Genomic DNA, 72,089 nt, shown 5'->3' on the forward strand with positions numbered 1-72,089 from the left:
CACCTCGCCTGTCGCATCCGCCTTCCTTCCCCCACGTGGATCCTCTATGACTTAATTCCTTTCCCACACCTCCTCCTTTTCCTTGAACGGATACAGATCCTTTACACCTCCCACAAACTTGATACCCCTCACCCACTTGTCTCTCCCATCCTTTCCCACCCCCGTCTGCTGCTGCAGCTGCACTCCTGCATCTCACCTGCTCTCCATCTTGCCACACTCCATACCCTTGCCGAAGGTGGCTTCCACCAACTCCCCCTCCCTGATGATGCCCTCCATCTACCCCTCCTATCAACTTTGATCCTCCCCTTCCTCCTCCCGTGTTTTCCTCCAGGGAACCCTCTTTCCCTTCTCTCCCTCCTCACTTCCTCCATCCCTCCCCTCCCCTCCTCCCCCCTCGCTGGGATTTCATAGCCCCCCCATACCTTCTCCCCTCCACTCCATTCTTCTTTCACACTGGCATCGACCCCCCTCCCCCTCTCCCTCCTACCCTCAGCTCTTCCCTCAGGCAGGGCCCCGCCTTTTTTGTGTGAACAGTGCATCTTCGTGCGCCGGAGATCGTCGCCGCAGTGCTCGTGTTTGTCGTCCTATCAGTGCATTAGTGTCTCTCCATCCGGGTTCCTCCGTTCAAGTGTGACACACTGCATTCTCCGTTGTGTGCAGCGTTCGACTATTTTTTTTTCCTCCGAGCAATGCATCAGTGAACGACTTCGTTTATTTTACTATGTTTGTCTCCCGTTTTTCCCCTCCATGTATGTTTGTTTTTCTGTATTCCTGTTGTACCGTATATCTTTTCTATGGCCAAAGAGCGGCCATAATTTTGGAAATTTGTAATGACCTGCCGGAGTGGCCGAGCGGTTCTAGGCGCTACAGTCTGGAACCGCGCGACCGCTGCGGTCGCAGGTTCGAATCCTGCCTCGGGCATGGATGTGTGCGATGTCTTTAGGTTAGTTAGGCTTAAGTAGTTCTGCCGGTCTACCTTGTTTGTAAGGTAAAAAATGAAAAAAAAGAAAAAAAAGATGTGAGCGTTAATTATCTTTGACACAGGATACGGTCAGTTGATATTAGTCAAGAATACCTTTCAGTGACGAGACGCCGTTATCAACACTGAACTTGCACGAGGTCGTGTAAGAAGCCCTCGGGGAACCGGATGTTCCTTCTGCGACTCTGCAGACAGACTTCGCAGAAATGTAGCCACTGTACGTGATTGCTGGCAGCGGTGATCTCGAGAATGTGCGGTCACAAAAACACCGGCCTCCGGACGGCCACGTGGCTCTGCCGACAAGCAAGAGCATCGTGTTCGGCGTAAGGCCCTGGCGCATCGTACTGCAACTGCAGCAGCAAACAGAACAGCAATTAGCACCACAAAGAAACAACGAACTACTAGAAATCGGCTACTTCAAGGACAGCTCCGAGCCATGCTGCCTGTAATGTGCTTTCCAATGACCCAGAAGCATCGCCATTTGCGACTTCTGTGGTATCAAGCGGGAGCTTATTGGAGTAAAAGGTTGTTTTTTCTGATGAAAGTTGGTTGAACCTCGATGCCAGTGATCAGTGTTGGCCGTGTGTTGGTTAGAAGGCGGCCAGCTGAGCGCCAGCAACCAACCTGTGTGCTAACCACACTTGACATACACTTGGAGCTATGGTCTGGGGTGCGATTTTGCTTTACAGCAGGAACAGTCTCGAGGTTATCCCACGCAGCCTGACTGCAAATTTGTATGTCAGTCTGGTGATTCGACTTGTGCTGTCATTAATGAACAGTCCGCGAAGGGTAGCAGCACGGTCAGAGGCGCCTTGCCACGGTTGGCGCGGCTTCCCCCCGTCGACGGTTCGAGTCCTCCTTCGGGCATGCGTGTGTGCGGATTGTTCTTAGCGTTAAGTAGGATTAAGTAGTGTGTATGTCTGGGTACCGATGAACTCAGCAGTTTGGTCATCACAAATTTGGCTCTGAGCACTATGGGACTTAACTACTGAGGTCATCAGTTCCCTAGAACTTAGAACTACTTAAGCCTAACTAACCTAAAGACATCGCACACATCCATGCCCGAGGCAGGATTCGAACCTGCGACCGTAGCGGTTGCGCGGTTCCAGACTGTAGCGCCTAGAACCGCTCGGCCACTCCGGCAGGTCATTACAAATTTCCAAAATTAACAGCATACCAGGGGGTGTTTTCCAACAGGGTAACGATTGCCCACATACCGCTGTTTTAACCCAACATGAACTACAGAGTCTCGACATGTTGCATTGGTGTGCTCGATTATCAGATCTGTATCTAGTCGAACACACATGGGACATCACCGGACGACAACTTCAGCGTCATACACGAATAGCATTAACAATCCCTGTACTGACCGACCACGTCACAAACTGACATCCGGCACTTAAAATTTTTAGTGCTAACAGCAATAGATAAACAGGCAGTGGGTAGGAAAGATTGATCGCCCTTTGTGTAGACTCTTGATGCCACCGGGGAAACGTCTGTTAGAATACTTATCTACAATGTTGCTAAACGTCTGAATGTCATCACAGTCACAAACACTGTCAGTGCAAAAGCCCCATCTGTGCATGTTGTATTTGCACATACCTACTTCAATCCGGTATTTGTTAAGTCGTACTCACGCGTTACTCAGATGATGAGAGTCCGCAACTTTAACAGCTGGATTATCAATCAATTCACGTTTCCGGTTTCCCATGGCTTGCCACTCAAGTTTCCTCTCAGCGCCAGAGTTCAATCAAGTGAAAAGCATTTGGACTCCTCCTTCACATGCTGATCATCTGGATTTGAGGAGTTTTCTAGGCAGATAGAGTAATTCTTCGTGAGGAGGGACTGTCCATTTTTAGAAATCCTCTGCAGAGCCAGTTGGCATTTCAACTCGTACTATTGTGATGGGTGTTCGCTTTATGTCTATCTTGGCTACTAGGCTCTTCATACAAGGTTACAAGCATTCCTATTTTATTACTCATTATCAGGCCTACTCTGGGTTACCCCTATTTCATTTTGTGTTTATAACCCTGTACTCACCTGACCACAAGTCCTGTACTTCCTGCCACCACGCTTCACTAAATTTCTCTATATATAAATTCAGCCTTTCCGTTTCACCTTTTAAATTCTGTAACCTACCTATGCGATTATGGGATCTAGCATCCCATTCACTGACCCGTAAAATCCGTTGTGGTCGAACGGTTCTAGGCGCTTCAGTCTGGAACCGCGAGACCGCTGCGGTCGCAAGTTCGAATCCCGCCTCGGGCATGGATGTGTGTGATGTCCTTAGGTTAGTTAGGTTTAAGAGGTTCTAAGTTACAGGGGACTGATGACCTCAGATGTTAAGTCCCATAGTGCTCAGAACCATTTGAAGGATTCGAACCCGTAAAATGCCACTTTTATTTTTCATGGAGATTACGTACTCTTGAGTATTCCCCCCCGACGATCAGAATGGGGAAGTATTTTAGCTCCGGACTATTTTATTCAAGAGGATTCCGTCGTTGGAGAGCGATATGAGGTGGAGCGAGCATGTGAGAACTGTGGTAGGGAACGCGAATGGTCGACTTCGGTTAACTGGGAGAATTGTAGGAAAGAGTGGTTCACCTGTAAAGGAGACCGCATGTAGGACGCTGGTGCGACCTGTTCTTGAGTACTGCTCGAGTGTTTGGGATGCGTGCCAGGTCGGATTCAAGGAAGACATTGAAGGATTTCAGAGGCGGCCTGCTAGATTTGTTACCGGTAGGTTCGAACAACACGAAACTATTACGGAGATGATTCGGGAACTCAAATGTGAATCCCTCGAGGGAAGACGAAACGCTATTGAGAAAATTTAGATGACTGGACTTGAAGCTGAGTGCTGCCGCCAATATACAGGGTGATTCAAAAAGAATACCACAACTTTAGGAATTTAAAACTCTGCAACGACAAAAGGCAGAGCTAAGCACTATCTGTCGGCGAATTAAGGGAGCTATAAAGTTTCATTTAGTTGGACATTTGTTCGCTTGAGGCGCTGTTGACTAGGCGTCAGTGTCAGTTGATGCTAAGATGGCGACCGCTCAACAGAAAGCTTTTTGTGTTATTGAGTACGGCAGAAGTGAATCGACGACAGTTGTTCAGCGTGCATTTCGAACGAAGTATGGTGTTAAACCTCCTGATAGGTGGTGTATTAAACGTTGGTATAAACAGTTTACAGAGAATGGGTGTTTGTGCAAAGGGAAAAGTTCTGGACGGCCGAGAACGAGTGATGAAAATGTAGCACGCATCCAGCAAGCATTTGTTCGCAGCCCAGGAAAATCGACTCGCAGAGCTAGCAGCGAGCTGCAAATTCCACAATCAACTGTATGGAGAGTCCTACGGAAAAGGTTAGTTATGAAACCTGAACGTCAACTACCCGAGGCGATGGATCGGCCGCCAGGCAGCCCGTGACAGAGCACTTCATCACTGGCCTCCAAGAAGCCCTGATCTTACCCCCTGCGATTTTTTCTTATTGGGGTATGTTAAGGATATGGTGTTTCGGCCACCTCTCCCAGCCACCATTGATGATTTGAAACGAGAAATAACAGCAGCTATCCAAACTGTTACGCCTGATATGCTACAGGGAGTGTGGAACGAGTTGGAGTATAGGGTTGATATTGCTCGTGTGTCTGGAGGGGGCCATATTGAACATCTCTGAATTTGTTTTTGAGTGAAAAAAAAACATTTTTAAATACTCTTTGTAATGATGTATAACAGAAGGTTATATTATGTTTCTTTCATTAAATACACATTTTTAAAGTTGTGGTGTTTTTTGAATCACCCTGTACATTGCGCGTAAAGATAAGATCTGAGAAATTAAACCTCACACGGAGGCACATACATAGTCATTCTTCCCTTGCTCTATTTGCAAGTGGAACAGGAAAGGAACTGACAAGTAGTGTTACGGTGTACCGTATGGTGGTTCAAAAATGGCTCTGAGCACTATGGGACTTAACTTCTGAGGTCATGAGTCCCCTAGAACTTAGAACTACTTAAACCTAACTAACCTAAGTACATCACACACATCCATGCCCGAGGCAGGATTCGAACCTGCGACCGTAGACCGTATGGTGGCTTGCAGAGTATCTATGTAGATGTAGATGCAGAAGTCATACAGTGGAGCGGTATGCCTTCGGGAAGAAATAACAGTTGTAGTTTTGTTGTGGGCGGTTCGTTATACTAGCACGACAAGGTGATGCTGGTAGATGTTACAAGGCCATTTCAGTCAGTCATCCATGCATTTGAACCTGCGGCTACTGATAATGCTGCTGCCCCCGTTTAGGAACCACGGTTAGTCTGGCTTCTCTACAGGTGTGCTGTCAGTCGCAGTATGGCTCTCTCTATCATTGACACACGGCACTGCAGAGTAAAAGATTCATTCTGGAGACGTAGCAGCGTTAAGAGACTGGACACGTACCTGGGAGGAGTAGACGCAAGTCCCCGTCCAGCTCTTTTGATTTCGGCTTCCAAGTTTTCTCTAAATCAGGCAATGTCTGCGGCGACTCCTGTTAGAAATGTCCGGCTCAGTTCCTCTCCTAGACTTGTCCAATCGATTTAATGCTCCGGATTTACTCACCGTCAGACCGAGAGCACTTTAAAATTCTGATCTTCCTTCTTACGAAAATTAAAAGATTTCGTTTTTCGACCAGGTCTGGTTTATGCAAAAATTCTCGCATTTTCCACTGAATAATTGGCGTCGTCGGCTACTGTTGTACTGTGACACCGTAACTCCCTACCGAAACCACATAGTCCGCACGTGGCGCAGCCTGTGCTGCTAATTGGATGAACAAGAGACGCGTGCGGTCTGTCCGGCGCACACACCGCGGCGGTTCACCGCAGGCTTCTGTGGTCCTCCTCGGTCGCTCCTGTGGTAATTGCTCCTGCCTGGAGGACCCGTTGCTCCCTATAAGCGACGGCCAGCCAGTACCGAACAATGGACAGTACCGGACGAGAGCTGTTTCTAAGCTCTACAGCTAGTAACAACACATGTCGCGCCACCTGCAGTGTCAGCTGTGAAGGAACACGACCACTCTAGTCCATTTGAGTAACAACAACATTGCGTTTACATGTTACTAATTTCTTATTCGGTACACGAACTTAACTTTTGAATTTTGTGCATTGTTTGCAAGTACGTTACGTTAGACTCTTTTTATTTCTTTAGTTAAAGAGACTGCATATAAATATTAAAATAGTTACAAATTGAGGTTCGAAATTGTCAGATGAAATTTTAATAAATCAGGATGTTCAACAAGAGTGTAGTCTATCACCCACTTTATTAAATGTGTACATTGACGACCTAGCTGTGAAGTGGAAAGATGAAACGCAGTTAGCGATTAAAATAAGATCTAGCATAGCATGAAACACTCCGTTACATGCTGATGACCAGATAACTATTCAGGAAACAGAAGAATTTACAAAGATCAGTATATAGATTGAGCCAAAAAGCGGTGTATTACGACTTAATTATATCATCGAATAATACAAAGATAATGGCTTTCAAAGGAAGGAATCCACTCATATCAAAAATAATAACAAATGAGACAATTTTTTGAACAGGTATCCCACTTCAACATCTAGTATGTGACATTAGTCTTAACTAAAACGAAGACACTGAGAGAAGATTCATGAATATCAACATATCTGCGAGACAAATGGAAGATCTGTGGAAAGAAAAACAAGAAAGGAAAAACAAATGAAATCTCTAAAATTAAATCTGTACCTACTCTTGCATACTTGTATATGGTTCCGAATCGCGGACAGTAAAAAAAGAAAAATATCACGTATATAGGCGAAGAGATGAAGTTGATGAGATCTGTATGGGGCTGTAATAAAATGGATTAAATAAGAAATTAAACGATAAGAATTAAAAAATTTTCACTTAATGACAAGACAGAAGAGAAAAGATTGAGACGGAAGGATCATGTTGACAGAATGACTGAAAACAGATTGACACAAAAGTAATGAATTATCTGCCGACTAGAAAGAGAGAAGGAGGCAGACCGCGTAGGAACTCGTTGTAGGGATGACAAAGACCAGAACAGATGACTACAGCACCTATATTTGGAAATAGATGATGATGATAATGATTTCATCTTCAAATAAAATCGATGTTATTCTTTGTATTCTAAGCTGTGACAATGTCTACCCCAATTAATAATAATGCTAATGTTAAATTAATACAGTGTTACGTTCTTGTTGTATCGGACAAAGCAGTTTCGGATCGTAACTGACGAAACAGTTTAATAAATGATGTTTTTTTCCTTAAGAGACAAAGATAGAGAATATAGGAAAAGTCGTAGAAAAAGCCAGATATCGTGGAATGACAATCCGGGAATCAAGTCAAAATATTCAGTTTCATGATGTATAACAGGTGATACACTTTAAAATCTACTGGAAAACAAGGAAGTGGCCGTGAAATCTGTGTTCGAAAATAATACGTCTTTTTATCCACAAGATTCAGTGATGAACAGGAATCATTAATCTACGATTGTGTTATAAATTTAGATAGCCCAGCTTATGACTTAGTGTGAAATTTAGTTCTTAAGACCTAGTGTACAAATATTTGACCAACTGGAAATACGATTCACTAAGACAAAAATGGAATCAGGTTAAGACTTTTAGTATGACTTTGTGAATGGCAGGGAGATTTAAAAGACTGAGGACTCCTGATTACACGAGTCTGCAACGAAGAGCAGATTCATCAAGCGGAAATCGACGGACTCTTTGACAAACAAGGTGACCTGACGATCCATTTCAAGTTTAGAAACATAAATGACCCAATTAAATCATATTTGCAATAAAATAACTTTTTTACACATTATAGTTTTATGTTTGACACAACTTTCAACAAATTTAAACGGTCAAATTGCAATGGATTAAAAAAGTGGTAAGCCGGCAGGGGTGGCCGAGTGGTTCTAGGCACTACAGTCTGGAACCGCGCGACCTCTACGGTCGCAGGTTCGAATCCTGTCTCAGGCATGGCTGTGTGTGATGTCCTTAGGTTAGTTACGTTTAAGTAGTTCTAAGTTCTAGGGGACTGATGACCTCAGAAGTTAAGTCCCATAGTGCTCAGAGCCATTCTGAAAAAAGTGGTAAGAAATCGACGTACGTGTATTGAGTAATTTCCGTAGTGTTGTTCAGGGTGCAGAATGTTCAAATTCATCGTTCGAAAAATATGATATCGAAAAAGCTTACACGTCCGATCTACACGACCTTCCCCCACAACTCATCGCAACTTGTGCATTCTTTTAAATACTTCTTGTGGTGTCACCGCCAGACACCACACTTGCTAGGTGGTAGCTTAAATCGGCCGCGGTCCATTTAGTACATGTCGGACCTGCGTGTCGCCACTGTGTGATCGCAGACCGAGCGCCACCACAAGGCAGGTCTCGAGATACGGGATAGCACTCGCCCCAGTTGTACGACGACTTTGCTAGCGACTACACTGACGAAGCCTTTCTCTCATTTGCCGAGAGACAGTTAGAATAGCCTTCAGCTAAGTCCATACTACGACCTAGCAAGGCGCCATTAACCGTATCTGAAGATAGTCTTATTTGTATTATCAAGAGCGATGTACTACAAGGATGGAATAAAGTTAAGTATTCGAGGAGCTGCATACTTTTCTTATTAGAATTCACTACTTATCCTGTTCCAGAATTCACGCCCGTCTGCGTTAGATAGCGTGCATTTCGGCCTCCTCTATCTACAAGGTGTTGGCACATTTGCCAACGCATCACTTCTGTTCGACATCCTGAGTCCTATGTGTAGAATAACATTATAAAATTTTACATTTAGTTTGAAATATCTAGCGCGAAGTACAAAATTTAAAAATACTGGAGAATTTCATTTAATTTATTTTAAATTTTCAGAGAATTTCAAGTTCCTTTTATCTATGTATAACCAATAGCACCCTGGCTTCATGCCATGTGTTTATTAGCAGAATCCCTGGCATTAGAAACCCCAGAAGTATTTTCAAATCTTGATAAAATATACACTGGACTCGCAATCGGGAGACGAGAGTTCATATCCGCATCCGGCCATCGCGATTCCGGTTTCCCGTAGGCTGATTTCCCTAAATCTTTACAGGCAAATGTCGGGATGGTTCCTATAAAATGGCATGACCGATTTCCTTCCCCTTCCTTGAAACAATCCGAGCTTGTGCTCCGTCTCTAATGGCATCGCTAACAAATGGTTCAAACGGCTCTGAGCACTATGGGACTTAACATCTGATGTCATCAGTCCCCTAGAACTTAGAACAAACCTAACTAACCTAAGGACATCACACACATCCACGCCCGAGGCTGGATTCGAACCTGCGACCGTAGCGGTCCCGCGGTTCCAGACTGAAGCGCCTAGAACCGCTCGGCCATAACGGCCGGCCATCGCTAACAACGGCACGCTAAACCCTAATCTTCCTTCGTTCGATAAACTAGTTTACAAACGTAATACGATGTCATTTGATAAGTCTCACGACTTCATATTAAATTTCTAGGAATCTTGTTAAATGGCATCGTTGTTGACAAACATGAGAATTATGGCAGATTGTAAACAATGTATGAAACTGTAGTGCCAGCCAGTTAAACACGAAGAAACTACTTTTGCAATGTTTCTGAACATTTTCATTTGAAGATATGCACAACCGGAGAGATCATAAACGAACGGGATTAAGATCATTGGGATTTAGTATCAGCAAACGATGACCATTTACATTTCCAGTAATGCTTATACGAGACCGAATAACTAATGAAGATAAAACATATTCCATTAACCTAATTGACATCACCACAACAGAGATTTCAGGGCAAATTACTATGGCACCGTGATATAAGGCGGGAGTATGAAAGTGCGCGAGGTAGTTGGAGTTAATCAGGACGAAAACCTGTAACTGAAAGCGCTGCCGGTTCAGAGGATGTCTCGACTGCTGGCTTTTCAACAATTTTGCGGCATGACGGTTGCTTCAGCATAGTGTTTAGCATTGTATGATTGTGATCTGGAGATTTTTCCCAACCGATCGCGGCTCCAGATGTAATCTGGTATCATCATTTCATACCACAGTTGAACCAGTGGTAAAAATAATGTACCAAAGCCCTTCAGAGTGGGACGAAAAAAAAGGAAAAGGCCATTTCATCAGGTAGTAAGGTGACGAAGAGAGATTTTTACCGTTCCCAGGACATAATCGTCGTTGACAGCACCGTAAGTTTTCTGCTGTGCTGGTGCGTTGTTTAAACAGGTGTTGAAGTGAAAGTGACCAAAATTTCGAACACGAAAAGGTACTGTTTCACAAAGACAATGCAGCTGAAACAATAGTAAAAGTATAAGACGTGCGTTCTTATTCGCCGTATCCATCATATTTATCTCCAAGTGATGTCGTCCTCCTTCTTGAATTCAAATAAACCTGATAGTTCTTTTCAAGCAGATTCCTCCAACGAAATTGGAGAAATATTGTGCCTAAAGTGTACAAGCCCGGTGAGTGAGAACGACTGAGACTGAGAACACTCTTGTCACCAGACAGTGTCAAAAATTATCTAAGGATTTCACTGTCGTCAGTTTCTTTCTTTCTTTCTCGGGCCTTTGTCGCACTCCAATGCGGCGTCAGCTTTGTTATGACGGATTTGGCAGTGTTAATTGCAGATGGTGGCCGGAGTAAGTGAGTGAGTCGTGTAACTGGTGCGGAACTTGGGTACCAGCCCAGTATTCACCTAGTGGGATGTGGAAAACAGCCTAAAAACCACACCCAGGCTGGCCGGCATACTGGCCTTCGTCGTTAATCCGCCGGGCGGATTCGATCCGGGGCCAGCGCGCCTACCCGAGTCCAGGAAGCAGCGCATTAGCGCTCTCGGCTACCCTGGAGGGTCATTTCACTGTCGTCAGTCATTGATATTATTTACTGGATCCACTGCACATTTACCTGAGCTATTTATTAGTAAATTGGTTGTCGTTTAGTGAACAGAGATGACTTTATCTCGGAAAGTAAACTACGTAGCCTTTTACCTCTGACACATGTGACGCCAATAGCCATTTCTTCTTGTACTTATGTTTATGGCCTCTTGATTCCTGATCTTCCCCAGTTTCATTTTCCAATCCTGAGGTCAGGCAAACCCTTCGACACCCTGAGATTCGATTCCCTGCAAGCAAGTCCTGTAGCAGCAGCGGAGCATGACTCAGCTGAATGGCCGTCGACGTCATTGAACAGGTGCGTTTTTAAACAGGGTCGCGCTGGTGGCACAGAAGGTGCTGCGGAATTTGGGGGGGGGGGGGGGGGTTCTTTGTCGTTACATTCACCAATGTGTCAATGTTTCACCGCCACCCCCCCACACTTCCCTCCACCGTTCCCCCCTTCCCCTTCGCCCCATGACCACTTCGCAGGGGGGGGGGGGGGGGGGGCGAAACAGGGAGGCTGGAAATGCGTAAGTACACATTGCTGCTTCTAATCATTTTCAGATTTCGGCGATTAGTTTTGAAAAGTTCCCTAGTGGTTCCGTTCTATATTCCAGAGCAAAAATTGTGGTTGCTCCACACTCCAAATGGATCAAATCATGTTCACTGTGGTTGCAGCCCCATGCTGTCCTTAGGGATCCGGAATGGCAGCGGTGTCGAATGTGGTCCTGTTGCACAACGCACTACGAACCGTCGTATCGAGAAATGTGTCGTAATTAACACCCCAAGACAAGGGCTGGTTTCATTGACGCCCTTTATGCCACCTCCTTAACACTTATCACATCTATTCTGAGTGGCGGTGTGTCTGAAATGTTTCCCTCGGCCACCCACAAGAAAACCGCGTTATCCCGACGCTGTTCTTCGCAGTTCAGACTTCCATCGCAGGGACGACAAGCAGTAAAATGTGGGCAAGGGAAGGGATGACGACCTTTCAGGTGCGTGACGCGTCCGTGGTGGCAATGGACAGAATTGTGGTGAAATTTGTTTCCAATGTGACATCTTTAACCCACTTCACATGAACTTCTGACCTCTGCCCTTTTTTTCCCATGTGATGATACTTTGCTGTTTGAAGCGCCGCCGAGCTCGAGGGTGAAGTCGCAGGGTAATGCGATTTTACGCTATTACAGAGGAAGTTTGTATTCTACTTTGAGCCTAATTTCAACCTTCTGTATCGCAGTGTGAGAAAATTACGATGTTTCAAAGAAATGACATGTAATTGTGCTGCACAGTGTAGATGGCTTAATTTACATATTCCTCATTTGTAGGCGGTAAAAAGATTTATTACTACATGTGTTCGGAAATGCCTGGTTTACAAGTTATGATCTTCAAAACAGTGATATTCACCAGAAAAGTATTCGTCCCGCTGTGTAGTTGCCTTTACAGGAGTTATTAACAGGACGTTTAATTCCGTGGGGGACCGTACACTGAGTCTTTTCTTTGGCATTTGACATGTAGTAAATCAGGAGGAGGCAGATGTGCACTTCATATACAATAAGCTGGACGGCAATGTTACCCTTGCCCGCCGTTTGTGCCCACAGCGAAGATGTCCAGATCGGAAGATATTTGAACGTCTCTATTAGCGCCTGCGCGCTCACAGGAAATTTACGTCTCGTTGTTTGGTTTGGGGACAAAGAAGATCTAAAATTCAAGATGCAGAAGAGGAGATTCTAGATTCTGTACACACGATTCGTTTTATCAGCACACGAAGGACAGCGTAGCAGGTGAATGTTCGCCGTATGATTGGCTGGCAACTGTTGCGAGGGCTACAGTTGTACAATTGTCATATGCAACGTTTCGCAGTCTCTGTCACCAGCAGATTATCTTGCATGAGTTACGTTCTGCAGCAGTGGGCTACAAGTCTGGACTTCGCTGCTCTAGTATTATGCACAGATGAAGCACTGTTCACACGAGAAAGCATTACAAACTTCCACAATCAGCTTGTATGTACATATGAAAACCCACATGCAACTGCTCCGTCTCACCACCAAGTGCGGTCCTCCCTCAGCTTGTGGGCCAGCACCATTGATGATGGTAGGTTCCCATGTACTTCCAAACAGACTTACGGCGCAAACGTACACAAACCCTTGGAAAACATTATTTCTAAAAAAAATCAAATGGCTCTGAGCACTATGGGGCTTAACTACTGAGGTCATCAGTCCCCTAGAACTTAGCACTACTTAAACCTAACTAACCTAAGGACATCACACGCATTCATGCCCGAGGCAGGATTCGAACCTGCGACCGTAGCGGTCGCGTGGTTCCAGACTGAAGCGCCTAGAACCGCTCGGCCACCTCAGCCGGCCATTATTTCTTTTGTTTTCAAAGACACTACGCTGATTACTTGTCGACAAAACACTTCTTGCATGATGGTGCTCATGCACGTTTCAGTAGTGCGGCTCGCCGGTAGTTGTATCGAATGTTTCCTGATCGATGGACAGCGGAGAGATGGCCCAATTGTTTGGCCTCCACGCTCACCTGATCTGAACACTATCGATTTCTGCTTGCGGACTCATTTAATATGGCTGATGTATTCGCCTCCGGCGCCTGACATTGTATCCATTCGGAAGCGATTTGGGGCAATTTCTGAGGAAATACAAAATATTCCTGGAATTAGGAATCGTTTTTTCAGGGCCATGACACGTCGTTGTGAGGCCTGTATTCAAGCGGGAGGTAAATTTTTTTAACATGTTCTGTTGAGGTGGCTTGGAAGTTAGGAGGCGTGTTGGGATGTTGGAAAAAACAATAATTAATTCCACCTTACTATCTCTGTTCCTGGAAGAATGTTATCTTTAAATAAAACCTACAGTTTAAGGGATGATAATTTGTATCAGAAGGTTGTCAGCGTCCAATTACCTGAGTACATAGGTGCCACGCTATTAATTTATCGCCGGACGGAGTGGCCGAGCGGTTCTAGGCGCTACAGTCTGGAACCACGCGACCACTACGGTCGCAGGTTCGAATCCTGCCTCGGGCATGGATGTGTTTGATGTCCTTAGATTAGTTAGGTTTAAGTAGTTCTAAGTTCTAGGGGACTGATGACTTCAGAAGTTAAGTCCCAAAGTGCTCACAGCCATTAATTTATCAGGGTAGGCTGTGTGCCAACGACAGTCTTAAGGTTGTAGCATGTCGCCAGCGCCTCAAACCCAGACATGTTAACGTCTCGTCGATTCTCCCATCAAGTATAATACTGCTCATCATCGTTACGCACGCTGTAATTATTTAGAGGTAGTCTTCATAAATGAGATGGCTTGGGAAGTAAAAGGTTATACAAAAATAAAAAGATCAAAACTACAATAAAACACATATTTTTTATTATGAGGAGCACTGTCTTCTCTGTATCTGCCACTCACATTAGTAAGAGACTGATAATTACATTCGTGATTGGCACCTATTGCACCAGACGAGAGCGCACTGTGTGCAGCGAATACCTTGTCCTGCACACCATTAATGATACGTCAGTCAGTCATGTTAATCATTATATTTACCTCGAATCAGGTACTCACTGCAGAAAGGAAATATTAATACGTTAGCCGTTTATAAAGACCAAGGAAACTACCATAAGCATTTTGAATTCACAAAGCGTATGAAACTGTAAAATAGCGTATAATGAAATTTGCACTGCCCTGCGAGATTTTAAACAAAGTTTATATTCTAAAACTCACTTGCTCGCCTCAACTTCATAAAACTGGGCAAAAGATTGAGACACGCGACCAGTCGGCCATTTGCGTGACTGACCAACGAAGACAACATCAGAAATACTCGCGAATGCAAAGCCATTTGCTGGAATCACTTACCCATTATGTTGCGACAGTATTTTGACTGAAGAATTCGGACCTACCATCGCTATAAAGATCGCCACAATCAGTAATTGTACTTGCACACAAAGACAATAGTCACTTCCTAGATAACTCGTTACTTGCGTACAGTTAGTGCGGAAATTTAAACTGCCGCTAATGAGATGCTGTTTCGGATACCACGAGACTGTCCGATAAACTTTAGTACTTCGAGACTAATAAATTAATACCGAAATGAACATTTTTAGCAGAACATGCATACAGGGTGTTTCCGAAAGAGCGTACAAAAATTTAACAGGACATAGAGGATGCTCCACTGAACAATTTGAGGTAGGAAACCTTGGGTCGAGGAAGCCAGCTTAAGGAGATAATAGGAGTAAAGTCACATTACTGTGTACTTTTCTATTTACTTTAAATATTACCAGGTCCACTTTAGTATAATGTATTCACCTATTCTAACAATCTCCTGACAAACTACAAACACCATCATTGACACAATGAACGTACCATTTGTACTGTATCTTACAAAATGTACTGAAACTGACGGTCATCAACCTCAGTACAAGCATGACATCGGCGAAAAAAACGTTACAGGACACGTGTATCTGGACATGCTGGAAAATTAGCTCGTGCCACAACTGGAGACCGACAGCGCCGACTTCATCTTTCAACAGGATGGTGCTCCACCGCACTTCCATCATGATGTTCGGCATTTCTTAAACAGGAGATTGGAAAACCGATGGATCGGTCGTGGTGGAGATCATGATCAGCAATTCATGTCATGGCCTCCACGCTCTCCCGACTTAACCCCATGCGATTTCTTTCTGTGGGGTTATGTGAAAGATTCAGTGTTTGAACCTCTTCTACCAAGAAACGTGCCAGAACTGCGAACTCGCATCAACGATGCTTTCGAACTCATTGATGGGGACATGCTGCGCCGAGTGTGGGAGGAACTTGATTATCGGCTTGATGTCTGCCGAATCACTAAAGGGGCACATATCGAACATTTGTGAATGCCTAAAAAAACTTTTTGAGTTTTTGTATGTGTGTGCAAAGCATTGTGAAAATATCTCAAATAATAAAGTTACTGTAGACCTGCGAAATCGCTTCAATCATTTGTAATAACCCTGTACAGACATGTGAGCATTTGAGAGAGGTCGTGTAGCTTAACTCAAAGAACCCGGTTGGAGTAATCGCTCGACATTTGCATAGGAGCGCTGCTACTGTTCTATGATGCTGACAGAAATAAGTGAACCTTGGCCGAACACGCCATCAGGAATAACACAGTTGACCAAAAGAGACGACAGAACGAGAGTACCGAACAATCATCAGACAGGTACTAAGAGCCCTGAATTCATCATTATCATCGATACGACATGCAACTTGAGCTTCAGTTACCACAAAGGGTATTAACAGCTTGACCTCTGTGCACCAACAAGCCCGCTTGCAGTGGTGTTGGGCGCATTCGGCGTGGAATCTCATTGATTGGAGTAGAATTATCTTCAGCGATGTGTCCTGCTTCGAACTACGCTCCGATGAGCAGCGAAGAAGTGTCTCGGGACGCTCTGGACAGCGGTGCGATATCAACCTGACTATCGCCCGCCAAACGTACCGACAACCAGGAAAGATGATCTGCCATGATGTGCCATTTCATTTCAAAGTAAGATCCTTTTGGTTGTCATTCGCAGCACCCTGAGAGCTGCGGTACGCCGGCGGTATTCTACACCCAGTTTTGTTGCTCTTCATAGCAAGTCATTCTATGCTTACATTTCAGCAAGACAAAGAACGCCCGAACACGGCAGGAGTGTCTACCACTTGTCTTCATGCTTGCGAAACCCTACATTGGCCAGCAAGTTCGTCGGATCTCTGCCCAGTTGAGAACGGTTGGGGCATTATGGGCAGGACTCTGCAGTTATCTCGGGATTTAGACGATGAAACACACCAGTTGGACAGACTCTGACTCGATATCCCTTCGAAGGATAGCCAACAACTCTATCAATCAATGCCAAGCCCAATAACTGCTTGTGTACGGGTCAGAGGTGGACCAACGCCTCATTGACTTGTTGAAGCTTTGTCTCTTGAATAAATCACCGATTTTATATACAGGGTGTTACAAAAAGGTGTGGCCAAACTAACAGGAAACATTCCTCACACACAAAGAAAGAAAATATGTGGACATGGGTCCGGAAACGCTTACTTTCCATGTTAGAGCTCATTTTATTACTTCTCTTCAAATCACATTAATCATGGAATGGAAATACACAGCAACAGAACATACCAGCTTGACTTCAAACACTTTGTTACAGGAAATGTTCAAAATGTCCTCCGTTAGCGAGGATACATGCATCCACCCTACGTCGCATGGAATCCCTGATGCGCTGACACAGCCCTGGAGAATGGCGTATTGTATCACAGCCTCCACAATACGAGCACGAAGAGTCTCTACATTTGGTACCGGGGTTGCGTATACAAGTGCCTTCAAATGCCCCCATAAATGAAAGTCAAGAGGGTTGAGGTCAGGAGAGCGTGGAGGCCATGGAATTGGTCCGCCTCTACCAATCCATCGGTCACCGAATCTGTTGTTGAGAAGCGTACGAACACTTCGATTGAAATGTGCAGGAGCTCCATCGTGCATGAACCACATGTTGTGTCGTACTTGTTAAGGCACATGTTCCAGCAGCACAAGTAGAGTATCCCGTATGAAATCATGATAACGTGCTCCATTGAGCGTAAGTGGAAGAACATGGGGCCCAATCAAGACACCACCAACAATGCCTGCCCAAACGTTCACAGAAAATCTGTGTTGATGACGTGATTGCACAATTGCGAGCGGATTCTCGTCAGTCCACACATGTTGACTGTGAAAATTTACAATTTGGTCACGTTGGAATGAAGCCTCATCCGTAAAGAGAACATTTGCACTGAAATGAGGATTGACTGCCCAACGTCATTTCTTGTTCTCTCTTTTCCTTGAATTTAATTATAATTTCGCAGAAGTTTACCCGTGGAGGCCAATCAGCTGCTGATAGTGCCTGCACACGCTGTACATGGTACGGAAACAACTGGTTCTCCCGTAGCACTCTCCATACAGTGACGTGGTCAACGTTACCTTGTACAGCAGGAACTTCTCTGACGCTGACATTAGGGTTATCGTCAACTGCACGAAGAATTGCCTCGTCCATTGCAGGTGTCCTCGTCGTTCTAGGCTTCCCCAGCCGCGAGTCATAGTCTGGAATGTTCCGTGTTCCCTAAGATGCCGATCAATTGCTTCGAACGTCTTCCTGTCGGGACACCTTCGTTCTGGAAATGTGTCTCGATACAAACGTACCGCGCCACGGCTATTGCCTCGTGCTAATCCATACATCAAATGGGCATCTGCCAACTCCGCATTTGTAAACATTGCACTGACTGCAAAACCACGTTCGTGATGAACACTAACCTGTTGATGCTACGTACTGATGTGCTTGATGTTAGTACTGTAGAGCAATGAGTCGCATGTCAACACAAGCACCGAGGTCAACATTACCTTCCTTCAATTGGGCCAACTGGTGGTGAATCGAGGAAGTACAGTACATACTGACGAAACTAAAATGAGCTCTGACATGGAAATTAAGCGTTTCCGGAGACATGTCCACATAACATCTTTTCTTTATTTGTGTGTGAGGAATGTTTCCTGAAAGTTTGACCGTACCTTTTTGTAACACCCTGTATACTAAGATGGTATCTATTCTTTCGGACATGTCAGAAAGAACAGATACCATCGGTGACCATGCAGCTCGTTAGAATGAAATTACAATGAAATGAACACCCTTAGCTGCTTGCAGGTTTTGACATACGTCAACGGGGACAGATGAAAATGTGTGCCCCGACCGAGACTCGACCTCGGGATCTCCTGCTTACATGGCAGACGCTGCTATCCATCTGAGCCACCGAGGACACAGAGGATAGCTCGACTGCAAGGATTTATCTCAAGCACGCCTCCCGCGAAACCCACATTCTCAACGTATTGTCCCACATTACATTCGTAGTGTCCCCGCCCATTATACTCATTACTCGCGGCGCGTTGCCGATTCCCGTAAGAGTTCTGGCTCTGTTTGTGCATTCGCACAGAAGAAGAAGATGGTCAAGTGGCCGGTGAGCCTTAACTATATATATACTATGATGGTATCTGTACTTTCGGACACACTCGGTCGGGGCACACATTTTCATCTGTCCCCGTTGACGTATGTCAACGCCTGTAAGCAGCTATGGGTGTTCATTTCATTGTAATTTCACCGATTTTGTCTGAAATTGTAATCAGTTGTTTGTCCGTCCATGTATATCACATCTACCGATTTCTGGCCAATGTGGATAATTCCTTCTTGGTGCGTCTTTTTCCTACTTTCTGTCTTAGAGTGTATTATGAAAATAAGTAGTTCTTAATCTGAAGGGTTAAGAAACTACAGGGACAATTTTATAGTGTTCGCGATGTATCGAGGTAACGCGTGGCAAACCAGTACGGGGATTCCCCTTCGATACAGCCTTTCCGCGCGCTTTTTAGCTCACGCAAGGTCTACTTAGGCCAAGACTGCTCCATAAAATTCTAGTTACTCTCTGATTTTCTGCGCAAATGACACAGCAATATAATTTCGGCCTACGTTGACTATCGAACCCTGCTGCCCGTAGCGTCTCAGCGCCTTCTGTACGCAACAGGCGGGCGAATGACTGCCCAACGTCATTTCTTGTTCTCTCTTTTCCTTGAATTTAATTACAAATAAATTGTTTAATCAGATCACCGTGTGGGTGGAGTGCTTTCTTCTCTTTAAATTCGGCAAAGTCTGTTGTTGTTGTTGTCTTCAGTCCTGAGACTGGTTTGATGCAGCTCTCCATGCTACTCTATGCTGTGCAAGCTTCTTCATCTCCCAGAACATACTGCAACCTACATCCTTCTGAATCTGCTTAGTGTATTCATCTCTTGGTCTCCCTCTACGATTTTTACCCTCCACGCTGCCCTCCAATGCTAAATTTGTGATCCCTTGATGCCTCAGAACATGTCCTACCAACCAGTCTCTTCTTCTTGTCAAGTTGTGCCACAAACTCCTCTTCTCCCCAATTCTATTCAATACCTCCTCATTAGTTATGTGATCTACCCATCTAATCTTCAGCATTCTTCTGTAGCACCACATTTCGAAAGCTTCTATTCTCTTCTTGTCCAGACTATTTACCGTCCATGTTTCACTTCCATACATGGCTACACTCCATACAAATACTTTCAGAAACGACTTCCTGACACTTAAATCAATATTCGATGTTAACAAACTTCTCTTCTTGAGAAACGCTTTCCTTGCCATCACCAGTCTACATTTTATGTCCTCTCTACTTCGACCGTCATCAGTTATTTCTCTCCCCAAATGTCAAAACTCCTTTCCTACTTTAAGTGTCTCATTTCCTAATCTAATTCCCTTAGCATCACCCGACTTCATTCGACTACATTCCATTATCCTCGTTTTGCTTTTGTTAATGTTCATCTTATACCCTCCTTTCAAGACACTATCCATTCCGTTCAACTGCTCTTCCAAGTCCTTTGCTGTCTCTGACAGAATTACAATGTCATCGGTGAACCTCAAAGTTTTTATTTCTTCTCCATGGATTTTAATACCTACACCGAATTTTTCATTTGTTTCCTTTACTGCTTGCTCAACATACAGATTAAATAACATCGGGGACAGGCTACAACCCTGTCTCACTCCCTTCCCAACCGCTGCTTCCCTTTCATGCCCCTCGACTCTTATAACTGCCATCTGGTTTCTGTACAAATTGTAAATAGCCTTTAGCTCTCGGTATTTTACCCCTGCCACCTTTAGAATTTGAAAGAGAGTATTCGAGTCAACACAAAGTCTGTTACGTTATTATTTTTTTACCAAAATATAATTTGAGACTTTAGGTAAATTATAAACAGAGATGGAGACATTGATGCGGTAGTACGTAACATTGTTGTCATATTAAAAACTAGCAGCGGGAAGAAATCGTTCTGGTAAATATCATGTTTGGACACCAGCACTCGGAAACGAATATTTCCGGATACATGTTGTAATTAACTTTCATTACTGTCTACATATGGGGGATACATATCTGAAATTATACTCTCTGTTTTCGAAACGCGCCGTATGCTTCCTTATCGCCTCACGTGCCCTCAGGGCACAAGCGGCATTCAATTTCGCGGTGGGCTCATCAGTGTATGACGTCAGTGGGGACTTCCCCCAGGACTGTTGACACCAGAAAGCTCCGGACGCCGGCGGAGGTGTGGCCGCGTGGCGTGAGCGCGTGTTGAGTAGAGAGAGAGCCGACGCCCGCACGCAAGCGTGGAGTGGCGCCAGCGCAGCAGCTGCTGGCACGAGTAATTGGATGGACGGCCGCCGGCGGCGCTGCGGGTAGCCGCGGCGGCGCGCCGGCGCTGGGCGGCGCACCGCCGTTCACGCGCCATTAAGCTGGCGCCAAATTGGCGGCGTGGCAGCTGGCATTCCTGTGATAGCACTCCGGCCCGGGAGGCGGGCCAGCTGGTCCGTACGTCAACGCTGATATTCCGGCCGGAAAACTGCCCACCCGCCGGAGTGGCGTGCCTTTCCTTCCGGTTCCTCCTGACACCTCACGCCAAACTCAGTTTACACCGCATTGCCCGTCTTTCATCTCTGCCCCCTGCGGGGAGGCCCGGCAGCCGAATCTCCCTCTACTCCATATAAACTTTTCTTGTGTGGAACAATTCTGGCGTAAGGGCGGTATATGGGAAATAGTAGCACTGGAAATTTCATTATACAGTTCACTTGCATCAAGCTAAGCTACACATAGTGCATCTGAACTACAAGCACAGACGTTGTTACGTGAGTCCCCCTGTAAAATTGCACACACGCAAGACTTTGTGTGAACTACATCACACAACAAATCGTGAGGGTAGTAGCCACGGCGACAGCCTAAATCTTAAATAGTTTTGCCTGACAGATAACATAACATTAAAAAACCATTCTGTGAAGTTTTACAAAGAACATGAAGCTGCTGGTGGTTCCATTAATAGGGAAGACTGGAATGTGTTACTTATGTGCCATGGCGTCATACATTTTTTTGTCTCCTTCAATGTCTCAAAATATCAAAATACCGGGTGATCAAAAACTCAGTAAAAATTTGAAAACTTAATAAACCACGGAATAATGTAGATAGAGAGGTAAAAATTGACACACATGCTTGGAATGACATGGGGTTTTATTAGAACAAAAAAAGTTCACAAAATGTCCGATAGATGGCGCTGGACAGTAAAACGTCACTGACTGCGCATGACAATCGTGTATAAAAGGAGCTGTAATGAGAGAAAGAATCAGATGCGCCAGCAGTCGCAGCATGTTGACGTTACCTGAAAAGGCGCTTTTAGTGAAGCTATATTATCAGATTGGGGAATGTGCTAGTTCAGCGTTACGATCCTATCGCCATAGCAAGGGGATTCGAACGGGTAAAGGTCCGTTGACAAATGCAGCTGTGGCGAGAATGATTTCGAAGTTCGAAGCCACGGGTTTTTTAGACGATAGACCCCGTAGTGGCCGAGCGAACACAAGGCGCAATGCTGCTGAGACAGTTCAGGAAGAAATGGAGACTGTAGCGGGTTCGTCTATGCACGGGGAAGTCAGCGCTCGTGCAGTCGCACGTCGCACTGGCATTCCATACACTACTGTTTTGTTGGCACTTAGGCGTACCCTCCGATGCTATCCGTACAAAATCCATCGGCAACATGAACTGTTACCTGGCGATTTAGTGAAGCGGAGGGCATTTGCGGTGTGGGCGTTTGAAAAGATGGCGGAAGATGATGATTGGTTGAGTAACGCTTTGTGGACCGACGAAGCTCATTTCACACTCCGACGGTCTGTCAACGTCCACAACTGCAGAATTTGGGCTACCGAAAATCCTAGAACTCCATTGCACGACGAGAAAGTCACAGTATGGGTTGGATTTACCACATCTACCGTTATCAGGCCTTTTTTCTTCGAGGAAAAGAGTGATTCTGGTTTTGTAACTGCTACCGTGACGGGTGAGAGTTACGACGATGTGTTACAGAATCGCATCATCCCCAGCCTGGCTGATAAACACCTGCAGGAACGTACGATGTTTATGCAATGGTTGGCGCTCCACTCCATATTGCTAGACGCGTGAAAGATCTCTTGCGCGCGTCGTTTGGTGATGATCGTGTGCTCAGCCGCCACTTTCGTTATGCTTGGCCTCCCAGGTCCCCAGATCTCAGTCCGTGCGACTATTGGCTTTAGGGTTACCTGAAGTCGCAAATTTATCGTGATCGAACGACATCTCTAGGGATGCTGAAAGACAACATCCGATGCCAATGCCTCACCATAACTTCGGACATGCTTTACAGTGCTGTTCACAACATTATTCCTCGACTACAGCTGTTGTTGAGGAATGATGGGGGACATATTGAGCATTTCCTGTAAAGAACATCATCTTTGCTTTGTCTTACTTTGTTATACTAATTATTGCTATTCTGATCAGAAGAAGCGCCATCTGTCGGACATTTTTTGAACTTTTGTATCTTTTTTTTTTTTTTTTTTTTTTGGTTCTAATAAAACCCCAAGTCGTTCCAAGCAAGTGTGTCAATTTGTACCTCTCTATCTACATTATTCCGTGATTTGTTCAGTTTTCAAATTTATACTGACTCTTTGATCACCCGGTACAAACTTTTTTTTCAGAAGTATCTAACTGATGAATTTGCTAAAACCTTCAATATCTACTTCAAGAGACAAAAAGAAACTTGAAAATAGCACACTTTATCGCGTATAAATAGCGTTAGAATGCAAAGACTTCCTAAAAACTGATAGTAATGACGTATGTTTCGTATCATTATTGTTCGTGAAACCATTTCCATTGGAACAGATAAGCGGAGGGGGTGATGATAGTTGTACAAAGTAGTCTCCGCCACACACGGTAAGGTGGCGTGCGGAGTACAGATTTAGACGTTAGGTTTATTTATTTTCGTCAGTGCGACCTAATATAAAGTATTGCTCTTACAACATTGAGATGGAAACTTTATCAAAGTACAATGACGTGTTTCACAATCGTAAAATCTCAGTCTAGTAACTATTTCATTTATTAAATGAATGAAGTAAAAACTTATCCTGTGTCTAACGAAGATAATTTAAAACTAACCTTGCGTGATTTCTGACAGTCAGTATTGAGTCAGTTTTGTTTTGTTTCACTGATCGGAGGTTCTAAATCTACAGCTACAACCGCATTTCCACCTCATACAGTGCTCTGAATGTAGTAAGTGTTGGTTAAACAGGAAATGAAATGAAGCTTTTTTTTAAAAAAAAATTATGCTGTATCGAACGTCTCTGGAATAAAGGATGACGACTTCTTATTACTACAGAGACTTTCTACAAAGAATGTTGACGACAGTGATCATTCCTTTTTTGCAACTGCGACCAAAACATTTTGAAATCTACATCTACATCCATACTCAGCAAGCCACCTGACGGTGTGTGGCGGAGGGTACTTTGAGTACCTCTATCGGTTCTCCCTCCTATTCCAGTCTAGCATTGTTCGTGGAAAGAAAGATTGTCGGTATGCCTCTGTGTGGGCTCTAAACTCTCTGATTTTATCCTCATGGTCTCTTCGCGAGATATACGTAGGAGGGACCAATATACTGCTTGACTCCTCGGTGAAGGTATGTTCTCGAAACTTCAACAAAAGCCTGTACCGAGCTACAGAGCGTCTCTCTTGCAGAGTCTTCCACTGGAGTTTATCTATCAGCTCCGTAACGCTTTCGCGATTACTAAATGATCCTGTAACGAAGCGCGCTGCTCTCCTTTGGATCTTTTCTATCTCTTCTACCAACCCTATCTGCTACGGACCCCACACTGGTGAGCAATATTCAAGCACTGGGCGAACAAGTGTACTGTAACCTACTTCCTTTGTTTTCGGATTGCATTTCCTTAGGATTCTTCCAATGAATCTCAGTCTGGCATCTGCTTTACCGACGATCAACTTTATATGGTCATTCCATTTTAAATCACTCCTAATGCCTACTCCCAGATAATTTATGGAATTAACTGCTTCCAATTGCTCATCTGCTATATTGTAGCTAAATATAAAGGATCTTTCTTTCTATGTATTCGCAGCACATTACACTTGTCTACATTGAGATTCAATTGCCATTTCCTGCACCATGCGTCAATTCGTTGCAGATCCTCCTGCATTTCCGTACAATTTTCCATTGTTACAACCTCTCGATATACCACAGTGAACTTCCGATGTTATCCACAAGGTCATTTATGTATATTGTGAATAGCAACGGTCCTACGACACTCCCATGCGGCACACCTGAAATCATTCTTACTTCGGAAGACTTCTCTCCATTGAGAAGTGCTGATTCAGTTTTCTTTACATTATAACAGTACACAGTAATTCTGTGAAATCAGTAACAGCAAACTCAAATCAGAGTTTTCACTAGACATTTTCTTTTCAAATAATATTAGTAACGCATGACTGCTACAATCACAATAACTTTCACTCAGTTAATTTTCTGAAACAGTTATTTATGTTACTTCATTGTTTCTCCACATCTAATTTATGTATACATTTGTGTGCGTACATGCTTGACCCAGAGTGCGTGAACTCTTGTTAGGCAGTCCCTTACCAATGTGCTTTCTCCATGGAGGGAGCGACGTTTAATTATTTCTTATATTGTTATTTAGAATCAAACCAGTAAACCTCTGATTATTTAAGGAATTGATGTCCCAGATATAAAAGAGCTTCAAACGTCTGATTACTTTACAAATTAGTAAATGTATTAATCATTTGATATTCAACATATAAGCGAAAAGAAGTTTCGAAATGATTTGAAATTATGCTGCTCTCATTACGAATAACTCGATTAATATAGTCTGGATGAGTTCCTCTCCATTTTAAGCAAAAGCAAGTTTTTCACGCGTCTCAATGTTCGTGACATCTGGGCAATGCCTGCGAAATGTGATGTGAATAAAGTTAGTATCAAATGAAATTAGTAATCAATTAATGCCACACGCTTAACTTTTACTGAGCGTCACTTTAAACAGAAGCAAGTTTTCACGCATCTAAACGTCGATGTCGTCATATCTCTTTAACTTTGTGTCGCACAAAAATATAATTTTTCAGCTACATTTAGTGATGTATATGGATACTGCCTACAAATTATTGCGACTGGCAGTAAATTATAACTTCGTGTCTGATGCTGAAGTTTTATTAGACGAAAACGTTGTTAGTGATAAAGTCTTTTCCAGTCATCATTTTGAGGGAAGTACCAGCAAGAAAAGGTTTAGTAAAGGTTTGAGTTGATGTGCAGAGTTTGTTGGAAGTCGCTTAGTGCTCTCATTCTCATTTGCAGTTTGACTATTACGTCACACAGTCATTAAATATAATAAAAGTCGTGGTTTAATAATCCTCTACTGTGCAAAACGTAACGGACGAAGTTATCTATCGCATGAGTTGTCACTACCAAGTAGTAAAGCTTGATGAAATGTGTACTATGCATAGAAAGAATACAACAGTATGGTACGCAAGGTAACTGTAAGAAACGCGCAGTGAAACGAACAGAAATGATAATTTTACTCAGAGACAATAAAAACATGAAGGCTCATCGATTTAAGATAGTCCTCTGCACATTAAAAGAGGCTCTGCAAAGTGTTTCCATGTTGGCTACAGGGTTGGTAAGGATTTATTGTGGTAGGGTTATCCATTCCTCCATCAGAGCCCTTAACAGCCGCTGGACTGTTGTTGGTGTATGTGGACATGCTGGACTGTTGTTGGTGTATGTGGACATGCTGGACTGTTGTTGGTGTATGTGGACATGCTGGCTGTTGCTGATGTATGTGGACATGCTGGAGTCCATCTTCCCACATTCCACACGGGCCCGATGGGCAGACCACTCCATTCGCCGAATAGTCTCTCGTTTCATCATTTCCTCCACCTGCACCGTTCAATGTGGTCGCGCATTTCATCCATAAAAATCAAGTCCAGGCTAAAAGCTCCCCTAACAAGACTCACATGGGGAAGGGGTACAGGGTCACAATAGCGTTCATGGGTAATGATACCGTATTGGAAGATTTGGAGCCGCGTAGAGTGGCCGCGTGGTTTGAGGCGTCTTCTCACGGACTGCGCGGCCCCTCCCGCTGGAGGTTAGAGTCCTCCCTCGGACATGGATTTGTGTGTTGTTCTTAGCGTAAGTTAGCTTAAGTGTGTGTAAGTCTAGGGACCGATGGCCTTGGCAGTTTGGTCCCTTAGGAATTCACACACACACAAGATTTGGAGATGTGCCCTCCGACTCCGTAATACCCGGACCAACAGAACCATCTTGATCGTAAATAATCCTGGCTGTATCACTTTTTCCCACCTTTCGCCGTGTGAGGAACATATGCAAGTGTTATAGTGTGGGGAGGTATGACTGACCTCATAATTTTTTAACATACTACACTCACTGGTCACAGTTATTTTGACACTGTATCCCTTCCCCATGTACGTCTTTTGAGGGGTGTATTCGGTCCTGATTACATATCTGTGGATTGCAATACGCGATCGCATGGAACGGCGCAGGTGGAGGAAATCAAGGAACGAGAGAATTTTCGGTGAATGGACCGGCCTGCCTATTCACCTGACTTAAATTCCATCGAACGTGGGTTGCATACAGGGGGGAGACGTATTGTAGCAAGTCCGCATGCGCCAGTCACCATCCAGCAGTAGTCAACCACACTGGTGGATAAATGGAACCCCATGCCACAAGAATTCCTCACGTTGCAGAACATCACAGTGATCGCACACTGTATTTAGAACCACGTCCAAGGAACCATTATCGTAGTCACTGAAATGCAATTATTGTTTATGAATAAAAGTGTCATTTCTGTTGGTCTCATTGCATATTTCTTCCATTTTCCGTCTTCACTATAATGTGGCATTTCTTTCTACGTATGATCCAAGGTTCATCGAGCTATATTAGTTGACAGTGAGACATAGCGCTATAGTTACTTTGTCCTTTAGTTTTGCACACCAGTGCATTTTTCCAAAATTTATGTAACAGTGTAGGTATTGTTATGAGTCCGAAATTCCTAAGCTCAGTCAGATGAGCCTTTTGAAAGGCCTTTAGAGTTGTGCTTTGTGATTGCCACACCTCCAGACATCTGCTGCATGAAAGTAACTGGCATTTCAACTTGCAGCCGTAACGCTAGTTCCTACTGTTTGGAAAACATCACTCACTGTCAACATTTCTAATAAATTTGATTCTCATCGTTCAGATCCGTCTTGAAAATACTAGAACTGCTTTCTAATGATTTCAGTTTTACAATACTTCGTAGAGGGAGATATTTTAATACATGTTTACGACAGATCAACATCGGAGCTTTCAACTACAGGTCGTGCATGGGCAGAACTATGCCCTTGCATTGAGAAAGCCATGTTGTATGAGGAGGTAGTTTGTGCGAATCTGCATGGCACCACTTGGGTGTCCCACAGAGTGCTACTGCATACGCACTTCAAGCTTACAGCAGTGTATATGTGCACCAAGGGACATGACTTCTTTAAAAGCAATATAAAGTCAATGAACGTTTGTTCGTTCATTCCATCTGACTGTCACTTAAAATCATTATACGTGCCGTTTGTCAAAACGGTTAGTTGTATCATCGGACTAGGAGTTCGTATTGTTAGCCAATAAACAGATTGTAATAGTACTTAGAAAGTGTATTTTTGTTCAGATAGGCCTATTGACATTAACAAACTAAAAGTACGGTAAATTAGAATGTCAGTGGTGTTTGTTGCAGAGTTTTAGTGCGAGTCGTTTACGAGGTATCGTATTTTGAAAAGTTTGCATACCGACACTTGTTTGTGTCATACAACCTGCAGAGTTGCTAGGTACAATGTTGCTATGTTTGCTCACAGTGTGGTTGTCAGTTCCTCGAGTGCAGTGAGATTCGCTAATGAGTTATTGTGTGACAGTCCAAGCAGTAGCTCGTGCGTGGACAATGGGATTACCAATATAGATAAAGCCCAGAAACTCATGGTGTCTAGAGACTGCAGGAAGAATGCAGTTCGTTCTTGTACGGTGTATGCGGCAATACATTTCAGTAGATGTCAACCATCTCGGCAGTTATTTATCAACCTCTTCAACCACTTACGTGAAAATAGTAGTGTGACACCTAGACAACGTAACAGAAGGAAACAGAAAAGGGGGAAATCAACATTCTTGCTCTGCTTCAGTTGATCTCATCATTAGCTCCCGCGCAGTCGAACGAGGATGTGACATGAGTCAGGCAAGCGTTCTCCATATTCTCCAACGACAGAGGTTCCATCCTCATCACATCTCTCTCCATCAAGAACTTGTAACGGAACCTATTAAAGGCTTTACTTTACCGAAGTATGCGATACCCTCCAAATTCAACCAGTTTAACAAGTATTTATGATTATAGAAAAGTTATTGTGTATGTTAACAATGACTGTATAACATGTGTCCATAAACAGTCAACCCATTAAATTATACTGAATAAATGACCCACACAAAAGATAATATCACTTGATCACTGATACAGTAAATGTCATCATGTAAAACCTCTAAGTTCATCTTAAATAATTAATATGAAGTACGAAAAATAGTGGCCAACTTACGTATTTTGGAACTCCTTAAATAAAAATCACCCAGTGGAACCTATTTGTCCACTAGAACAGTTTTCACTCAGTATTCACGTAAACATTCCTACTCTAGACGAAAACCAATGTAATTCTTAATAATGCAAATTAGAGAAGTCAATTGACAAACTTCTAAAAAACGGCCTTTTTGTAACAATGAATTATTCTGCCAAGTCAACAAATCTGTCTGTCATTTTAATAACCTGTTAAATTATGACAGTCGATATAAATTAATAACTTTTTTCTGCACAAATTACGATAACAGATGTACATGTGACTTATAAACTATATCCCTTTTTAGTAGTTCTTTGACAAGGTTATAAAGCAGCAGGAAGGGTCGGGAGCGGAGTCTCAATGTCACTTTGGTAAAGTGTATGTGTGTTATTGTTCGAGGTGGATAAACATTGCAAAAAACATGTAAAAGAATTGCTACTTTGTGTTGTGTCATTGTCTTTGGTGGACAGTGGAATTAAGATGACCACCAGAGTAATAAATATTTTAAGTTTAAATATTTGTTGGTTTCGCTCATTATTTATCATCAAAAGCACATCAAAAACACGGGACCTCATCTTTTTACCCCTAGACAACCAGATTTAGACCCAGCATTAGCATCGAGACACAGCAGCGATCCAGCAAGCAGCAGCGATTACCACAATGCATTTTAATGGCGCCAGCCTAACATCGAGTGCTAACAAGCTCCGTAAATGGGAGTGAAATAGTGCGATTATAGCAATATCTACGACTAGGCGACCATTATAAACTTAGCGGAAACAGTTATGAGAAACGTGTTAACTTCTGTACATTGGGATTAAGACTCCAAATGTATTACGTATCTTGTTTAGCGATGAAGCTACATTTATCAACTATGGCCAGGTAAACCGCCGAATCATGCACTACTGGTCTGTTGATAATGCCCGTTGGCTTCAGCAGGTGAAACGTCAGCCTCCATGGAATGTAAATGTGTGGTGTGGGATAATGAACCGTCAGCGCATAGAGCCGTTTTTTCATAGACGGAACACTGTACGTACACTAGTATCGCAGTTTCCTAACAGACCATCTTCCACGGATGTTAGAAGGTGGTCCTCTGCTGACGAGGACGTATCTGAATTATCAGCATGATGGCTGTCCAGCCTATAGTGCATGAAATACTACAGCGTGTCTTCACGAACTCTTTCCAAATTGCTGGATTGGATGCAAAGGACTCGTACCTTGGCCGGTCCAGTCCCTGGATTTGACGCCTGTAGACTATTACTGTGGTGAAAGCTGAAAGACGCTGTCTGCCAGAGCATAGCAACTACACCCGACGATATTCAACGACGCCTTATTGCAGCCTGCTTGGACATCTGCACTGAAATGCTAGTCGTTCCATACCAGACTGGAAGCTTTTATTGCCGCCGCTTGCGGCCATTTTCAACACAACACATGATTGTCAATTACACTCCTGGAAATGGAAAAAAGAACACATTGACACCGGTGTGTCAGACCCACCATACTTGCTCCGGACACTGCGAGAGGGCTGTACAAGCAATGATCACACGCACGGCACAGCGGACACACCAGGAACCGCGGTGTTGGCCGTCGAATGGCGCTAGCTGCGCAGCATTTGTGCACCGCCGCCGTCAGTGTCAGCCAGTTTGCCGTGGCATACGGAGCTCCATCGCAGTCTTTAACACTGGTAGCATGCCGCGACAGCGTGGACGTGAACCGTATGTGCAGTTGACGGACTTTGAGCGAGGGCGTATAGTGGGCATGCGGGAGGCCGGGTGGATGTACCGCCGAATTGCTCAACACGTGGGGCGTGAGGTCTCCACAGTACATCGATGTTGTCGCCAGTGGTCGGCGGAAGGTGCACGTGCCCGTCGACCTGGGACCGGACCGCAGCGACGCACGGATGCACGCCAAGACCGTAGGATCCTACGCAGTGCCGTAGGGGACCGCACCGCCACTTCCCAGCAAATTAGGGACACTGTTGCTCCTGGGGTATCGGCGAGGACCATTCGCAACCGTCTCCATGAAGCTGGGCTACGGTCCCGCACACCGTTAGGCCGTCTTCCGCTCACGCCCCAACATCGTGCAGCCCGCCTCCAGTGGTGTCGCGACAGGCGCGAATGGAGGGACGAATGGAGAAGTGTCGTCTTCAGCGATGAGAGTCGCTTCTGCCTTGGTGCCAATGATGGTCGTATGCGTGTCTGGCGCCGTGCACGTGAGCGCCACAATCAGGACTGCATACGACCGAGGCACACAGGGCCAACACCCGGCATCATGGTGTGGGGAGCGATCTCCTACACTGGCTGTACACCACTGGTGATCGTCGAGGGGACACTGAATAGTGCACGGTACATCCAAACCGTCATCGAACCCATCGTTCTACCATTCCTAGACCGGCAAGGGAACTTGCTGTTCCAACAGGACAATGCACGTCCGCATGTATCCCGTGCCACCCAACGTGCTCTAGAAGGTGTAAGTCAACTACCCTGGCCAGCAAGATCTCCGGATCTGTCCCCCATTGAGCATGTTTGGGACTGGATGAAGTGTCGTCTCAGGCGGTCTGCACGTCCAGCACGAACGCTGGTCCAACTGAGGCGCCAGGTAGAAATGGCATAGCAAGCCGTTCCACAGGACTACATCCAGCATCTCTACGATCGCCTTCATGGGAGAATAGCAGCCTGCATTGCTGCTAAAGGTGGATATTCACTGTACTAGTGCCGACATTGTGCATGCTCTGTTGCCTGTGTCTATGTGCCTGTGGTTCTGTCAGTGTGATCATGTGATGTATCTGACCCCAGGAATGTGTCAATAAAGTTTCCCCTTCCTGGGACAATGAATTCACGGTGTTCTTATTTCAATTTCCAGGAGTGTATTTCGTTATTGGTCAGAATCCATATAGCTAGTGTATGCATTTGTATTGTTCTTTACTGTGTGCAAGCACAGTTATTGTTCAAGCGTCGGTGCGGCAAGTTTTCAAAATCAGATTCTCGTAAGTGGCATGCACCAGAATCCTGCAACAAATACCAATGACATTCTAATTTACCCTACTTTGTCTGTTAATGTGAATAGGCATTGCTCCATTTAAAAAAAGTGTATGTAGATGAAAAAATTTATTTTCTAAACATTATTACAATTTATGTATTGACTGACAATACGAGCTTCTATCTACCAATCTGTTATGTGAAAAACCACCACATATCAGTAGCGCTTTCCATTTCCGCGATAATTACGGTGCAAATTTTAGGTGATTCACCCTGTATAAACGAACTAACGGTTTTATTCTCAAAAAGAAGAACTATGGATCCGTTAGAGGGGAGGGCATGGAAACCGGAGGAAGCAAGCTCCGTCCACCACACCGACTGCCGACGGGAGGGCACGCGTACAATGCTGGCACTGCATGCACGCATTTTGTTGAGTGCTTCGTTCCAACCAGTAACGCGTAAGTAGAACTGACACGGAAAATACTGCGTAAATGTTTGGCGAACAGTGTGGCCGAGAGGTTCTAGGTGCTACAGTCTGGAACCGCGCGACCGCTACGGTCGCAGGTTCGAATCCTGCCTCGGGCATGGATGTGTGTAATGTCCGTAGGTTAGTTAGGTTTAAGTAGTTCTAAGTTCTAGGGGACTGATGACCTCAGATGTTAAGTCCCTTAGTGCTCAGAGCCATTTTTTGTTTCGCGAAAGTGGAAACTGCCTAACTTGTGTTTTCTTCTGAACTGTAGCACACATTCCAAAAGCTCCGTGTTGGTTCTGAAGTAAGACTTTCGACGGAAGCAATGTAATATTGATGCATTAAGTTGTTCTGAAAGCGGTGCTGATATTCAAGATAGTAAAAGGGTGTTAAAAGCTGTGAGCTATCTGGGGAAGTTATCCTTGCATTACTGAGCAACTGTTTCACCAAGTATCCCGTCTAGTTTAACAAATAGCCAACCAGACTAAAATTATAATCTTTTAATAGTAATCTTATGACAGCCAGTGATATAAATATAAAAAGGGAATTTAAATAAAAATAAATAAATCACTTTCTATTAGGACATTTATTTTAACATTGCCCATTGCTCCGTTAAAATTTCAGCGTATTACACTTGATTCATAACTAAACTGACGCCTTATTTAGGATTGTGAAAATGTCAGTTTGCAATCTTGCGGAACACGCAAATATGGAGCCAAGATTGGAAGACTGCATACAACACTGCGTTCATAAAAAACACACGAAGAACGTTGAAACATATACAAGAAGAAATTAAGCACAACCAACCAATTCAATTTTCACCCAAAGACGTTATGGCCGTAGCGAAATCCTGTCCATCATGAAATTACCACACACTGGTATACTAAATTCATACTAATTGTCTGTGAAATATTCTCGAAAACAATAGCTGAGGGCTACTCTGATGATTACACCACATGCTTCACGTGGTCAACTTGGTTTACACAAAGAGTTTAACTCCACAATAATTTTGATAATTAAAATAAATTACATCGAAACGCAATTTGCAAAAGTAAAACATCTAACTGGTTACTATCGTCATACTATTAACCTGATGGGTCAAACAATTATATAAGCACGTGTTACTGGTCTCAGAAAGTACACCCCATGTGAGTTGAACATAAAGAAAAGTTGCTATATTGAAAAATATTGTCACGAGACGTTATAACCTCACGCACGTTAGCATTTAAGATTGATGATCTTAGTTAGAGTTACAGATCATCAACACGTGGTTCCACTTTGTTCACAAAGTAGTGACAAAGCTACTACTGGAAGATATTCTGAACTTCACACTCGAATTACACTGTGCTGCAATGTAAGATAACATAAGATATTTCAGATCTAAACCTGAAACAAAGGTGATTAAATTTTCAGTTAGGCTGAACTTAAGAAATCCATTGTCCTACAGACTTAGCAGAGATGAACTTAGCCAGAGATCTTACCACTTCAGACGCTCGCCGTGGACAGACTGGCGTGGGTCCATACCGAGGGTGCCTCACAGATACAAACGGAAGTGACCAGAGAGGCAGCTTCCTTTACCAACATGACAAGGGACAGACAGGACCATACCAATAATAGAAACCTCTTTGCTTTTAGAAAGCGTAGCTACCTGTTCCGAAGTTCGTCCTACTGTTCTCTAGCAGACAGGCTTGTCTGCTACCATCAAGCATGCAACTGGAAATACATTTGCTCATTCATCCTTTCACACAGAAGGAAAGGGGGATGACAGTATCTTATCATATACAGTATATAAAAGAAAGCGAATGTAGGTTCCATATGAGACTGTGTGACATGAATTACATATAAACTGTGTTTGGAAGTGTAGGAGTGCGACAGATCGTTCTTGTTAATGTGTAAAAGTAACACGTTCCACTGCTCAGTCTCATCCTAGATGGAGTCAGAAACACCGCAGTAAATTGAGAAGTGGAATTTATGCCGTAAATGACAACAGATTTAAGAAATTAACATGAAAGGAATCCAAAAGAGACCTTTCAGCAATACGTAGTTGGTTGGAGATCACACCTAGATTCTAGTTCTATAAGTTTCGTTAGCAGGCTTGCCGGGATTTTCACTGTCATCAAAATCGCAAAACTCATGTACTTTATAAGAAAATGAAACACCCCAACAACCAGGCAGAAACTATTTGGAAGATTAATAAAGAAGATACAAACAAAAATAATGATCAAATAAAATTTAATTTTCAAAAAATTGCAGAAATGCTGAGACTTTCAATTCATTGACCACTATAATAGTGATTACCTCCTCTTGCTGGCAACAAGCACATCACTCAATAATATCCAACAATGTGTGTATGTCCAGCACTCATTAGTTGCTGACGTATCCTTCTAATCTATTATCGACCAGTGCCAAATTTCCTGATAATTTTTTCAAAACTGTTTGAGAAACAGACCTGTAATAGATTACTGACTCATTTAACTGAATATAAACCTTTAGCAACCATTCATTAAGGGATTCTCCACAGATAAAATACTTCAGCATCCACAAATGAAGTGCTAGCGAAGCTAAGGAAGAAAAATCACCCTGCTCGTATATCCCGGGCAGTGTAATTTACGAGGATACCTAGGTGCTTTAGGAGATGCTAATTTAAACAATTTCTGATCACAGTTTTCATATGAGTATGTGTCTTTTATTTTCTGGATCCGACGATACATATGACTGAATTTGACGTATGCAGTTCAAATGTATGTTCGTTAAGAGTTGCATTGGCTATATTGATGTGTGTTTACAATGAGAATATTCTTTCATGAAGACACTTTGGTCTCATATAATTATTTAGAACTGTGCCATATATCATTACACTTGCACGATATGCGATACAAGTGTAACTGAAATATTTACGTTGCATTGGAAGTACAACGCTATGCATCTAGATTTTCAACAAACTTCGATCGAGCGGTACATTTTTCCACAAAGTTCTCAACAATGAACATTACAAGAGAAAATTCGGATGAAAACGAAATCTTTCTTTGGTGAATGGAACTTAGTACCATGACTGACACATGTATGATTTCAATCTGTATAAGTAAACATGGCTTTTATCTAGTGCAGTAAGAGTATGTACAACGCTGCGATGAGAAACGACCAAACTCGACAACGGGTATCACCAGTTACCTCAGTTCTTACGAAACTACCTTCATACACCACGACATCAACTATGTCTACAACTAAAATCGATGATTAAACGATGAACCAAACAGAATTATGCAGAAACACTGCGACGTGATCGTCAGTCTATTAATCGGACTGTTTCCTTACCTACTAATTTTTATACTGCGCTTGTCTGAAGAAACTTCCTACTAAATTAGTTTTCAGTGTCGTTAAAAGAAACTTTTTTCCTACAAAAGTTGCTCCATGTTCAGTGTGATTGAACCACTGCCCATTCCATCCACCAAGCAACAAATATGCGGTTCGCAGTCCGTTATATGGCGCATCGGCACGTTCGTGCATTAGATTATTCTCTGAAGGGATAGAAAGAAACAAAGGAATCGAATCAGTGCAAATATTGGCTACGCTCACAGAAGTACGCCCATCAGAACAACTAGACATACTTAGTGAACAACACTTAAGTGTCTACTGACAAAACCCTGTAGTGGGCAACAGGAATCCGGCTTCCCAGCTTGTATGGCGTCACTGCGTTGCGCATTTTCCACATATAGCAAGAGTTCCAATCTAGCGAACACTTCTCGGGATTCATTACTGTTGCACTTGCTAGTAGGGTTTGACCTACTCAGGGTGTTTATACAGAAATTCTGACAGCTGTTCGTTATTCCATTTCCCAGCTCCAAAGAAATGATGGTATTTATCGTGCTAATTAACTCTGTGGTGCAGTTGGCCAGTGCAGTAGCCAGCTGTTAATGTCGTTAGTTTGTCGTTTTAATCAGCTCTACAGCTGAAAATTCGTCCAGGGCACGGCACCAATAGGCAGTATCTTTTATAGTGGACAGTGTGCATTTGCAGCCTCAGGACTGATTAAAAACGCAAAAGAAGCAACATTAATAGCTGTACACTGCAATAGACAACTATACCAGAGGGTTAAGATTCGAACTAATACAAGCAGAATGCTGTTCGCATAAATAGATATCATCTTTGTATTTATGTCTGCCGTATGCCAAAATCTAATCTACAATTTGCTCATACAGTAAATTCGTTAGAGTGGTAAACGATCTCCTTCTACACCATTCGTTATTTCTCTCTTCGAGTATTTCTTTTAATTTTTTGCAGTAGTATCCTTCATATATATTTAATTTCGTTAATGGGATTCTATGTTCCTGCGGAAACATAATTTTCTTTTTCACTTTGGTTAACTTGTTGCACGTAGTTCTCGCAATTAGCACTTTAGATCTGTCTAAATACAAATGAGTAAAATGAATGTTCCTGTCATAAGGGTTTCGCGTTTATTGCTTGAAAGGCATCATCTGTTGCCTGGTACATATGTATATAAGTAGTAATTTCGAGACTGTGAAGTCACATCCACTCAGGTGCAATACAACTGACCAAACGAAGTTGCAAGGAAACCGTTTGTTAACATGCACGGGGTAAACTGTTTGATAAAAGTTTTAATTTTGTGGTAAATAAGAGAAAAAAGACGGCGGACCTTTTTAGACATGGATTTTGTCCATCAATGATACATGGATGTTCCCTATGCTCATGCTGACCATAGTGCAAAAGCGAAACCACCAAAAAATTTGGCAGTGGACTATATGGGACATGTAACCTAGAACAAACAGGGATACTAAGAACCCAATCAAATTATAAAACAATCTCGGTGATAAATAATGATACCCAAGGGAAATAGAAAACCGATTCTAAGAACCCCCAAAAATAAACAACGCTTACACAAGCGGCGATGAGAGGACGAGCTGCGGAGCAGTGTGGCCAACGGCATACGGTGTACCGACAACTTGGATGTAACACATGAAAATATCACCATATCATACATGCATGAAAAGACAGGCCTCGCTAAAGAACGACTATCATACGACGCGATACAGTGCCAACTTAATTTACAGTAAAATTAAAATTAGAATACCTGCCAGTAAAGAAGACAGGGGGACATCTGAACAATAACACATTGGTACAGAGAATGTGTTAATAAATAACATGTAAATTTTAGTAACACTAACGGTATGCTGTGTAGGCAAACAATATTCACAGTGACGTACGTGCTGGCTCGGTTGCTCAGCGTTTGCGATCAGAGGGGTAGCTGGCCTCTGTAATAAAACAAAAAAACTCAGTTACTGGATCAACGATGATCCTGAACAAATGACATAGGGCGTCCGCCATGAACAAAACACTTGGCGCGATGTGGACACGAAGTAGTGAAGTAGCGGTTCGATTCAACAATGTCACTTTTTTAAACCGCATTTCAGCTATCTGCTAGAGTTCTCAGTGTTGTGGAACTTCGAAGACGATTCCCTTCACTTTCTAACCCATCGGTAAAAGAAAAATCTTCCTTTCGACTTTAGTAGTACACGCAGCACCGTTAGTCAGAGTGCTGCGGTGGTGTAATGGTCAGCGTTCCAGCCTAGCCAGCGTTCCTGTGTACAAGTCTGTCCTGCGGCGTAAATTTTAATTCATTTATTCAGTATCCATTGTTGTTGTTGTTGTTGTTGTTGTTGTTGTGGTCTTCAGACTTCAGACTGGTTTGATGCAGCTCTCCATGATACTCTACCCTGTGGAAGCTTCTTCATCTCCCGGTACCTACTGCATCCTACATCCTTCTGAATCTGCTTAGTGTATTCATCTCTTGGTCTCCCTCTATGATTTTAATCCTCCACGCTGCCCTCCATTGCTAAATTGGTGATCCCTTGATGCCTCAGAACAAATCCTACCAACCGATCCCTTCTTCTAGTCAAGTTGTGCCACAAACTCCTCTTCTCCCCAATTCTATTAAATACCTCCTCATTAGTTATGTGATCTACCCATCTAATCTTCAGTACTCTTCTGTAGCACCACATTTCGAAAGCTTCTATTCTCTTCTTGTCTAAACAATTTATAGTCCATGTTTCACTTCCATACATGGCCACGCTCCATACAAATACTTTCAGAAACGACTTCCTGACACTTAAATCAATATTCGATGTTAACAAACTTCTCTTCTTCTGAAACGCTTTCCTTGCCATTGCCAGTCTACATTTTATATCCTCTCTACTTCGACCATCATCAGTTATTTTGCTCCACAAATTGCAAAACTCCTTTACTACTTTAAGTGCCTCATTTCCTAATCTAATTCCGTCAGCGTCACCCGACTTAATTCGACTACATTCCATTATCCTCGTTTTGCTTTTGTTGATGTTCATCTTATACCCTCCTTTCAAGACACTGTCCATTCCGTTCAACTGATCTTCCAAGTCCTTTGCTGTCTCTGACAGAATTACAATGTCATCGGCGAACCGCAAAGTTTTTATTTCTTCTCCATGGATTTTAATGCCTACTCCGAACTTGTCCTTTGTTTCCTTTACTGCATGCTCAATATGCAAATTGAATAGCATCGGGGAGAGGCTACAACCCTGTCTCACTCCCTTCCCAACCACTGCTTCCCTTTCATGTCACTCGACTCTTATAACTGCCATCTGCTTTCTGTACAAATGGTAAATAACCTTTCCCTCCCTGTATTTTACTCCTGCCACCGTCAGAATTTGAAAGACAGTATTCCAGTCAACATTGTCAAAAACTTTCTCTAAGTCTACAAATGCTAGAAACGTAGGTTTGCCTTTCCTTAATCTTTCTTCTAAGACAAGTCGTAGGGTCAGTATTGCCTCACGTGTTCCAACATTTCCGTTGTTATCGTTGATAAAGATGTGATTTAAATGTCTCGATGAAAATTCAAATACAGGTCCTTCCAGAATCGCTTACGCAAAACAGCTCGTGGTTGATGAAGTTCGGAACAGTTTACGCTCGAGAGCTTCGGCGCCCTACTGCAGCCATTGGTTACCGGCTACCGGCCACACGCCAGGCGCTACCACTCCTCAAGCCCCGTCCGGCGAGGTGACCATGTATCAGTGTGTGTACTGGTTGGATATGGTCAGTAGTACTGAAATCTGTTCTGAATCCCAACGTTTTGACTTTTCAGTAAAAACCAAATTTCTGACTCAAGTGGTTGGAGATGATTTTTGTTAGCAGCTTGTAAAGTATATATATAAGTTTAAATCTCGATGATCGTTTTTTCTCCTTTTCTGAAGAGGTAAATAACTCCCACATTTTTCCATGACTGAAATCTTCCCTTCTTCGAGATATCTAAGACAATTAGAAGCACATCTTCGCCTCTCCAGTAATCTGATCTGATCTGATTTTCTACAGGTGCCTTACAATACCTGAGATGTTTTTGTGTTTGCATTTCATCTATCGGTAGGTTCCAGTTATTCTGATCCCACGTCCATAAAATATCTTCGTGATTCATTCATGGTGGCATTGGTTTTCCAGTAACTGCGCTTACACTGAAAATCCTTGAAAGTTATTATAATTTTCTCTCTTTCAGTAACAACTTCTCCTAAATTATCCTAAGAACAAACACACACACCCATGCCCGAGGGAGGACTCGAACCTCCGCCGGGACCAGCCGGGACTGGAATGAAGGACTCATGTTCACATTGATTTTGATTGTTTCCTTGATCAGTCTTGTGACTTCCATTCACTGATCTCTTCTGATCGCCGTCTTTACGTTTTTGTTGAGGGCTCTGCATTTGGTTGTGTCTCTGTCATTATTTTGCTTTTTTTCTGTGAGCTGTTCTGTTTCGAGACTAAATCTCGGATTTTTGTAATTGTTGAGTGGACTGACATTCTTAGCTGCTCTTCGAATACTGCTGTTAATTTCTCTCGAGAATTCGTTCACTTTCATTCCTCTGAACTTTTCTTTTCACTATAATTTTTCCTCTCTGATTTCGCGTTGATAGTCCAAAATTTCCAATGAAGGAATGATATCCTATGGACTACACTCCTACACTCGAATCTAAAACCGCCAAATATTAAGGATAATGTTGTGGTTGGTTTTTTTTCTCTCTCTCTCTTGTCAGATCTTCGTAGAACATATCTATTTCTTCATCGGTTAAGATGGAAGTCGGTGCGTAGGGGCAAATGATTTGATGGCTAATTGTAACATTCTTCTCGAGGATCATGCAGATCACTATCTGAAACCGACATGGTGTTGGTGATGAGGTGTTCTCTCATGCTGTGAAGTGACAGCGCCGTACCCCCAATATGCAAATTTACGTATGTGTCACTCTGAAACAGGAGATGTACATACTTGAGGACAGTATTAGCTTTGCTTTTGAGCCTCGTCACACTTATTCTGACTATAACACATTTGATTTTCTGCAATTAATGTTCTAACTAGCCAAGCTGTTGTCTAGTTCCAGTCTAGATAGTCTAATATCGAACTTGTGTAATCTTAAGAATCCTTACGAAAATAATACTTTAGGATTGGCTTCAGGACTTACGTTTGTGTTTCCAGTACGAACATTTGAAGTGATTGACTTATCCTGGCTTTGTCAAAGACTTGTGTCTGGAGTACATCAAGGAGTCATTGTACTGAAATGAAGTATAATACAATAATTTCTCAGGGCTTGTGCTCTGTCATTCCTTTTCTTCTGCCTCAGGACCCACGCACCGTCCCGAAGGAACAGCAGTACTTTCGGCAACGGGGTCATCTGGTCACTTCACAGACTAAGTCCAATTTTATGTCGTGAAACTCATATCCCAAACAGCCGAATTGTTCCTGAAGTCTCGTGGAGCGAATATTATAAGCTGCAGCACGAAAGGTTATGTTCAGATTCTTCTTATTTCCTTTGCGCTATTTTGTTGTTGAATGTGATTAGTCGATTTTTGCTCTCCCCCTCCCCTTCCGCAGAAGCCATGGGACAATCTGACATTTCAGCGCGAGATCCCGAACCTCCAGCTCCATTTTCCTGAGGTGTGCTAGTTTTAAAGTTCAATATATTCTCTTGTTGGCCGCATGTGCGTTGAGAAGAGGTGGAAGACTGTATAGGGATTAACAGAGATTTGGATGGATAAGGGTTTCAGAGGATGCTCCCCTCGGAATATGGAGGTGAGGAAGAACAGGTGCTCGTATAGGAAAGGGTCGTCAGTCCCTGAGATGATTCTGCTCCCACCTGGATCGTGAGCGGGGACCACTTACTAGCACAGCCGTCTTATTGCACCTCAATAATTCCCATATTAATACTGAGGTAGCCTTGAAGCATCATTCATATGAAACCATCAAGGACTAAATTAATAACATTTTGTGCCGTCCGTGGAGTGGCGCATAAAAAATTTGCATCACGTTCAGATTGTTTCTCTCTGTCTTAAGAAAACTACAAGTTGGAAAGCTCTTCAACGTAGAAGCTTTTCGCCTTCATTTGCAAAGCATCAGAAGTGATAATATTGTACTCATTACGAGTAGATGTTTTCTTTGCTCTTTTAATACTTATACATTGAATGAAAGTTTTGCTGAAGAATGACATATTCTAGACGTTAATGTCAGCGTTCTTGTTCCTTGTTCCCCTTTTTGGTGACAACTGCTTCTACTTTCATGTCAGCTGCTTTGATTTTCTCCACTCCGATTTGAGCTCGCATTTTCGGTCATGGTGTATGATTTCCATGCACAATAAGCTTTCTCGATTTGAAACTGTACGTTATATGTAGCTTACGAAGTCTCTCTGTGCATGCTCCCGTTTTACAACGAATGCTGTATTGTTATCTGTTCATTCGTGTTTCTATATTTTGGAGATAATACCGATGTCACAGTTCTTAAGAAAAATATTTTCAAAGGCTATAACGATCAAAGGACCTGTGACTTTACCCAGCGAAGTGGCACAGTCTTTAGCACACTGGACTCGCATCCAGGACGACGACGGTTCAATCCCGCGTACCACCATCCTGATTATGTTTTCTGTGATTTCCCTAAATCGCTCCAGCAAATGCCGGGATGGTTGTGACAGTTAACGGGCACGGCCGACTTCCTTCCCCATCCTTTTCTTATCAGATGACACCAATGACCTTGCTGTTTGGTCTCTTTTTCCCCACAAACAACCCAACCCCAACCTGTGACTTACTTATAGTGTTTGCATTACAGCCAATGGTGGTGGTGGTGGTGGTGGTAAATTCCTGTGGGACCAAAACGCTGAGGTCATCGGTTCCTAGGCTTACACACTACCTGATCTAACTTAAACTAACTTACGCTAAGGACAACACACAAACTCATGCCGATGGAGGACTCGAACCTCTGACAGAAGAAGCCGCGTGAACCGCGACAAGGCGCCTCAGACCGCACAGCTACCCCATGTGGCTATAACCAATGGATCTCTCCAAAAATGTGAGTCGCATCTGGTGAATAAGCTTTCCAGTTTCCAGTATGTTTAAGATAGGAAAACAAATAGTTGTGACAGTTATTGATTTATGATGTTTATTTGCTGGTCAGAACATTTGAGCATTGTTGGCAGCTACATCTACTCCGTAAACCTAATTACAGAAATACGAATAAAACTGAGAGAGTATATTTTTGGTCTTCTGACTCTTGTCAGCCGCGTCTTTCGCATGCAGCCTTTAGTCACTGCCTAGCCCACTCAAGGACCTCATCAGCTGGTATTCTTCCTGCTGGTAGTATAACAAAATGTTTGCAACAATGGTGAATATGTTTTGCAACTCTGTGACTGATGAGTTTCATCCTGCTTTGAACACCATTATCCTGCTAAATTCACTTAATTTTTCGTCACATTTCCATTTAATAATTAAGTTGATTTTCTCTTAAGGTGTAATGTTAGGTTATCTGTTTACGGTTCTGCGTCAAGGAAGTAGTAAAAGTGGAAATTGAATGTCACATCATACTCTACATTGAGATTTATCTGTCCTGTCCACCATTGGTACAATAAGGGAGAGACAAATGCTGCAGCTCTGTCATAACTCCGAGGTAACATGGTCACCTATGGAATGAAGCCTGTTTTGGGTTGCAGTTCCAGTCTCACTTGAGGCTATTGTTTTAACTCTTTTGTCACAAAGCTGTAAGAACGAAGGTAGAAAATAAATAATGAATTCTTTCTTACACGTTTAAAATATAAAATAAATATCAAATTACAACATAAATCGAAACGTCTCTCATTTCTCATGGTCTGTACACCCCCAATAATAATAAAATTCTGCTTAACGTTTAAATATATTGTATTTCATGCTTTTAGAATAAAATTTGAAAATAAACATCTCGTCTAAAAGTAAGAAATATAAGATTGGAGGAATATTTGGCACCTCATTTGCTGTACACAAAGGAAGAAAGAAAGATGAAAGTTTGATATTCTGTCAACACTGATGTTGTTAGAGAGAGTTCTATACCATAAATATTGAGCATGATTCAAAGACATGTCAAATATTTCTCTAATCTATTTCTTAATTCTAGACAAATCATTCGACAACACTAACATTTTTTATTAAACTGTATGAAAAGCACACTGTTGTAATAAGATCCACAAGAAGTGCTTCTTTAAACATAAAATAATACAATTTTTGGTTCCTTATAATTTTCTAGCCATTTTGTAAGATGTATAATGTTATTTTTCAAGTATAATTAACTTTGTTTTAATGTTATTGATGCATGTTCGCTCCAGTAGTCGATTTGTTTCTTGTATGAAATTTAGCATTATTCTTGTTGTGAATGACTTATGGCTGATACGGACTTTGTGAAGCTCTCAATATATTTCTCACATTTCTAAGTCCTGTTTTTTCGTTTAATATGTTATTCGAATTTTTGCCAAATGTGTGTACATTTGTATTTCCTCTAAAGTTATTCATGAAGTTACATCAATTCGAATTGTTTGCTTAATGTGTGTGGATTTCCATTTCTTCTAGAATATTCATGCAGCTACATCAGTATGTTAGACGAAATAGACATCAACACATATTTGGGAAAAAATCATAATAACATTTTGAATGAACAAACAGAACTTATAAGTCAAAAGTATGTTGAGGAATTCAGCAAAATCCTTATTAGACATAAATTATTCTAAACAATGGACAGTCGTAAATTTTTTGTGCAATATAAATCAATTTCTGTCAATGGTGTGAATTTGATAAGAACCCATATGAAGAGCTTATTTAAATAGTGGTACAAGTCCATTACCTCCACTTTTCGGCCTATATTTCTTCTGAAATTAACGATCCAAACAAACAGAAAGAAAGGTTCATCTCTAGCAAGAAGCCATATGCTTAAATGTTCCTGGTATCTCAACTGCAGATTTGTCAGCGCTCATTTAACTTTAGGACTCTGTATCTCAAAATGAACAAAAATGGACTTGTACCACTATTGAAATAAGCCCTTCATATATCAGAAACATAAATAAATATTTTACCAACCATGCAGAAATACAAGAAAACAAAAGTAGATCGTAACTGAAAAATAACATTTAAGATTTTATAAATAAAGTATATAACACAGCGAAACATTTTACATTTGTATGTACTGGCTGATTTCCCCATAATTTTACAAACTTTGAGGGGTGACAGAGAAAGATAAATGTGTCCGTTTGAGGCACTGTAAACGGCCGAATCCTAACTTGTACGTGAAAATATTTCTGGTGCCTCTGACAGTGCAGTACATGTACCGATACTGTTGTTGTTAACGTATAACGGTAGGGAACATTCAGATGTGGTATTATGGACCAGTACAAGAAAATATGTCTAGTTAACATGGGCTCTAAAATGCATACCTTAAGATTTATGGCACTTGTTGATTATCGATACTGTGAAACATCTCTCTACTACTGCAGACTCTTTGGTTTCCATATTTGTGGAGGAAATAATATGAACCAAACGCAAAAAGAAATGTCCAGCACATATGGGCTCAAAGGTTCATCCCTTCATACCTACGGGCAGTTGTTCAGGGGAAGAGACGTGTTCCACAGTAGCGAAGATGAACAAGTAGTCATAGCTCTTAAGGTATGCATTTTAGAACACATATATGGTGGACAATTTTTTCTTGTTCTGATCCGTACTACCATCTCTCAAAATACAGAAAGCAAAGAGCTTGCAGTAGAGGAGATTTGCTTCAGAGTATAGAAGATGAATAAATAGTTGAAGCTCTTCAGTTATGCTCTTTGTTAGTCGAATTTTTTCCTACCTACACTACAACCTGTGAAAATTGTTTATCCTACAGTCTTCACAACAACAGTAACTGTACGTGACTTGCACTGTCAGAGGCATCAGAACGATTTTTGCTCATATCTTTCGACTTGGTCTTTTCCAGACGAGGGTTCCGGACTTCAGATTCACGTATTTCTTCTTCTCCATTATCCCTAAGGTTTCTAACATCATCATGGAATCACATGGAATAGAATTATGTACATGATGTCCCACTCAACCACTCAACGTTGCCAGCTCATACATTTTTGAAATGAAACGAAATATGAAAAATCAAATTGGCCAGAGGTGCACGTAAGTCTGGGCCTCGCAGGGAAGCACAATCCCTACAACTAAGCACACATCACTTTCAGCTGAAGGTTAGGATTTTTAAGGTGGCACTTGTTTGTTTATATAGTGAAAAGGCAAACTACTTCACAGCTTTAAACCTTCCACCTTCTAGAATTCTTAGCCTTCAAATAACGAAAACAGGACCACAGTTTCTGGCATAATGATGTAATTTCGTAATGCAGGTAGCTTGCACTGTAATCAATCCTGCTGTAGGCAACACTTGCTCTACGCATTACAGCAGAAACTGTGGCGCCATTCCCAGCCATTAAAATCTACATATTTCAGAAGATATCTACGTTTCAATTCCGTAGAACAGGGCTTCCCAACCTTTTCAGCTGGTGGACCCCTTCTTCAGTCCAAAATCCATGGCGGACCCCTAATCTGTTCCCCCTCCCCCCCCCCCCCCCCAAATTATCAATAGTCTTTGCTTTAGAGATGAATGAAAAAAACTTGAAGGTCAAAAATCGACTTATGATCTAGGTAGTGCACTGACAAAGCAAGTTTAACATTTAATGATGCCTGGGGCCGCATACGCGCCAGCGAGTGCTGTGATTGGTTGACAAAGCTCGCTCCGTGCATGCGTAAAAGGTTTTAGCGCCTCTACCGCCGTGAGTCGGCACACAAACGACCCCCGTATTGTTGCGAAACAGTCGATCAGAGAAGCCGCATTCTCCGGCACTAAACTGTGTATGCATTCTCACTTAGAAACTGCAAAGGCTGCTTGGGAATACGACCTGAAGTAAAAGTACACATTTTTTTTACACGAAAAAAAGGTGATGAATTTGATTTTCACATTTTTATTCAATAACTTTACTCATTATTTTACACAATTTGGTTAAGGGTGGCCCCGGACCTCCTAGAAACAGTCGGCGGAGCCCTAAGGGGTCCACGGACCACACGTTGGAAAGCCCTGCCGTAGAAAGAAAACATAAATTTGTCATTTAAAAAATGGTAATTTTGTGTCTAAAGTAAGGTTTGTTTACATTTATGGATTGTGCATTCCTCCTCATTTTATGAACCCTCACGTAGATACAATCCTGTCCAATTGCTTTTTACACATTTTGTTTCATTTTGGAAATATATGAAATTGCAGAGTTAGGTGGGACACCCTGTGTATATTGGTAATAAAGTGAATGTATCTAGGAACTGATTTAGAACGAACCTCGTTCGGATCCGGTAGAGGTATATCAGATGTAAGAGAAGCAGCTGTGGTGGATATGCTTTAGATGTATTTAATTCTTGCCGACAACCAGCTTGGTCACCATCGTCTGCTCTCAGTTTAGTGGTACGAGTTTTTTTTCTCCTGGGATATGCAGCACAAACGGGTACTGAGATGGGTGAATATGAAGTATTGCGACGAATGCGTAAGGCGGCTGTGGCGGCGGCGGGGCAGCGACTCGGCTTCGCTGTGGTGCTGATTAAATGCGGCTCGCGAGTGGCGGCGAGACGGGAAACTTGGCGCAGCGCGGTGCGGGATGCAGGGGCAGGGGAGGGACAGGGGGCGCCACTCCAACTTGAAGAGCAAGTTGTGCGCCTGGCGGCGCACGAGTAGACAGCCAGCCACGCAGCCACGCTAGGCTGGCGGCAGGGGCGGAACTTTAAACGCTCCGCGCCAGGGCGAGTGACGACACGCAGTGCAGCCGCCGCTACCTGTCGGTCTCTCTGCCCCTCACCTCCGTCTAGAGCCACGGCTGCGACGTCGACCTCTGCTATCATCCTGCATTGTTTCAAAGTTTGAATCCTCCTGCAACAACTGTGCATGCTCCGTGACACCGAAGACCTTCCGTCCGGCTAAATGTCGATCAGCTACTGTCTAGCACAGACACTCCATGGATATCAATATCTACGTTTCTCAAGCCTCCTTATGATGTATGATGGAGGGTACGTTGTGTGCGATCATCATTTCTCAAATTTCCTACTCCACTTGCGAATGGTTTTATTGGAAAAAATGATAGTTGGTAAGTTTCTGCATGAACTCCTAACCTCTTGCGTAATGTTCACACTCTTTTCCCATGATGTGTGTAGGAACAAGCAATAAATTGGTTGACTCTTCTAGAAAAAGAAGTAATTTTAACTGCAAACCACACTGTAACGTAGAATTCGAGTTGGTTGAGCACCTCCGTGACACTTCCACACTTACTACATGGTCTTGTAACGAATTGCAGTGTTCTTCTTTGAATGTTCTCTATTTCCATTATATAAACGATCAATACTCAGCTACTAGGTCAGTATCTGTAATCGTCTGGATATGTATTTATTCCAGTCGTCTGTTAGTCCATCCCTTCCTTCCCCCCCTGTTGTCCATTTCGTCCTCCTCCCCATATATGTACATCCCATACGCCCCACTTCCTCTGACCATTTCATCCTCCCTCCATTCTCTGTTCGTTTTCTTCATCCTCCATTCGGCCCAGAGACAACCGCAGAGCGCTAGAGCCACAGACCATCGTGCACCAGCTGGTCGCTAGAAGAGCGATTGACAGTTGTACCTTGCTCATTCATAATTGTTAAGGCATAACAGTGGCGCCATTAGTTTGGCAATGAAATGATTAAGCTATGGTTTCATGGCTGAGGAAAGGAAGCTACTATCGAGGAGCAGTGAGGAACAATTAAGAGGAACTAATGTTGGGTGTAGAAGGTCTGAAGGACCGCATATGTAGTGGCAGTTTGTTAGCTAACTTGAATTGATGTGGTTGGCTATCGATATTAATTAATCAGTCGGTTATACCGATTTATGGTGCAGGTGGCAAGTTTCCAAAATTTTAGAAGTATGACTGAAAGTGTCTGTATATCGGTGAAAGAATGCAGCAACGGGCGTAGGACGTGATATTAATGACTGGAAACAATTTAATTTTATTGCATTCTTCTATTTGAATTGAAGAATATTGGCAGTAACGCATTCTTCAGTTATCTGAGTGAGGGTTTAAGTTTGTACTCGCAACGCGGTTACGAGTCTTCTGACGATTGTGAATCGTGAATCGAAGACGTATTGTTTGACTTCGGTGATCGGAATGAAGTTACTTGAGCTGGTGTTCCGGTTGTGGTGTATTTGGAGCACCCCTATAAAGGGGATGTTGTAATTAACTGTAAAAGTGGCCGAAGGCATTCTCTGAGGCATAGAGTAACGGCCGTGACTGTATTTGATAGATTTGGTATTTGAGGTGATATGTGAGTAGGATTTTGTGGATATTCAATTATTTAATTGTCGAGCGAAGTTCTCGATTTTTAATGAAATGGTCTTTTTTTAATTTTGATAAAGTTTACCTCACTGAGAACTGCGATTGTAACGTTAAGTGTTGGTCCAGACCGTAGTTGAACCATATTAAAGCTGAATGCCACTGCAACTATTATTCCTGTCGTTAATATGGACGAGTGACGTTTTCATTGAGGTTTTGGTAGTGGGATTGCAGATCGCTATCGCATGAAGTGTCTGAGAATTTACCAACTTGTGTTTTAAGTCGAGTTAAAAAGTGGTGGTAGCACCTATTATTTTAATTAGATTTTTTTTTTATTACTTCATTTCGTTTAAAGTGGGGTTTTAGTTTTATTCGTCACTCAATCGCCAGTGGCCTATTGTCTCTGTACGTATTTAGTAAAGAGAAGGTAAGAAACTGTTATTTAGTTTAAGAGTCAAAACCTAGTCCCCGGGTTTTCATTTAGCCCGTAGTTACTAAATAACTGGTATTTGAGAGAAAACATTCCTTACGACGGAAACAGGCGCGATCTTAAACCGTGGAATATTAGCAAGTAGAAGAGAGCTGTCAAAGTCAGAGATTCTTGAATGACAAATGAACACAAGATAGATAATCTAAAGTATTTACGAGTTAAGGAACTTTCACTTCAAATCATTTAACTGATAAATTCATAAAAAATAATTAGAGCTGTAGTTTGTGTTCAAAAGGACTTAAGAGTGAGTGACCTATTTAAAAGTACAGGAAAGGGAAAGGTTGGTTTATTTTTGGTCTAAAGTTGAAAGTTTACCAACGTAGATTCGTAACATAAAGACAGAGACATTGTTTGTATTATTGAAGAGCATTGCCGTAGCGACAAAATAGATCACTGATTGTATGTGTCAAAATTCATACACATGATACATTTTGGATGTTTCGTGAAGGTAGTACACGTAAGAAAGAAGGTAGCAAATAATATCAACCTTTACCATGATTTTACTAAAACCTCAATGGGGAAGTGAGTGCAATAAAAATCTGTGACTTATATTAAAGAGCTGTCTGACGTGTGTATTGCTAGTAGTTATTCTTGGCTACTCTAAACGGTTACGAGTAACAAAATTAAATTATTTCTGTTATATGAATAGTTCTAGAGTGCTGCCAATTACATAGGCGTTTGGACAAAACAAATTCAGATTTTGTTAGATCAATTTATGGTATTTAACCTTTGGTATTACAGGACTGTGTACGATACGCAATTGCATTTTTCCGTTAATGTGTTGACTTCGTTGTAGGAGGAACTACCAATTAAAAGTCAGTGTTCTTGACATTAACAAAATAATGACACATAACGGAAAGGTATTAAAAAACTATATCGATAACAAGGGTTATAAATACCAAATCAAATAGGAGTAATGCAGGAGTAGGTTTAATAATGAATAAAACAATAGGTATGCGGGTAAGCTACTACAAACAGCACAGCGAAAGCATTGTTGTGGCCAAGATAGACACAAAGCCCACGCCTACGACAGTAGTACAAGTCTATATGCCATCTAGCTCTGCAGATGACGAAAAAATTGAAGAAATGTATGATGAAATAAAAGAAATTATTCAGTTAGTGAAGGGGGATGAAAATTTAATAGTCATGGGTGACTGGAATTCGGTAGTAGGAGAAGGGAGAGAAGGAAACGTAGTAGGTGAATATGGATTGGGGGTAAGAAATGAAAGAGGAAGCCGCTTGGTAGAATTTTGCGCAGAGTACAACTTAATCATAGCTAACACTTGGTTCAAGAATCATCAAAGAAGGTTGTATATATGGAAGAACCCTGGAGATACTAAAAGGTATCAGATAGATTATATAATGGTAAGACGGAGATTTAGGAACCAGGTTTTAAATTGTAAGACATTTCCAGGGGCAGATGTGGACTCTGACCACAATCTATTGGTTATGAACTGTAGATTAAAACTGAAGAAACTGCAAAAAGGTGGGAATTTAAGGAGATGGGATCTGGATAAACTGACTAAACCAGAGGTTGTACAGAGTTTCAGAGAGAGCATAAGGGAACAATTGACAGGAATGGGGGAAAGAAATACAGTAGAAGACGAATGGGTAGCTCTGAGGGATGAAGTAGTGAATGCAGCAGAGGATCAAGTAGGTAAAAAGACGACGGCTAATAGAAATCCTTGGGTGACAGAAGAACTATTGAATTTAATTGGCGAAAGGAGAAAATATAAAAATGCAGTAAATGAAGCAGGCAAAAAGGAATACAAACTTCTCAAAAATGAGATCGACAGGAAGTGCAAAATGGCTAAGCAGGCATGGCTAGATGACAAATGTAAGGATATACAGGCTTATCTCACTAGAGGTAAGATAGATACTGCCTACAGGAAAATTAAGAGACCTTTGGAGAAAAGAGAACGACTTGTATGAATATCAAGAGCCCAGATGGAAACCCAGTTCTAAGCAAAGATGGAAAAGCAGAAAGGTGCAAAGAGCATATAGAGGGTCTATACAAGGGCGATGTACTTGAGGACAATATTATGGATATGGAAGAGGATGTAGGTGAAGATGAAATGGGAGATATGATACTGCGTGAAGAGTTTGACAGAGCACTGAAAGACCTGAATCGCAACAAGGCACAAGGCCCCGGGAGTAGACAAGATTCCATTAGAACTACTGGCAGCCTTGGGAGAGCAAGTCCTGACAAAACTCTACCATCTGGTGAGGAAAATGTATGAGACAAGCGAAATACCCTCAGACTTCAAGAAGAATATAATAATTCCAATCCCAAAGAAAGCAGACGTTGACAGATGTGAACATTACCGAACTACCAGTTTAATAAGTCACGGCTGCAAAATACTAACGCGAATTCTTTACAGACGAATGGAAAAACTGGTAGAAGCCGACCTTGGAGAAGATCAGTTTGTATTCCGTAGAAATATGGGGACACGTGAGGCAATACTGACCCTACGACTTATTTTAGAAGCTAGATTAAGAAAAGGCAAACCTACGTTTCTAGCATTTGTAGACTTAGAGAAAGTTTTTGACAATGCTGACTGGAACACTGTCTTTCAAATTCTGAAGGTGGCAGGAGTAAAATACAGGGAGCGAAAGGCTATTTACAATTTGTACAGAAACCAGATGGCAGTTATAAGAGTCGAGGGACATGAAAGGAAAGCAGTGGTTGGGAAGGGAGTGAGACAGGGTTGTAGCCTCTCCCCGATGTTATTCAATCTGTGTATTGAGCAAGCAGTAAAGGAAATAAAAGAAAAATTCGGAGTAGGTATTAAAATCCATGGAGAAGATATAAAAACTTTGAGGTTCGCCGATGACATTGTAATTCTGTCAGAGACAGCAAAGGACTTGGAAGAGCAGTTGAACGGAATGGACACTGTCTTGAAAGGTGGATATAAGATGAACATCAACAAAAGCAGAACGAGAGTAATGGAATGTAGTCGAATTAAGGAGGGTGATGCTGAGGGAATTAGATTAGGAAATGAGACACTTAAAGTAGTAAAGGAGTTTTGCTGTTTGGGGAGCAAAATAACTGATGATGGTCGAAGTAGTGAGGATATAAAATGTAGACTGGCAATGGCAAGGAAAGCGTTTCTGAAGAACAGAAATTTGTTAACATCGGGTATAGATTTAAGTGTCAGTAAGTCGTTTCTGAAAGTATTTGTATGGAGTGTAGCCATGTATGGAAGTGAAACATGGACGATAAATAGTTTGGACAAGAAGAGAATAGAAGCTTTCGAAATGTGGTGCTACAGAAGAATGCTGAAGATTAGATGGGTAGATCACACAACTAATGAGGAAGTATTGAACAGGATTAGGGAGATGAGGAGTTTGTTGCACAACTTGACTAGAAGAAGGGATCGGTTTGTAGGACATATTATGAGGCATCAAGGGATCACAAATTTAGTATTGGAGGGCAGCGTGGAGAGTAAAAATCGTAGAGGGAGACCAAGAGATGAATACACTAAGCAAATTCAGAAGGATGTAGGTTGCAGTAGGTACTGGGAGATGAAGAAGCTTGCACAGGATAGAGTAGCATGGAGAGCTGCATCAAACCAGTCTCAGGACTGAAGACCACAACAACAACAACATCGATAACAATCTATGCACATAACTGCCCTGAACGTCTGTATAGCGGGTGTGCTACCGTAGTGTTTCTTCATATTACAAAACATGATTTTTAAGACTACAATAAAAAATTTTCTCAATTTCTGCTTTTATTGGGGCTGTGTCGTGTGTGCTAGCAACAGTTTCGTGAAGTTATGGACGGCAATTACAGCGCAGTGCACTGTCTCTACCTCCTGCTAGGCCCTTTCAGTCCGTCCATTTTCTCCTCTCCCCTGTCTGTGTCACTCTCCTCCTTCTCCTCTCTCTGTCTGTTCATCTTCTCTTCTTCCGTAATATTTGTCTATTACCAAGTTATCACCACAACTCCAATAGGAGACTGGCGGTTTTTACACTAGCACCTTTAATTACCAGGTAGTAAGTAATATGTGTACTAAGTTTGGCTGAAAAGGAGGAAGAATAGGAGGTTAGTGTTTAATGTTCCGTCGACAACGATATCATTAAAGAGGGAGCACAAGCTCGGATTAAGGACGGAGGGGAAGGGAATCGACCGTACGCTTTTTCAAAGGAACCACACCGACATCTGCATGAAGCAGTTTAGGAAAATCTCGGAAAACCTAAATCAGGAAGGCCAGACACGGGTTTGAACTATCGTTCTCCAGGAAAGTCCAGTGTGCGAGTCCAGTGTGCTAACCACTTCACCACCTCGCTCGATTGGTTGTAAAAGATCCAGGGAATTAGGAGGAGCCTTCTACCCACGATTTCACCAGCAGGCATTCCAAACATATCAGTAGACATACAGGGTGACCAGGTTAAATACACACTATGTGATCAAAAGTATCCGGACACCTGGCTGAAAATGACTTATAAGTTCTTGGCGCCCTCCATCGGTAATGCTGGAATTCAATACGGTGTTGGCCCACCCTTAGCCTTGATGACAAATTCCGCTCTAGCAGACATACGTTCAATCTGCTGCTGGAAGGTTTCTTGGCAATAGCAGCCCATTCTGCTCAGAGTGCTGCACTGAGGAGAGGTATCGATATCTATCGGTGAGGGCTGCCACGAAGTCGGCGTTCTAAAACATCCCGAAGGTGTTCTATAGGCTTCAGCTCAGGACTCTGTGCAGGCCAGTCCATAACAGGGGTGTTATTGTCGCGTAACCACTCCAGCACAGGCCGTGATGAAAGATGCAATCGGCATCCCCGAATTGATCTTCAACAGTGGGAAGGAAGAAGGTGCTTAAAACATCAATGAAGGCCTGTATCGTGATAGTGCCACGCAAAACAACAAGAGGTGCAAGTCCTCTCCATGAAAAACGCGACCACACCATAACACCACCGCCTCCGAATTTTACTGTTGGCACTACACACGCTGGAAGATGACGTTCACCGGGCATTCGTTATACTCTCACCCCGCCATCTGATCGCCACATTGTGTACCGTGATTCATCTCTCCACACAACGTTTTTCCACTGTTCAATCGTCCACCTTAAACCAAGCGAGGCGTCGTTTGGCATTTACCGGTGCGATGAGTGGCTTATGAGCAGCCGCTCGACCATGAAATCCAAGTTTTCTCACCTCCCGCCTAACTGTCGTAGTACTTGCAATGGATCCAGATGGAGTATGAAATTCCTGTGTGATGGTCTGGATAGATGTCTGCCTATTACACATTACGACCCTCTTCAACCGTCGGCGGTCTCTGTCAGTCAGCAGAATAGGTCGGCCTGTACGCGTTTGGGCTGTACGTGTCCCTTCACGTTTCCACTTTACCATCACATCGGAAACAGTGGACCTAGGGATGTTTAAGAGTGTGGAAATCTCGCGTACAGACAGACGTATGTCACTAGTGACACCCAATCACCAGACCACGTTCGAAGTCCGTGAGTTCCGCGGAGAGCCCCATTCTGCTCTCTCACGATGTCTAATGACTACTGAGGTCGCTGATATGGAGTACCTGGCAGTTGATGGTAGCACAATGCACCTAATATGAAAAACGTATGTTTTTGGGGGTGTCCGGATGCTTTTTATCACATAGTGTACTAAGAGACTGCCTTCTGGAGTAATGGTGCCCGTGATTGGCAGAGGACACCAAAAAATTTCAGAGAAGGGCACCTCGTTCGGTATTATCGCAAAATGAGGGAGTGAGACTCTTGGATGCCATCCGTGAGTTTGGGTGGCAGTCATTCAAACAAAGGCATTTTTCGTAACGGCGAAATCTTTTTACGAAATTCCAATCATTAACTTTCTACCCGGAATCGGAAATATTTTGTTGGCTCCGATCTATACATGAAGAAATGAGCAGAGTCCTGAATGTGTGACTGCTGTGTACGGACGCAGGAGGAGCTGGCCACTGTTCGCGAACAGCTGAGCGTGTTGATGGCCGCGGTCAGCCGTCTTCAGGCTGCTGCCTCGGAGTGTAGCGGCAGTGGGGAGTCTGGTGCGTCGCATGGTACACCCCAGGTGTTACATGCTTCACCCACTGTCCCTGCTGTCGAGACATCTTTGCGGGTACTGGGCGCGGTTGGGCCACCCTCTCCCCAAGGGGAGTGGCGGGTTCAGCGGCGTTTGCGGCGCACGAGGCGGAGGGTAAATGTGGAGGCTGGCCGTGTGGCATCGCCCGCTCTGCCTGTGAGTGGACATGTGGCTGCTCCTTCAGCAGGGTCAGAGCAGGCACACGGGGGGAGGGGTTTATTAGTTATTGGGAACTCCAACGTCCCTTAGGGAAATAGCGGAAAGGTCGGGGAAGAAGGCCAGTGTTTACTCTGTCTGCTTGCTGGGGGGTCTCATCCGAGATGTGGAGGAGGCCCTGCCGGCGGCGATAGAGAGCACTGGGTGCACCCGACTGCAAATTGTTGCTCATGTCGGTACCAATGACTCCTGGCGTCTGGGTTCAGAGATCATCCTCAGTTCGTACAGGCGGTTGGCGGAATTGGTGAAGGCGAAAAGCCTCACTCGCGTGGTGGAATCAGAGCTAACTATTTGTAGTATCGTTTCCAGAACCGATCGCGGTCCTCTGGTTTGGAGCCGAGTGGAAGGCTTGAACCAGAGGCTCAGACGATTCTGCGGAGATCTGGGGTGCAAATTTCTCGACCTCCGCTATCGGGTGGAGAAATGTAGGGTCCCCCTGAATAGGTTAGGCGTGCACTACACGCCGGAAGCGGCTACAAGGGTAGTGGAGTACGTGTGGAGTGCACATGGGGGTTTTTTAGGTTAGAGAATTCTCTCCCTAGGCCCGACAAGACGCCTCCTGAGACGCGGCAAGGTAGGAGTAGGCAAAATGCAACAGGGAATAACAATATTAATGTGCTAATAGTAAACTGCAGGAGCGTCTATAGAAAGGTCCCAGAACTGCTCTCATTAATAAACTGTCACAACGCCTATATAGTACTAGGGACAGAAAATTGCCTGAAACCAGACGTAAACAGTAATGAAATCCTAAACTCAGATTGGAATGTATGCCGCAGAGACAGGCTGGACAGTAAAGGGGGAGGCGTGTTTATAGCGATAAGAAGTGCAATAGTATCGAAAGAAATTGACGGAGATCCGAAATGTGAAATGATTTGGGTGAAGATCACGGTTTAAGCAGGCTCAGACATGGTAATTGGATGTCTCTATAGGTCCCCTGGCTCAGTAGCTGTTGTGGCTGAGCACCTGAAGGATAATCTGGAAAATATTTCGAGTAGATTTCCCCACCATGTTATAGTTCTGGATGGAGATTTTAATTTGCCGGATATAGACTGGGAGATTCAAATGGTTCAAATGGCTCTGAGAATTATGGGACTTAACTTCTAAGGTAATCAGTCCCCTAGAACTTAGAACTACTTAAACCTAACTAACCTAAGGACATCACACACATCCATGCCCGAGGCAGGATTCGAACCTGCGACCGTAGCGGTCGCTCGGCTCCAGACTGCAGCGCCTAGAACCGCACGGATAGACTGGGAGACTCAAACGTCCATAACGGGTGGCAGGGACAAAGAATCCAGTGAAATTTTTTTAAGTGCCTTATCTGAAAACTACCTTGAGCAGCTAAACAGAGAACCGACTCGTGGCGATAACATATTAGATCTTCTGGTGACAAACAGACCCGAACTATTTGAAACAGCTAATGCAGAACAGGGAATCAGCGATCATAAAGCGGTTACGGCATCGATGATTTCAGCCGTAAATAGAAATATTAAAAAAGGTAGGAAGATTTTTCTGTTTAGCAAAAGTGACAAAAAGCAGATTACAGAGTACCTGACGGCTCAACACAAAAGTTTTGTCTCAAGTACAGATAGTGTTGAGGATCAGTGGTCGAAGTTCAAAACCATCGTACAATATGCGTTAGATGAGTATGTGCCAAGCAAGATCGTAAGAGACGGAAAAGAGCCACTGTGGTACAACAACCGAGTTAGAAAACTGCTGCGGAAGCAAAGGTAACTTCACTGCAAACATAAACATAGCCAAAGCCTTACAGACAAACAAAAATTACGCGAAGCGAAATGTAGTGTGAGGAGGTATATGCGAGAGGCGTTCAATGAATTCGAAAGTAAAGTTCTATGTACTGACTTGGCAGAAAATCCTAAGAAATTTTGGTCTTATGTCAAAACAGTAGGTGGATCAAAAGAAAATGTCCAGACACTCTGTGACCAAAATGGTACTGAAACAGAGGATGACAGACTAAAGGCCGAAATACTAAATGTATTTTTCCAAAGCTGTTTCACAGAGGAAGACTGCACTGTAGTTCCTTCTCTAGATTGTCGTACAGATGACAAAATGGTAGATATCGAAATAGACGACAGAGGGATAGAGAAACAATTAAAATCGCTCAAAAGAGGAAAGGCCGCTGGACCTGATGGGATACCAGTTCGATTTTACACAGAGTACGCGAAGGAACTTGCCCCCCTTCTTGCAGCAGTGTACCGTGGGTCTCTAGAAGAGCGTAGCGTTCCAAAGGATTGGAAAAGGGCACAGGTCATCCCCGTTTCCAAGAAGGGACGTCGAACAGATGTGCAGAACAATAGACCTATATCTCTAACGTCGATCAATTGTAGAATTTTGGAACACGTATTACGTTCGAGTATAATGACTTTTCTGGAGACTAGAAATCTACTCTGTAGGAATCAGCATGGGTTTCGAAAAAGATCGTGTGAAACCCAGCTCGCGCTATTCGTCCACGAGACTCAGAGGGCCATAGACACGGGTTCACAGGTAGATGCCGTGTTTCTTGACTTCCGCAAGGCGTTCGATACAGTTTCCCACAGTCGTTTAATGAACAAAGTAAGACCATATGGACTATCAGGCCAATTATGTGATTGGATTGAAGAGTTCCTAGATAACAGAACGCAGCATGTCATTCTCAATGGAGAGAAGTCTTCCGAAATAAGAGTGATTTCAGGTGTGCCGCAGGGGAGTGTCACAGGACCGTTGCTATTCACAATATACATAAATGACCTTGTGGATGACATCGGAAGTTCACTGAGGCTTTTTGCAGATGATGCTGTGGTGTATCGAGAGGTTGCAACAATTGAAAATTGTACTGAAATGCAGGAGGATCTGCAGCGAATTGACGCATGGTGCAGGGAATGGCAATTGAATCTCAATGTAGACAAGTGTAATGTGCTGCGAATACACAGAAAGATAGATCCCTTATCATTTAGCTACAAAATAGCAGGTCCGCAACTGGAAGCAGTTAATTCCATAAATTATCTGGGAGTACGCATTAGGTAGTTGATCGTCGGTAAAACAGATGGCAAACTGAGATTCATTGGAAGAATCCTAAGAAATGCAATCCGAAAACAAAGGCAGTAGGTTACAGTACGCTTGTTCGCCCACTGCTTGAACACTGCTCAGCGGTGTGAGATCCGTACCAGATAGGGTTGATAGAAGAGATAGAGAAGATCCAACGGAGAACAGCGCGCTTCGTTACAGGATCATTTAGTAATCGCGAAAGCGTTACGGAGATGATAGATAAACTCCAGTGGAAGAATCTGCAGGACAGACGCTCAGTAGCTCGATACGGGCTTTTGTTAAAGTTTCGAGAACATACCTTCACCAAAGAGTCAAGCAGTATATTGCTCCCTCCTACGTATATCTCAGGAAGAGACCATGAGGATAAAATCAGAGAGATTAGAGCCCACACAGAAGCATACCGACAATCCTTCTTTCCACGAACAATACTAGACTGGAATAGAAGGGAGAACCGATAGAGGTAGTCAGGGTATCCTCCGCCACACACCGTCAGGTGGCTTGCGGAGTATGGATGTAGATGTAGATGTAGATGTAGTAAGCGAAACCAGAGCTCGCATGGAAAGATATAGTCTGCAAGTGGTTCGATGAACTTTCTGCCACAATTCGGAGTAATTATGCACATGTTGTTGCGGTTGCAGATCGCGCGGAATGTATACGGTATCAAGTAATATGATGTTTGACTTTCCCACCCCCACTCTGAATTTTGTAATAGATCTCTCGAGTTGCGTTTGTCACTGGAGTTGCATGAGATTCTGCCTCATTCTTTTTAAACGAGCCGATGGCAATACATGCCACTCTTCTCCACATTCTCGATTACTGTTAATTAGTAATTCAAAAGCGAAGAGTAACACTCAACGGACTGTTCAGAGTGGTTCGGAGGGAAGATTAGGGTTCAAGGTCACATGGACAACGATGTCATTAGGGACGCAGCACAAGTTCTGAGTGAGGAAGAATGGGAATGTTAATAGGCATTGCCTTTTCATAGCAATCACCCAGGGATTCGCCTTAAGCGAGACAGGGAAACAGCGGACAACCAACTCGCTTGGTGAGGCTTTTGTCAGCCCGCCTGTTTCGCGGTGTAACTATATTTCGGCAACATTCTTTCCATTACTCTCGTCTGGCATCTGCAAATTCGACATCAAGTTGCTTAGCACGATACTCGATATCGACTGACGTTTCTTCCAGAATGAGATTTTCATTCTGTAGCGGAGTGTGCGCTGATATGAAACTTCCCGGCAGATTAAAACTGTGTGCCGGACCGAGACTCAAACTCGGGACCTTTGCCTTTCGCGGGCAAGTGCTCTACCAACTGAGCTACCCAAGCACGACTCAAGCCACAGCTTTACTTCTGCCAGTACCTCGTCTCCTACTTTCCAAACTTTACAGAGGCTTTCTTGTTCACTTCACCAGTTTCGTAACAAGTCACGAAAAATGAGTAGGCTTTCCCGTCCTTTATTAATACCATCTATTTCCGTGGATGAATTGTTTTCGGAGTAGACTGCCTTCTTCTGTTACAACCACACCCATCTCCAATGGAGAAACTCTCGCACACTCCAAGCCATCTCGAGGCTCCGTCACACTGTTTGGCTAAATCAGTATTTATGCTACAACTACGCCTCAACATTCTGATGAATGAGTCTCCAATGATTGCGGGATTTTTTTGTAGTTTCTGAGGAATGCACGCATTCGGGGTAGAAAGAGCGTACAATTCCTTAGTTGCCATTCTACGGTGACTGGACGATTCATCTTCCCCTTTATTCTAAGGTTATTGACCGGTTCAAGTCACTTTCTAACAAGTGTGAAATGCATAACCTAATGTTAATTCTTCCCCACTTTCGGTGAAAATCAGCCACAAGCAATTGCCATTCCAGCGTTAAGTTTATACCATACTACCAGCTGACGGGCCGTTCAGTACCGACCGTCCGCCACCTTATTCTCAGTCAATTGCGTCATTTGGATGCGGTAGAAACGGCCTGTGGCTAGCACATCAATCTTCCGCGCTTTGTCAGCTCCATGACATTGGAGCAGCTGCTTATCACTCTAGTGGCCCCGCATCTGGCATCACGTGGACGAATGCGACCCTTTGCAGTGCTAAGGAAAATTTCCTGGTAGCGGCGGTAATTGAACTTCGATTCTTCGCAAATCAGTCAGACACGCTGAGCACTCACCTTCGAAGGTAGATATGTCTATAAAATGCTACTTTATAATACTATTCATCTACAACCACCTTTATATATATATATATATATATATATATATATATATATATCAGTCTTGTGACTGGTTTCATGCGGCCCGCCACGGATTCCTCCCTGTGCCAACCTCTTCTTCGCGGAGTATCACTTGCAGCTTAATTTCTTCGCTTATTTGCTGTATGTATTCCAACCTCTATCATCATCTATAGTTTCTATCCTCTACAGTTCCCTCTAGTACCGTCCAAGTTACTCTCTGACTTCTTAACAGATGTCCTATAATCCCATCCCCTCTTCTTGTCAGTGTTTTCCACATATTCCTTTCCTCCCCGATTCTACGCAGAACGTCCTCATTCTGTGCCTAATCAGTCCACCTATCTCTGAAGAATTGTCTGTACCAACGCATCTCAAATGCTTCTATTCTCTTCCAATTTGCCACTGCCGCCCCAGTCTACTTTAAATTCCCCCTTACGTAAGAACAGAGGGAGAATTTAAAATAGACTGGGACGGTAGTGAGAAATTGGATTGATGAAGGACGTGTGCCATGGTAATACGCACAGGTATGTGAACCGTTGTGCAACGGTGGCTTAGTGGATAACGCACTGGCTAGTAAACAGGTGACCCGGGTTCGATTGCTGGCCTCGGTACAAATTTTCGTTCGCCGTTTCAGTCTGTACGTAAGAAAAACAAGTAAGTGGTATTTAGCAGGATAATCCTGGACCGCGTGTGGCACCAAACGTATGCAACGTCCTCGCAGGACGACTAGTACTTCTGCTTACCCAGGATCCCAAACGGGTAATACGTCATTCACCCAAAATGCGTCGGATATGCAGGGTGTTTCAGAAAGGATAGGTCTATTTAGAATGCATATATTTATTCAAATGCAAGGCACAGAACTATGAAACTGGAGACACATATTTACGAATCCCTGAAGTTTAGATTACAGATTTTCGATATTTCGTCCACCAGCGGCACACGTGATATCACATCAATACTCGAATTCTTCCCATACTCTGGTAAGCATTTCCATTGACACCGATGTTCTGGCATTATGGATCCGGCTCTTCAACTCTTCTAGGCTCTGTGGCAGTGTTGGTTCATAAACGTTGTCCTCAATGAAACCCCTCAGGAAGAAATCATAGGGTGTCAAATCCGATGACCGCGGGGGCCAGCTGAGAAGTGCTAAGTCATCGGCGGTTTGACGACCAGTCCAACGGGTCCGAAGAGTTTGGTTCAGATACTCACACACTTGGCGACTACAGTGAGATGGTGCCCCACATGTTGAAAAATGAAGTTGTCCTCGTTCAGCCTCGGAAGCAACCAACTTTTTAACATAGCAAGGTACTGTTGACAGTTAACAGTGTTTCCATGAGAGAAGAATGAGCCGTAAAGAGATCAGTGGAATATCGCACAAAACACAGTGGCTTTGGGTGAATATCGTACATTCGATGTGTGTCTGTTGGTCCTGTAGGCTCCAAATTCAAACATTATGTTTGTTTACTTTCACATCCTGCTGCTCACGAAACTAGCGCTGGGAGATATGAACTGTGGGAACAGGTGCCCTGTCGTTTTGGAATACAGCTTCACCATTGGAGAACAAGAATTGTATCGTGGGATGGATCTGATCAGCCAAAATAGGTTTTATGGGTCAGGAACACGTTTTTCTGTCTAGGGCGTTTGCGTCACTGGTGAGTTGTTTCGGAATTCCTGCTCCCCACGCAATTCGCAGCTTAAGGAGGTCCCCTCGTGTTACTTTGGCGTTGACAGGGTTCGCGAGTGTGACTACCACTTCTGCAGTGACCTTTTCAGGTGTCATCCTCTTATTTTCCGTTACAGTTATTCAGTGACGGTCACTCACGATCACTCAACATTCACTTTCCTCCAAGTTGTGCTACTCCTAGCTAGCTACACTCCTGTACGGTAGGCTGATTGGTATTTTGCGGTTATTACAAATAGGATACAAGGGAGACACTATCTAGATCTGTTGTCTTTCGTTGAAGTTTCGAATACTATGATGGTAACATGAACGTATGTAATTTCAATCAATTACGTCTAATGTAGCTAACACATGTCCGCCTCGGTGGCTGCGCGATCAGCGTTGCTGGATGTCAATGGAAGAACACCGTTTTGATTCCCGGTCGGATGTGTTTATTTTCCCCGTTCGAGGACTGTGTGTTATGCTGGCCTCATCATCATTTAATTGTTACAGACACTGAATCGCTTAAAAGGCGTACCTAAAAAGACTTTTACATGGAGACGAATCTGCCACACGACAAAAAGAGAGACAATTAACATATAATGATTTTAAAAAAAATATGTGTATATGAGTACAGAGATGATGATGCAATTTATACAGTATGAGAAACGATATGTTTGCTGTATCTAGGCGCCTGAAAATGGTATATTGCAACAAAGAAACGGGAGCGTAAAAAGAAACAAACCAGTAAATACTCCTGACCGTATTATCGATGCTACATATCAGGTATAAAATCAGTTGCTCCAGTGTCCAGCATAAGAAGGATTTACGAAAGTAACCACGTAAGTTCGTCGCCTGAGAAAACGCTCGCCTACGCTAAACCACAAATCGACTTCGAAAATGGGGACTGTTTCTAAAATTGGACATTGACGAAATGGCACATCACAGTGTCCTGACGCTAACGCTACGTTCTGGAAATGGAAATTTTCTGGTCCCTTTGTTTACAAACTTTCACATTAAGAAAATTATCACCTTTGTTTCACATTCAAAAACGAAGAAAGTCCTGGATTCATACATACATCCAGAGAAACATAAACTGTAGGCTGTTGTAGTAGCCAAGGCGTTACAAGAGACAGATTCTAAATTCTTCGCTGTTTGTAGAATAATTTGTAGTTGAACATCATTCTGTAATTTTACTCAACGAATCTGGCGGTGCTAGCCGCTTAAAAGTATATTGCCTATATGATTTACGTTTTCTTGAATATTCACTCGTACATGCAGAACAGAGCACATATCTGCCATTTGGACTATTTTTATGGCATCAAATCAGGATTTCTCTGTTAAGTCCTTCTCTGATTAGCCTGGGAGCTTAAACATCTATGAGACACGGCAGGGAGATTACGTAAGCAGGACAGAGACGAGTGGGTAATTATTATGTCGACAATACGAGCCGCATATTGGTATATCCACTGACATTGATAACCTCAGTTTTTATAGCCCCTCTCCTGGAAAAGTAGAAGCTGTTCGGCAGTTCGCGGACTACTGCACTGCACCGCTAGTGGACAACAAGGGGCTGGATGTCTCCGCACCATCAGAGAACTTGTAGGTGAGAAGATAGCCAGCTCTGTGAAACACCTTCCTACTGAGTCAGAGAAGGTCGATTTTTCACTCGGCCCCAGCGTCCACCATTACTGCCTTCTCAATTCTCGGCTGTTATCGGAGAATGTGCTGTCATTCCTCTAAGGACATTACGACACCACACTGTGTTTCCAGCAGATTTCTAGGCTCCATGAGGGGGAAGGGTGGACACTAAGTGGTGTTGGCATACTTTTCATTTGACAGCGTACAGCCACTTCAGTATTGACATTAACTGACTTTCAGAAATGCCGCTCTAAATACATGGAAATGCGTGGCGTGTTCATTGCTCCTGCGACATATCTAGTTATTTTGCCGATCGATCTTAATGCTGTTTTTGGTTGCCTTACTTACCATACTCTGAGCATATAAATTTGTATTATTATCTCCAAATTTAATTCCATACTCATCCACAGAAAAGCAGTGCTAACATAACACTCCATAAGGAGATTTCATAGTCATTGAGATGGTATCGACACACACGTAGTTGGAAGGCGATGGCTAACCATATAGTCATTTAATCAGTGCTAATAACCGACTTTCAACGCTCCAGCAATGTACCGCGGATGTTGAAAATAATGTATCAACATAAAAAAAGTTTCGTAAGCCGAACACCATAATCGCGTTGCTGAACTATTTTATTATTCTATCACTGTAAAACAGGTTTCTGGTAATTGTGGAAGGGGCTAGTAGTATGCACTCTCACGGTTATAATCGAACATTGGAAATTACATACTCAACGACGAAACACATAGCTTCATACCGTCAAACAATCCCACACAGTTGGTACAAGAAGCTTTGTAACGAGTGGAGAAAGCAGATCACCAACAACCGATTTGAAGTCATAATCTATTTATTATAAATGCTTATTATTCTGGAACTAGTCAAGTGTGAAGACTACCTAACATATTGCTAGTTTACAGATTAACAACAAATCAGATTGTGATGCTTTGTATAAATCTTTTTTCTCCCTCTTAAGACCAGGGATAAGTGGCCACTATAAGTATATTACGTTCTGAATAGGTACTATAAGTGAAAAAAGTTTTAGGAGATGTACATACCTCCACTCGTGAAAAGCGTGATTCAGTGCGGTGAACGGAAATACCAACAGCAATCGATTCACCTTCCTGCAACATGTGAAACAATGTTGACTTAGGATGATTTACAGCTCGTTTGACTAATAATCCGCAAATACTTAAATTAATCAAGTAAAAATGCAATCATGGTTCTATCCAGACTGAAAACAAATCTACTTAGGAAATTAGCTGCCTCTAATAAATTAAGCATCAATAAAAAGATAACAACAATAATATTTTCTGTGTTAGAAACGGGGCGGCGATTACGAAATATTTAGTACGCTACGACATTAAAATGTAACAAAAACTACTTGATTAGAGTTTTAAAGTATTGTTATGACACACGAGAGTCATTCAGAACACCAGGGTTTGTCTTTTAGAACTAACTCAAATTGTCATACTCTAAGTGACAGTTACGCCCGTTCGTGAAGGATAAATAAAGCTTGTATGCTGTAACGTAACATAAAAATCTCGTAGAACAAGGGACGTATCAAGTATTCACCTACATTACCATCTCAAATAGCAGGATGAGATGCCGTCCACAGGATGTAACATGTCATCAGACTGGGAGGTTGCCTGGCAACTGGCTCCTGTTTAGCTCCACGTCGAACAATGAAAGCGATTCTGCTACGAAGATTATGTGACACCGATACGTAAGCGCGTGAACGAAGAAAAAAGTATCCGGCAGAAATGTGTCTCTAGCACCTCAGTTTTGCTATTCAATTATTCCACTTGCTACGCTAGCGGATGTAATAATGTTCAACGCATGTTCCACATTTTCAGTTTGTAACAGATTTTCATGACAGTATAACGCGCAAGTCGCCCAATGTGGCGTCGAATGCAATAAGTACTTGCCCTCGGCGGCCCACCTTGCCCAAATTGGGGACTCCCGGCCCACATTGCCGTATGCTCATTTCCATGCTACCCAGATTTTCTCTCTGGTGTAAGGTAACTGACCGCATGGTTAGTACGCATCTGAGTTGTGGCGATTCGTGAATGAGTCGTTCATTTGAACGACTCTAAATAAAGAATCGTAAGAATCGAATCGTGATACGGACGAATCGTCGTTCAAAAGAATCGTAAGAACGATTGCGTGTTTCCGAGTCGTGACGATTCCAAGTTTCAACGATTCATCGATTCTTAGTACGCTACGCTTCGAAGGCAACTTCCGAATCATGCCGAGTCGTGCCGAATGATTACGACCGCCAGATGGCAGTCAAGTGGAGGATGCGTGTGAATAAAGGAAGCAATTTTGCACTACCTTTCGCACAAATCGACTCCTCTTTCCTGGCATACTGAAATAAAACAATAGATGCAATCAAATCAAATCAAGGCATTACACGTATAAATCGAGAATCACACTTGTAACGTTATATGCATGTTTTCTCATAAATAAACTATTTCTGGCGTATCTTATCATGACAGTTCGATTCTAACCCCATTGGCAATTTCAGACATGTCCTGCCACCTGTGAGTAAGATGTAGAACTTTTTGCATTCCGTAAGAATCGTGCCATCGCAGACAAGAATGAATTGTGAAAGAATCGTGAACGAATCGTAAGAATCGATTCTCTATCTGAGATTGAATCGTAGGAATCGAATCGGGAAAAAGAATCGTGTTGCCCAACTCTAGTACGCTACGCATACTGTATGTGGCGCGCAGAACCAGATCTTCAACTTTCAAATGTAAAATACCTGAGACTACGAAGTATTGGTGAAACATGGAAGCCCATAGATCGATTACTATTTTTCGCTTTGTGGGCATCAGATTGACCACATATAGATGAAAGAAAAGTTCTGTGGATTGACCGATGGCGTACAGCAAAAGACATCAGAAACGCGTGAATATGAGTTGAGAATGTTATCGAGTGTTACTCTTTATGTGAACGTATTAAACTGTAGCGGTGTTATTTCTTGCTGCGGCCATTCGAACGTAGCTGCGAGAAGTCGTTACATGGTGAGGGGGAGAAACACATAAAGTCTTGTTGTCTTACAGTTTGCGGGAGATGCTAGTAAAAGCGCGCTGAAAATGTGTTTATTACAGGAACAAACGCTTTCACGTAAGAAACGTAGGTGTATTTCGATGCTGTAGCATTTTCCGGTTCACTATCAGCAATGCGACAGACGACATCGACTTGCAAGGGAAGTACGTCGTGTCGAACTGCTAAAATCGAACAAATTTTTTTTGAAAAAACCGTTATGTGCCTGTTATACGTCTCACCAACGTTATGCACAGCACGCATTTGTGCCCAAACGACGAACAACCACACACATGTGTCTATATTGCTTAAGCGGACTCTGAAAAATGTTTTCGGTGGCAGTTTCCAATAATTATACAAACACTGACATGGAAAGTATTGTGGCGGATTGAAAAAAATTTGGAGGTAAATATAAGATATTCTGTATATAAGAGGCAGAGTCAATAAATAAGTCCCAAATGCCAGCAGAATACCACATATTGTTTTCAATTTCGGGCCTATATACAGGGTGTTACAAAAAGGTACCGCCAAACTTTCAGGAAACATTCCTCACACACAAATAAAGAAAAGATGTTATGTGGACATGCGTCCGGAAACGCTTAATTTCCATGTTAGAGCTCATTTTAGTTTCGTCCACCTACGCTCAACGGAGCGCGCTATCATGATTTCATATGGGATACTCTACCTGTGCTGCTAGAACATGTGCCTTTACAAGTACGACACAACATGTGGTTCATGCACGATGGAGCTCCTGCACATTTCAATCGAAGTGTTCGTACGCTTCTCAACAACAGATTCGGTGACCGATGGATTGGTAGAGGCGGACCAATTCCATGGCCTCCACGCTCTCCTGACCTCAACCCTCTTAACTTTCATTTATGGGGGCATTTGAAAGCTCTTGTCTACGCAACCCCGTACCAAATGTAGAGACTCTTCGTGCTCGTATTGTAGACGGCTGTGATACAATACGCCATTCTCCAGGGCTGCATCAGCGCATCAGGGATTCCATGCGACGGAGGGTGGATGCATGTATCCTCGCTAACGGAGGACATTTGAACATTTCCTGTAACAAAGTGTTGGAAGTCACGCTGGTACGTTCTGTTGCTGTGTGTTTCCATTCCATGATTAATGTGATTTGAAGAGAAGTAATAAAATGAGCTCTAACATGGAAAGTAAGCGTTTCCGGACACATGTCCACATAATATATTTTCTTTCTTTGCGTGTGAGGAATGTTTCCTGAAAGTTTGGCCGTACCTTTTTGTAACACCCTGTATATCTAGAAGGTGGGAGCACATGTCTCGTGGAAGGTAACCGGTACACAGTATTCTCCATCCAACAGATAATTATCTGCACTCAGGCCAAGATGGCATGTGTGTTTTGAGTGTGTACCCGACATATTCATAGTTACATATTTTGAAAAAACCGTTTGTCCCGTGCTTCACTCCTGTAGTCACGGAATTTCTTTCTTAAACGAAGAGTAGGATGTTAAGATCAACACCCTCTCCAAATTTCAAACGTCTGTCATTAACGGTTCGAGGTGGACGAAGGTCTGCCAGTCAATCAATCGGGATCTGTTTCATTCTCTTATGGGTTGAATTTCCAAAAAACGGTGAAACAAGAAATTTTTTATTTCCAACCGACAAGCCAAATTTAGCTTCTGATAGATTTAGCATTAAAAATGTTTTCATAATTCAGTATACTCATAAAACGTATCACCACCTTGGGGGCTTAATTTCCAAAAAAGACTGAAACACGCATTTTTTATTTATAGCCGGGAAGCCGAATACCAATTTTCATAGGCATAGCTTTAAAAATGGATCAATAGTTCTTTAATAATCATTTATTTTCAAAAACAAATTTTCACACCGATTTCAACCTCATAGGGGTTACATTTCTACAACAACACTAAACACGTACTACTTTATTTCTGACTGAGGAACCCAAGACCAATTTTTGCAGTTCTAGCAACGAAATTGCCTTAAAGGGACATGTTTAAAAGAAAAAAAAATTTTCATCCCCTATTTTACCCCCACAGCGGCGGAATTTCGAAAAAAAATCCATTCTTAAACGACAATCACAGTATAAGACGAAACCCCTCTCCAAAATGCAAGTTCTTCTCCTTAGCGGTTTGAGCTTGGTGATAATGAGGCACTCAGTCAGCAGTTAGGAAATTTTATTTTATGTAGCGATTAAAGAACAACCCTGTAGGAGGAACATCCGCAACTGAGTATTGTGCCAGAGGCTGAAAATACCGGTACGGTTGTAAGCTTCTTTTATTTAGAACCTGACCGGTTTCGAGCTCTTATACGCCCGTCTTCAGGTGTCGTAACTTGGTGCTGTGACCCTGAGCCACAATGTGGACTAGTACAACCAGCAACCAGCGGGCGCAGAGCTGACTGATCGCATGTCTCTAGCATTCTGCCAATGAAACGAAGTCTGCTACCTGCGTTACCCATGGCTGAGCCCATGTGATCGATCCAGTTCATGTACCTACTGACAAGTCCCTACTGACATGTCCCTACTGGGTACAGGCCGCTGTAACGCGTGCATCAAAAAAAGACTGTAAAGCTTTGAAAACTCATAATAATTTATTCATTTACATTGCAGACCTAGTTTACGTGTCAGTATAAACACTGAAGAGCCGAAGAAACTGGTATACCTGCCTAATATCCTGGAGGGCCCCACCACCCACGCAGAAGTGCCATGGACTCGATTAATGTCTAACGTAGTGCTGAAGGGAACTGACACCATGAATCCTGCAGGGCTGTCCATAAACCCGTAAGAGTACGAGGGGGTAGAGATCTCTTCTGAACAGCACGTTGCAAGGCATCCCAGAAATGCTCAATCATGTTCATGTCTGGGGAGTTTGCTGGCCAGCGGAAGTGTGCAAACTCTAGACACGTGGGGTGTCCCATCGTTCTGCAGGAATTTCTCAAGTTCATCGGAATGCACAATGGACATGAATGGATGTGGGTGAACAGACAGGATGCTTACGTACGTGTCACTTGTCAGAGTCGTATCTAGACATATCAGGAGTCCCATTTCACTCCAACTGCACGCGCTCTACACCATTACAGAGCTTCCACCAACTTGAACAGTTCCCTGCTAACATGCATGGCCGGCCGGAGTGGCCATGTGGTTCTAGGCGCTACAGTCTGGAGCCGAGCGACCGCTACGGCCGCAGGTTCAAATCCTGCCTCGGGCATGTATGTGTGTTATGTCCTTAGGTTAGTTAGGTTTAATTAGTTCTAAGTTCTACGGGACTGATGACCTCAGAAGTTAAGTCGCATAGTGCTCAGAGCCATTTGATTTGACATGCAGCATTCATGGATTGATGAGGCTGTCTCCATACCAGTACATGTCCATCCGTTTGATACAATTTGAAACGATACTCGTCCGTCAGGCAACATGTTTCCAGTCATCAACAGTCCAATGTCGATGTTGACGGACCCAGGCGAGGCGTAAAGCTTGGTGTCGTGCAGCCATCAAGGGCACACGAGTGGACCATCGGCTCCGAAAGCCCATGTCGATGATGTTTCGTTGAATGGTTCGCACGCTGACACTTGTTGCATTGAAATCAGCAGCATTTTGCAAAAGGATTGCACTTCTATCATGTTGAACGATTCTCTTCAGTCATCGTTGGTCCTGTACTTGCAGGATCTTTTTCCGGGCTCAGCGATGTCGGAGATTCGACGTTTCACCGAATTACTGATATTCACGGTACACTTGTGAAATTTTCGTACGGGAATATCCCCACTTCATCGCTACCTCGGAGACGCTGTGTCTCATCGCTCGTACGCCGACTGTAACACCACGTGGAAACTCACTTAAAGCTTGATAATCTGCCATTGTAGCAGCAGTAATAGATGTAACAACTGCGGCAGACACTTGTTGTCTTATATAGGCGTTGCCGACCGCAGAACCGTATTCTGCCTGTTTACATATATGTGTATTTGAATATGCATGCAGTTGTACCTACACAGATTCAGTGTGACTTCCATTGCTAATGCAGCACACAAACAGTCTGAAGACGATTTCTTGCCAAACTGGCTGCAGCATGTCAGGCGTGACTTGCTCAACTGCGAAGTCGATTCTAGCTCTGAACTCAGATAGAGATGCGGTAAGGGAGGAACAAACACGGTATCTTCGACGAATTCCCAAAAGAAAAAGGTTAGAGGAGTTAAGACC

The sequence above is a fragment of the Schistocerca americana genome, chromosome 5, assembly GCF_021461395.2.
Source record: "Schistocerca americana isolate TAMUIC-IGC-003095 chromosome 5, iqSchAmer2.1, whole genome shotgun sequence".
NCBI lineage: Eukaryota > Metazoa > Arthropoda > Insecta > Orthoptera > Acrididae > Schistocerca > Schistocerca americana.